This window comes from Pleurodeles waltl, chromosome 8 (genome assembly GCF_031143425.1).
Source record: "Pleurodeles waltl isolate 20211129_DDA chromosome 8, aPleWal1.hap1.20221129, whole genome shotgun sequence".
NCBI lineage: Eukaryota > Metazoa > Chordata > Amphibia > Caudata > Salamandridae > Pleurodeles > Pleurodeles waltl.
Genome location: NC_090447.1, coordinates 1,083,215,322 through 1,083,287,410, shown reverse-complemented (window position 1 = coordinate 1,083,287,410; position 72,089 = coordinate 1,083,215,322).

The following is a 72,089-nucleotide window of genomic DNA, read 5'->3' as shown; positions in this document are numbered from 1 at the left end:
AATAGCCGATTATATGTTTGATTTCTTTCGAATTACAATTGTGAAAAATAACCTGAAACCTTTTCACAGTTACACAGAGCAATCAATATTTGTCTCAGCATCTTAAATAAAAGGTGTTAATGGACATTGATAGACGGTGGGCATATACCCTAGCGTCTGTTTTTGAAAATATGAGCTGGATCATCTCCTCAGCCCAATAAACATTCTTTTGACTTTGACCTATGTTGTTGGTGTATTCGGAGCGTCCAGCTTCAGGGTGCCCACTGCCTCCTGGCAATGAATATGCTTGAAATCTGTGCTGAAGGGTTTCTGGGCCCTGATGATCAGCCTCCTCAGACCTCCTACCAGAGATGAGGGGGCTGCCTGACAGACCCACTGGTACTTGTGCAGGTGAAGCGGGCGATGACTCTTCCTGGTGAATGCATTCCTGACTGCATTATGTTGGTTATTTTCGTCTTTTTTGTGTAACGTTCTAGCACCCTTGAGCTCTATATGCTCCTGAACTGGTATCTCCTGCATACATCACAGCACCCTAAGGTCAGTGTACCTCCCTGGTGTCCATAAGAGGTAAACATGCACCGGGACTTGTGCTCTTTCTTTGCAGAACCTTCATCATTCGCAACCTTAATCAATATCCAAGAGATTAAAGACATCTATTTTAGCTGGCAAATTTTAATGATCAGTTTTGGTAAAGTGTTCATTTCCAACAAGGCAAAAATGATCTGTGGCAGACCTTGAGTTTTTATATATACACTACACTCTATTGGTTCTGTGCCTGTTCGGGGGATTCTAATCAGTAGTGCTTCATGGATTGTAAACATTAGTGCTTCATGAATATGAGCCAGAGCCCTCATTTGATCGTTTGCTAATATGCGTATCCTCCACTTTATTTAGTCACCTATTTCCTCACGAAATTCTTGTTTCCCGCATTGTGTTAAATGTGTGTATTGTATCTTGTGTAGTTTCATTTTTGTTAATATTTAGAACGTAAAGTTATTAACTATGTATATGATATTATTTAAAGTTTTGGGCCACAGACAACTCTAGCTCGAAATTCATATTTTATTGCAACTGTAATAAAAGGGTTGTGCTCTGCCGACGGACGTGCCACACAACTTCTTTACGATTTGTCTGCACATTTCCATCTATTCATTGAGGCAATGGGCGTAAGTGAGGGCCACTTTCTGGTGTGGACAAAGTCTCTTGAACCCTCGTTACCAGAAGCAATGCACTTTAGTTTTGAGAAAGCCAGTAGTCTTCAGAATGGGTACTCAGTGAATGCAGCCTGACAGTCTATATTATCTATTTCAACATGTTTCCCTCAGATAGAAGAGCATTTTACTCAAAATACTGACTGGTCATACAGCAGTAAAATGTGTTTCTGTTGTTTCAGGTGCATTGTTTAAAAGAGCCACCTTAAAGGACTCCGACAAAACTTTGTAGTTTCAGACAAGTCAAAAGATGAAATCATATTAATGTCTTTTTTTTTTACAAATTGCAAATGTTTTAAATTTACTTGTATTGTATGAGGGTAAATGTTGCCTACTTGTGTTGCATTTCCAGTGAATTTCCTTAATTTTCTTTAGAAACTTTTAAGAAATTGTATGCTAAGATTTAGATGTAGATTTCTGCAAGTAAATATTTTCTTGCCCATTTATTTGTTTTCCTTTAATTTGAGATCCCTACCCTAACTGTGGTGGATCTCCCCAGATGGTGTACAATGAGGTCTCTCTGAAGGTACTAACGCATCCCAAACTAGATAATTTATTCACTCTGGACTCGTTTTAGGCCGATGAATCTTTTGACCCTGATTGAAGACACCTTAAGACGAGATAACTAATCACCATGTCAATCAATAAGTCAATAAAGTCATCAATATTCACCAGAACAAATCAATTAGATTAATCAACAACATTAATAAGACTTGGAAACCACCATGACCTTTCAGTCATGAATAACCACACCAATTTAGTAAGATTTTATGATGTTTATTTCCTATTGATTACAATTCTACTAGTAAGTTTATTAGTCTCAAAACCATGAAACACATCAGCATTGTCATAATATGGCAACTCGAATAAGATTTCATCAAAGCAAAGATCACGAACATTAGAAAATAACACAATGTCAACATAGGTAAACCTTAGCACAGCATCATTAGCGCATTATTCAACAAAGCATTGATTCAGTCATTTGTCTATTTGCATCCGTTTAGTGAACCCCTTAACTAAACTCGAATTAGCATTGGCATTTTGGGCTTCATGCAAAACAATTTAGCAACACAAATTTAGAAAACATCTAACTATGGTCTCTGTCAAAAGAAGCAGTTGGTACCTAGAAAGGAAAGGCAAACAGACCATTACAATTTCATCATCATATAGTTACCCTCCGTAATGGGTCAGCATACAGAGTCAGTCTTCGTCCTCAGGACATCAGTTGATTCACCATCAGCCTGGAAACACAGCAAAGTTCAGCAAGACTGGGTAAGTAGGGACACTTCCCTCATAAGGAGGAGAAGTATATAACGGGCACGGTAATGGTGAGGATGGTTTGAAGAGTCAAACAGCAAAGTCTTTAGGCAGAGTGACAAAGTGTCTGGGTAATAGCAAGAATAGTTCGCAATGGCATCTCCTAATGGCTCCTCGTGTCAAAGGTTTTTATCCCTTTTCTGTTGTACAGTCCCCTAATTTCTAATTGGGCAGGTTTGGCACCCCACTATCTCCATCCAATGGTTTTCCAGTCATACTCTCAAAATTGTTATCTCATAACAGTTTGCACGTAGTTTATTGGTTCTTGTGATTGACATCTTCAACGGGTAGAATGTCCAGTATGATTTCATATTCTCGTGGTCCTCTCTCATCCCTAGTCAGTAGTTCCATTGTCTATACTGGTTTAGGCGATCTTGTACCTTTTGCGAGTCTACACTGTTGCATTCAGCAAGAATGTTTCCTTGCGCAAGTCGAATTTCATGAGAACGGATCTACTACAGTTACACTCATCTTCTAGCTTCTGGAAAAATACGATTACATGTCCTTCAGCAAGTCAGCACACTGCACATTAGAATAACACTTTTAATATGAATTCAGGCAGCTATGCCCAACTCATGCTAACTAAGGCCTAGTGAATTAATTAGCAAAACCTTAATGTATAGCTCTTTAATACTAATACAAAATCATACATTAGTGCATTAATAACTCATTATTAGTCAATTTTATTAGTCCCAGTATATATTGGTGGCCACTCCCCGTGGGCACATTTCGGACTCACGTTAATAAGACACATTAATACATTTTCTATGCGCCATTATTATGCATTAGTTCATAAACATTTTCATATTAATTTTGGTTATAAGAGCTACGCTCCAACAGAGGTCTCCAGGATAGCCTCGAGGAAAAGCTGTACAATCAGGAAGTGTGTCAAATGGGATGCAGACTGTAAAAAAGGTGTTTGCAGGTCTGTTGGAGAACCCTATTCTAATATTTAATGCAATCTCAAACTATTTTATCAGTTTCAGTGAAACTGTGTGCTCTCATTTATCTAACACACCAAATGTAACTAGGAGAAGACACTGGGGGATATTTAAGAGCCCCTAGTTCCATTCTAATGCCACATTGCATCATTTTTTAATGCTAATGGGGCGTTAGAAGGCCAAAAACGCCACGCCATGTTTACTAAGGGGCGCAATGCATGCACTGCGCCACTTTGTAACCCTTTCCACTACATTATGTTTGCACCAGGCATAATGTATGCAAAGGAGGCATACCCCCATTATGGGGGTCCAAAATAATGGTACAAAAAAATGCTATTAAATGCAATGGGCCCCTACGTACTCTGCAGGAGTAGCACCAAAAGTTTGGTGCTACTCCTGCAGAGTACATCAATAGCATAAAAAAGAGATTCTATTGCCCCTAACCTGTGCTGTGGTGCACTGCATTTTAAATATGGTGCACACATGGTGGTGGTAGGGGTGCGCTATAGGGCGCAAGAAAAGTGGCGCTGCACTGTTTTCAGCACCACTTTTCTTAAATATGCCCCACTATAATTAAAGACGGTGTAATTATGCCTCATACTCTCATATCATAACATATTTGCATGTTTGATGAAATACACTAGTGTCCGTAAGCAAACTTAGAAACGTGCAACATATATTTTGAGACAGATTCATGGAAAAAGTTGTTCATTTCATTGTTCTATTAACCAAAAACACGTGTATATTCACTTGTGAAAAAAATCTGTGAAAATTGTGAAATGTAATTGCCAACTTGTATTTCTTTGTTCTGCTTATGGAAAGGATTCTAAGGTTAACCATCGAGAAGCCTCACAATTTACACTCCTACCACACTTCATCACTGGAGTAGATGTACTCACTCAAAAAAAATTGGCAAGCAAATCGTTTATAAAGTCAGTACCACATTTTGAGAATTCCAGAAGTGTCTGTGCACTTGTTAAAAAAAGCCTATTTTATTTGTAAACTGAGGGCCTCATTTACAAGGTTTTGGCACGGGGCATGATTCTTACTGTTCCACCTTGCATCAAAGTAAAAGGGCAGGAATGCGCTTTATCTATGAGATGCAATGCATTTCTGTTCTTTCCCCTTACGCTGGCGCACAATGGGCTGTCATGTGATAATGCAGGCACCCTTGCACCATGGTGCAAGGGTTTCTGCTTTGTAGTAATTATTGCTTTTGTGCAGGAAGAGACATCTTCCAACACAAATACAATCATTGGAAGCGATGTGCTTCAGAATGGTGCACACATCGAAAGAGGAAAAAAATGAGAAGAAATAATATTTCTTATCATTGCATCTCCATGGCATAGACTTTTGACACATTACCAGGTGTATAAAATATTGTAAAACTGGTAATGGGTCAAACTCCATGGGTGTTGTATGGGAACACCCACAACTACACCCATGGAACACCTATGTGATTCAAAGTAAGGCAACACAATGGCATGTGCTGCATTGGCTTACTTCATATCTACAAGGCCATGAAAAGTCATGCAAAAGTAGCTTTGCTTGGCCTTGTAGATGCAGGCCTGCAGACTGTGCCACTGGTGTGTCATGAAAAGTGACGTACCGGCCGCACAAGCCATGTGTTAATAGGCACCTATGTGTACACTTACAAGTCTCTTCAGGAATCAGGCTCACGTGGGAACAATAGAGGGCAAGACTTCTCATACGAAGAGATAGCAAATGACTGCATCACTACAGCTCCATATTAACATGGCACACTCCAAAGCTTCTTCTAGGTAACCCATTACAGAAACTCTTGCCTGTATAGACAAAGTTAGCATAAGATATTAATGAACTCTTCTAACAGAGAGCATTGCCGTCAAAACTAATCTTAATGTGAATTATCAACGAAGTTTAAAATCTAGAGTCATAGAGTTATCATAAATATACATTTGCAGATGTAGTTTTTCTCTTTTTAATTTGCATGAAAACATGTTCTACACATTTACAAATACTTGTACTAGGTTTAAGTTTTGAAGTGCAATGTCTGCAGTAAAAGGTGTTGCAAATGTTTATAATTACCAACAATGTCACAACCTGTTGAGTGTTCACCACATTTTCATTGCTAACTCTTATGTCACTCCCTTACAAACACCTACTTCCCTACCCACATCTTACACCTGGCACTACCAAAAACCAAGCTACTCAGGTATTTTTCTGGAGGGGGATATCAAGCAACCAGAAAATCATGCACCAGCAAGTTCCTGTCCTAGAGCCCACAGTTTCCACATTTAAGTGAGACGTATATGCACAATCACTGCAGTGAATCAGCATCTATGCAGTTCAGACATTTAATGGTTGATTATGAGGAATATGATCATGTAAATGTACTACTGTATGGAGTCTTCAACAAACTCTTTTTGAGTAAGTAGACTCTTTCTAGCATGGTTACCTCATTTTTGGCCTGTTTGTCAGTGATTGTCAGTGTGTTTTTAATGGGTCACTGGGATCCTGCTAGCCAGGACCCCAGCGGTCATAGTTTGTGGCCTACATTTCAGTATGTTTCACTGTTTTGTCAGTATACTTGACTGTGTCACTGGAGTCCTGCTAATCAGAACTCCAGTGCTTACGCTCACTCTGGTTCCAAATTTATATATACATACTGGTAACCCAGGATTCCACTGAAAATCGGTTTACTTAACCCCCTTATAAGTCCCTAGTATATGGTACCTAGGTACCCAGGGCATTGGGGTTCTAGGAGATCCTTATGGGCTGCTGCATTTCTTTTGCCACCCATAAGGAGCTCATACAAACACTTCTTCAGGACTGCTATTGCAGCCTGAGTGAAATAGTGTAAGCACTATTTCACAGCCATTGACAACACAAGGTCACTTATAAGTCACCTATTATATGTAACCTTCAGACCCTAAAGGCTAGGTGCATAGTACCTGTGTGTGAGGGCACCCCTGCACTAGCAGAGGTGCCCCCACATCGTCCAGGCCCATTTTCTCGGACTTTGTGAGTGCTGGGACGCCATTTTAAGTGTTCACTACATATAGGTCACTACATATATGTAGCTTCACAATGGTAACCCCGACTATGGTTATGTTAGGTGTCTAACAACTGGGAATTGTACCACAATACTGATTCCAGTATTGATTGCACAATCCCATGGGGCTCCATGGCCCCCCAGTACTGCCATACCAACCTTCTGAGGTTTCCACTGCAGCCCCTGCTGCTGTCACATTACAGACAGGCTTTTGCCTCCTGGGGCTTGAGCAGCTCAATCCCAGGAAGGCCTAACCATGAATTGCCTTTAGGAGAGGTGTGTGACACCCTCTCCCTTTGGAAGTAGGTGTTACAGGCATGGGAGGGGTATCCTACCAGAGCCCCTGGAAATGCTCTGAAGGGCCAGACAGTATTCCTGTGCATCGCGTGTTTTGCAGCTCCTAGGGCTTCTGTGAAGTTCTCCAAGAAATCCTTTGTGCACAGCCTAGCCTAGGTCCCCAGCACTTTATCCTGTGACGCTCAGCTCCCTGAGTTGTTCTCCGGCAGCGTGGGATCCCTTTGTGTAGTGCTGCAATGACCGCCATTTGCAACTCCTTTGTCCCCGTGTTCTGGGACTCCTGTGGGTGCTGCCTGGTCTTCTGAGGGCTCTCGGAAGTGCTGAGAGCCCTCTCTGTCTCCTCAGTCTGAGTTGAGACCCCCAGGTCCCTCCTGAGCCCAGGCAGTGCCTTTTCCCACCAAATGCGTCTTTTGCGTGAACCAAGTTTTGTTGGCGGAATCCAACGACAAGAATAGCCTGCATTCATCTACTCGATGTGGGACATCTCCTGCACCAAGCAGGAACCTGCAGCTGTCTTCTTTGGTGCATTTCTTCCAACCGGAGGTTTCAATTTTGCACCTTCATCAGGGTTAGCAGGGGCTCCTGTTCTCCCTGGACTCTTCAGCAGTCTTGGACTTGGTCTCCCCTCTCCGCAGGTCTTCAGGTCCAAGAATCCATCGTTGGTGTCTTGCAGTCTTGCTTGGTTTTTGCGTTATTCTGTATCACAACTCCTCATGTGTTCTGGGGAAACTTCATGTACTTTACTTACCTTTGGTGTTGTCATACACTTCCAGCGCCCCTCTACACACCACTCTTGCCCAGTTGGGAAACCGACATTCTCATTCCACTATTTTAGCATATGGTTTGTGTTCCCCCAGGCCCATTGTAACCCATGGTGTTTTTCACTATTTGCACTACTTTGACTGTTTACTTACCTGATTTTGGTTACTAGTGTATATTTTGTGTATAATACTTACCTCCTAAGGGGGTATAGCCTCTAAGATATATTTGGCATGAAAAAAAAGTACCTTTATTTTTGGTAACACTGAGTATTATCTTTCATGTGTCTAAGTACTGTGTGACTACAGTGGTATTGCAAGAGCTTTGAATGTCTCCTAGTTCAGCCTTGGCTGCTCTGCCTACAGCTGCCTGTAGACAACCTGGCTTCTAGACACTGCCTACATTTCACTAATAAGGGATAACTGCATCTGGTATAAGGTGTAAGTACCTTAGGTACCCACTTCAAACCAGGCCAGCCTCCTACATTTCGTCTACTGACTAATGTTGATCTGGGACCTTCAGGCATACTCTGAATACACTGGTTATGTTTTTACAGATCTGTACCTCAAAATGAAAGTTTCTATTTTTATTCATGTGGTGTAGCCCACTACTTCATAGTTTGAAGTGTTACAAGGTTAAGTTTAAATAGGTCGAGCAGGCTTCTTTTGTATCACAAACTGAGGTGATGTGTCCTGGCACCATTATTCTCCTTTCACCATCTGTTTTCAAACCTTGAGAGCTGCAGGTCAACCCAAATGTCTAAAGAACTGGGTCAGGGAAATAAAAGGTTTTGGCTTGAAAAACCTTGAAAAATGATTTATTTGATTTGAGGTCTCCAAGTTGTCCTAGAAAAGTCAGTGATTTGATTTGTACAGGTCCGCGCGAGATAACGAAAGCTAAAATTAATTTTAAGGTTTCTTTTTTATAAGGCAAGTACTTAATGTGCTGACTAAAAATGAAAAAATCGAACCATAGTTTGTTTTTTATAACACTCAAATTCGAATTATTTACTGCTTTAAATTACTTTTCACTCACATATTTCAACATTGAGGCCTCGAGGAAAACCAGATGAAAAATTATCTGGTTTATGGACCTAAACATATTCATCTGATAACCACAAGAACTTTGTATCCTCTTATTTTCTCTTAACAGACAACCATAACAACCTGAATTTTGAACGTGCAGTATTATGAAAACAGGGCAAACACCAAAGATTTGGGGCCTTTACCTGAAAGAGAAAATCAACAAATAAATCTGAATCTACGGGATCGTGCTGACCAACGAAAACGTGAAAAACTGCAGAGCAAGGAAAACTAGCAGCTCCCACATTAAATAGCCTACTAAGGGGCATATTTATGAATGCCTAGCGCCACTTTGCGTCATATTTGCAGTATTTATTTTGACACAACTGTGGCGTTAAGGTGGCATTTCCCAAACACCATATTTGCAAAGTGGTAGAATGCTTGCATTGTGCCACTTTGTAAACCCTTGTGCCACATTATGCCTGTGCCAGGCACAATGTACGCAAGGGGGGGCGTTCCCCCGTTACGGGGGCTGAAAAAATGACGCAAGGAAATCTATGAGATTTCCTTGCGCCATTTTTTTCAACACTTTTAACGCCGGCTCAGAGCAGGCATTAAAAGTGGGTTCCATTATTTAGAATGGGCCCCTATGTACTCTGCAGGAGTAGCGCCAACATTTTGGCACTACTCCTGCAGAGTACATCAATAGCGTTACATAGAATGACTTTATTGCACCCTACCCTGTGCCATGGTGTGCCGTATTATAAATATGGCGGTAGGGGAGCACTAAGGGGTGCAGGGAAAGTGGCACTGCACTTGGTGCAGCGCCACATTCCATAAATCTGCCCCTAGTCTCTCTTAAGCTTTTGTTACTGGCATTTTTATAAAACACAATCATTCAGTATGTCATTAGCGGGTCTAGTTGTGTGTTCATGGCCAACAACTTTTAGCTGGTGGACAAAAGCTCATAGCGGTAGGTGACAAGGGGCAGTGTAAGCCAAGCTATTGGGGAAACAAACTGAATGTGAAGGAAGCCCTAAGTGGCTGCCAATGTGAACAGCTGCAAAACCTCCACCCATGGCACAGACGAGACCAGAGGAAGTCTGTTAGGTGTAGGGCGCAAACCCAGTGCAGTCAATTCCATCAGCAGTACAAACAATATTAGGTATGACCACAGGGTTTCAGCATTTGGAGCCATTTCAGTGCCAGAGACTATGATGCCAGCGTGTGCTTTTTGAGAGCAAAATATTGTTTTCGGTTAGACAATTTATTTTTGGACTTTCAGAGGCACAGCAGATGTCTCAAAAATCACGTTTTTCAAAAACCCTGACAAAACAAAACAAACATTAACAAAGGCAAAAGGCTGGCAGCCTATTCCAGACCTTTTAGTTTTGCAAATGCCTTTTCAAATTTCTTTCAATTATCCTTTGCTCCCTGGTGAGAGTGTTGGGAGGTAAATTATTTCTTTCATTTTGAAACGTGAATTAAGAATTGTTTAAAAGACATTTGAGGCAAGAAATGTGTTTCTGAAATACCTGTATGACTGCACAGGATTGCAGGATTACTTCTGAATCAACTGAAACCTGTGTCAATCTACAAATTATTGAACTGCTTCATATAATTGCATTATTCATTGATATAAAATCTGCTCAGGAGATGACAAATGAGTGTTCCACATTAAGCTAAATAACAGAGATAATTTTAAAATGAGTGTTAAGTTATGCTATATTGTGTTACATGAAGTTTGTAGAGCACACATACACCAGAGGTTTCTTGGCACAAGAAAACAAAAATAAATTAGGCAGACGTGAGTATTGAAGACAATCCTTAGTGTAAATTCTAGGCTTGCCTAAAAAGCCACATCTTTAGATCTTTCTTAAAGGTGAGAAAGTGAGAGTGCAATCGGGAAAAAATAGGTAGTAAATTCCATATTAGGGGGACCTGAAAAGAGAACCCTCTGCCCCCCCACATACATGTCTTACTGTATTTTGGAATGGTCAGAAGCTTTAATGAGGAGGAACGTAGGGCATAGGTAGGAGGGTAAGGTCTGATCCTATTTTTTATTTATTGTGGGCCATCACCATGAATAAAGCACATTTTGAACAGGGTACATTGTTCAGTTAGAAGCCAATGGAGGTCCTGTAACAAGGTAGTAACGTGACATCAGCAAGCCTGTTAAAGAATCAACGAGCTGCCTGGTTCTGAACCATCTGAAGTCTATGTCACTGGGACCTAGACAAGCCAGCAGATAATGCATTGGCATAGTTAAGTCCTAGGCCACACCACTTATACTAGCAGTCTCCCCACAGTCCATCAACAAATCATGGTCAACAGAGCCAAACCCTGCTGATAAGTCTAACAGAACCAAGGCAGAGGGGAAGTCTTTATTACCATCACTGCTCATGTCATCAAGCACTGATAGCATAACCATTTCAGTGCTGTACATTGGACGGAAACCTACCTGAAGTGGATTTAAAAATGAGAGGATTCAAGATGAGTGGACAAGCTTTAGGCTACATGTTCTTCTAATATTTTGGAGGGAAAGGGCAATAAAGAGATGGTGTGATAGTTTGTTAGACGCAAAGGGAATTCCCTTTTTTTCTTGAGTGGAATTACAACTGCTTCCTTAAAGGAATTAGGAAGAATACCTTGTGCAAGTGAACTATTCAGTAAAAGAGGTTCCATAATGTCCATGAAGAAGAATTTTTAAAAACTTGGGAGGACAGGGATAATTTGGGGGCCTGATTTCACCTTATTATTCAACAGAAGAAGCTTTTCTTTGCTAAGCTGAGGAAAGGTGTGGGGAGTCAATAAGTTTCTGTTCATTGAATCTTCAGAAGGCTTCTCACTACTAGAAGGAATATTATTTTTAATTCTTCTAATCTTTTCAATGAAATAAGTATTCATATTCCTGTGACAGTACGAATGAAGCCCCAGCCTCTCTGGGTTACATAACTCAGTAACAAATTAAAAAATGCCTTTGTGTTTATTAACAAATTGCAATATTTTGTTAGCAAAAAACGTAGTCATAGTATCATGTAATATTCCTGTGTATTCTTTCATTTCTTTTTTAAATAAGTCTCTATTTACTGGCCTAATCTCTATGCCATTTCTGTTCTGTTTGATGGAGCTTAAGTTTAGCTGCATCCAGTTTATTCGAGAACTAATGTGAAGAATTTGAGTGATTAAACAATTTTGATCTTGTCACAGGTTTATCAATGGCTGCTAATAGCCACTGTTCAAAATTCTGTAACATGAACACCTTCACTAAGAAGTGGGAAGGAATTGGATAAGGCTTTCCGAAAGACATCATAGTTGACAGTGTGCCATCTACAAGATTTTTTATACAATATAGATCTACTGTTTTGCTGCCAGTGTAGAGGGAGTGTGAGCTTGAACATATGATGGTCAGATCAGTTGCAATTTAGAATTTCAGTCTAGCCGGTTGAAGATTAATTGTCCAGATGTGATCAGGAATATGACCTTTGATATGAGTAGAAGTTGTAATATTGGGCCATATGTACTAAAGCATTTTCCCATAGACATAGAATGGGTAACCCCCTTTGATATATCTGGCCCATGGTGTGTTAAATTTAACATATTCATTAAGTTAATAAATCCATGTATTTCTGGCATGCATGTTCATTGTTAGCCCAATCGTTGAAGTCCCCAGTGACAATAGCCATTAGCTCATCATCTTTTTTATTTAAGGTTCAATTAGACTGAAATGCGTAATATTTACAAGAAAAAACAGCCAATGTATCAGGTCTAGAGTAATCCAAGGTTAGGAAAGTACCAAGATGCCTGTTTGTTTCTGAATCAGGAAGGGTGTATAGCTCTACTTTGTGTTTTAGTAAGGAGCACATGTTGAGGTAGATAACAGATAAACCATCACTGCTTCCTGTCTGATTGTTTGTTAGAATAGCTTTAACAGCCATTATCCTAGTAATATGTTTATCATAGCTACACAGCAGTAGTTCAGGTCAGTGAAAATGCCATGCTTTTTAAGTGTCCCTGATGTTGAGGGGTAATTGGATGACTTATTGAATGTAGCCTTTTAATCTTTGATGGGGTAAAAATGCCTTTTCCAGTGTAGTGGTTGGCCTCTGGTCCTAAGCAGGCACAGATGGGCGCAGACAGACTTTCCAGCAGCAAGCCAGGGTGTGTGAATGCCACACCCATGTTTAGATAGATCAGGAGCTCTGTTGGAAAGCTTAACTTTCAGCCGCAAGTCCTCAGCGATGGTGGAGGAGAGTCACCCTATTGGCTCAGAGCCAGCAACTGATAAATAAAACAATATTTTACAATTGTTTTATTTTCAGCTGCTGGCTGAGCCAGTGGAGGGAGGGGTGGGGCCGGTTCACAGAGGGGGAGTGGAGGGCATTTAACTATGCATTTCTTTTTTTTGGCCGTCTTAGGCCTGTCAAATAGACATGTGCCATTAGGTTTCTCCAACCCAACTGTGTTGGCAGCTGGGTTTGAGAAACAGCATAGACTCCCTGTGCCTGAACTAGCTGTAAACTAGCCTGCTCAGGCCAATAACCATGCTGCTCGTGTGCTTGGTAATAGCATGAGAGCAGCGCAAGGGATTGCACAGGGAGTCTGAAGCTGCTGGGACCAGGAAGAGGAGCGCAAGGTGGCCGTCAGGACCAGGTACGTTTTATTTCTTTTTTATTATTAACTCCTGTGCGCTTCTCCTGCACGTTCCCCCACCCCACTACCTTTACAATGCATTGCCTGCCGCTGTTAACTTTGACCTACAAAACATGCTCAAAAGTAAAGAAGATGGATTGTTCTACTTAGACTTTCAGAAGCTTATACCAATACATTCAACACACTTTCATCATCAACACCATTTCATCATCAATTTTAACGAATTCATTAAAGAAAAATCATATCAGTCACATAAAACAAGGCAAAAACACTAGGATCAGATGTAAGTGTACAAAAAACGCAAGAAGCGACACATGGGTTACATGCTAAAAATTACACACTCTCTGCTTTTTCTCATGACTCCACCACAGCCATGTTTAAATAGGGTGGGACGAGCATAAAAAAACAACGATGGCATCTCTGTTAATGCGAGGGGAGAAGAAAAAGAATGGCAGGCAACTCCAACAACAATAAGGAGTACATAACAGAGAGTTCTAAAATCAATGATAAACATTTTCAAATACCTTCTAAATCACAGCTAGTAGCTTGAAATTGTGCCTGCATGTAGATCAAATCCTTAAGGGAGGGAGTGTCTGAAGAAGAAACTATTAGTGACTAATACTGCTCTGTGCATCAAATACCAAGGCCTGCTGAGGTGGGTATTACCACTTTATATTGCACGTTGAACCCAAATGTAAAAGGCTTCAATGAGAGTGTTTGTTAACCTTCCTCTCATATGGCAGGTACAGTACAGTAGCGTAGCACAGAATAATGCCACCTCCACAGAATGTGATTAGTGGTCCCTGAATCTCCTCACATATATTCATTCATTCTGGACAAAATGGGGCCTCTTCAAAGGTTAGGGCCCCCTGCAGTGTTACCCCCAGTGCTGTGGAACTGCAGGGGACTACATTACACCCCTGGTGTAGTGGCACCGTTGGGACCTGTGCTAATATGTAGATGAGTAGTCACACAAGAGGTCACAGTGGAATATTCAAGAATAAAACATAACCACTGAAAAAAGAAAAAAAACTTGTTCAGGAAGGGGTACGAAGACAAATAGGGCAATTGTTGAGGAAACATTGAAGAGTGAGCCCTACACCACCTGCAGCAAAATGGCCTAATGAAAAGGAGGAAGAGCTGGTGTGCCCCAGTGAAGGCAACACCGGCTCATATGAAACAAGGGATCAACTCTACATCTTGATGCTTGTTTTTTCTGGCACCTTACACTATTTCTCATTTTATTCATATGATTTATTTATTTATTAGGCATGCCAAGCTAAAATTATTCATATGAATGATATCAAAATTCACACAGGTTTTAGGTCTGTCTAGTAAAAAAAAAGTATGCAGGAGGAAGATGTGAAGCCAAGCAGAAGTGGATTTAATGAGCTAAGGAAAGTCCATTTAAAGCCTTCAGGTATCAGTCCCTTTAAGTCTCTAGAGTGTTGTTGTACTTGCAATCTTCCTGATCACAATATTTCATAATTTATTTTAATTGATAAGTGAATGGTTTTAACTTTAAAATCAATAACTTCCTTTCATATGTTTCACAGTTTTAACTGCTTTTCATAGAAGCTCTGCATTTTAGCAGTTTCTCTGCCTTCAAACGTTCAAACAGTAAAGGTCAAACACCTTTGTTTAGATGACATGGTTCCCTTCTATATGTAGCAAACCATCAAGTCACAGCAGTCTGCAGAATTTGGAGAGGGTGTCTGTGATTAAACAAAGTAGTTGTGTAGTACTCAAGTGCAAATCCTCAGAGAGACTACAGAGTATTTTGGTACTTGCTTTTTTTTATATCACATCTATTTTAGAATTTAGGTTTTGATATCCGTTAACACTTCTCTATATATTATCTTTCTAGAGTCAGGATCACATTACATGTAAGCAATCTTCTCTGATACTCACTGTTTTAATGGTCTTCAGATTAGCTCCCTTTTCAGCTGTCGCTCTGCTTTGAATGTTTTAGCTACTAACAGCTGTGTAACATTATTTCAAAGCAAGGTTGAACTGACCCGACCTTCCAAAATAAAGATTACAGTGTGAATGAGCTCAGACATGCAACTCAAAGTTCATAACATTTACTTTTTGGTCTCCATCAAAATCCAAGCCTTGGAATTCTGGGAGCAATCATTCTGAAATAGCTCCATATGATTTCAGTGCCAGAAGACCTGTGGTGTTGTAAATAGGAAAACTGCTCCACAAATATAAAATGTTATGAGCAGTTGTGTATTCTGGTATGTTCCCATCTGAATCAGTAGAAGGGTCACAAACATATTTTAACCTTTATTCAATATGAACCCACAACTTGCTAACTATGTGCCTCAACTGTGTGACTCAAAAAGAGAGTGGATGAGTGTGAGTCCCACCATAAATCAAAAGTGTTCGTACTAAGCCAAACTCATAGTTTGCCCACCTATTCAAAAAGTAGGTCAACTGACAGGTCTCCAGTTATGATGACTTGTCTGGCTCACTACTGGAAGCCTTTGACTAAGGTACCATCCACAACATGGCTGTTTCCTGTAAGTGACTGTCAGGATAAGCATGGCTCTACAAAAAAGAAAACACATTTTAAGAATGTAAGAAAACACTCAGAACTTCAAAGCCAATTGTTTTTTTTTTGTTTTTTTTAAAAGCAATGTCCTACCTTGGCATTTATTCTTGAAAAACAAAACAGTTCAAAACTTGAGAGCAACAAACATGGCACCCGCTTAGCAGACTCTTCTGCATCCAGAGCAACTATCATATCTGCATTTGCTCTCAAGGTTTAGAGACTCACAAGGTGGTAGAAGATCTCTAAAAGTTTGGGTGTCCTACACTATGGGAGCAAAGCCCTTCGCCTTAATTCATCTGAATGCCTGGTGGGTCTAGTGCTGCACTCCAAATGAGTGGCTATATATCACCGACCGTAACTTGCAATTACATTCATAACGATACTGTGCACATAGGCTTTCCTTGTGCAAAAATACTCACAAAACAAATTAATAAAATGAATAATGCTACATGGATGAGGTAAAATCATCATATATAATATATGTATATTCATTCATTATATCATTACAATTGGAAATATAGTAGCATTAATAACCAACATGACTTATGGTTTCAGGAGAGTGCAATACATTCCTCTATTGATATTGTGTATTCACATGTAATGCATGGGGACCTAGAAGATCACGTTGATTCTTAATTCCTGCTGTTGAATTCCTCCTATTCACCACAAAATATGTCCTTGTTGCATGATAGTTTGATTTTGTTTTTTACAATAATGATTACCACTCTATTGATTCATATTGTTTAATATAAATAATTCTGTCCGACAGCAAGGAAAAAAAACAAGATCAGTGGTGATTGGCTGTGGTAAATATTTATTTGGAGGAAGTCAGTTTCAAGGACATTTATTGTTCCCAGTGGTGTAGCATATTTGAAGTGGATGTGGAAGGAGGTTTTTCTCTCCCAGCTCACCTTTCCCCTTGCGTATTAGTTTTCAGACTTACCAGTGAGCTAAGTAAAAACCTACATTTTAACAGTAGCATATCGTTGTTGTTTTAGAGTAACAATGACGTTTTGAATTGAGTTTATAGCAATAGGCTTAGATTAGAAGGTTATATAAGATTGGTGGATGAATGCTGTGTGAGGACCAATTTATAGATGACTGTAGTGCACATTGTGGTTCAGCCTATATTATTTGCAAGTCTGGGAAGTTTAAGATAGGCATGAATGGCAATTTTAGAACTATTGATTAGAAGGAGCAGTGAGGGTGGTTCCAGTGGGCTTGAATTTATATTACATTTTTCCTAAAAGGTTTGTAAAAATGTGAAATATGTTTAGTACATCTAAAACTAGAATGAAGAAATTGTAAATATTAAGTTATGTGAGTTCTAGGTGTTGCAATTTAGCTGATAAATGTCTCTGCTTCTGTCCCCAGATGCAAGAGTTCCTGAATCTATTGGCCCCAGATTGACAGAATAATGTCTTTTCCCCTCAGTTGTTAACTTCTAGCAATTCCTTTTGCTGTGTAAAACTCAGAGTGAGAGGAGGGACCATAATGAGGGAAGGCATTCCCTTCTTAGCAGAGATGGTTTTCGAGATTCCATAGGGGCTTCTGTGCTTCACACAGAGGTAGTAGATTTCTATAAATAATGCAATATGTTACAATACATAATATGAGAATTTGATATATTTTACATAATCCTTGGTGTAAATATCCAGATACACTGGTGAAAAAAATAATTGACTACGCCTCTGGGTGTAAGTCAGTCATAAGGGATGACAACTAGATTACAATATAATTCTCTCTTTGAAAGGTAGAACACACACATACTTACATTATCTTGTATAGTAAATGATGCATAAAATCTTGAGTTACTATACTTTACAATGTTTTACTTCATTCTCAATTAGAAGCAAATAAACAAGAGTAGAGAACAATAAAGATCATTGGCCTGCACAAAACTGGTAAAACTATTATGCTACACACCTCTGTATCTCAGGATACCAAGGATAGGTTAGTACCTAGATAATCAGGTGAAGTTTGAAATATTTTAATTAAATGATTTTGTAGTGGGTGCTTCTAATTTTCTTGCTAAATTGTTGACATTTACAAATGCTGGCTGTGATGGAGTCTCCTTTGCCTCAGGGATTTGAGCATGAACATTTTAGTGGCAGATTCTCCAAAATATTACACTGGAATTTTGCTCAGTTGACCTTGTTAATGGTTGACCCTGATGGCTTCTTTTTATTTCTAACTGTGATATGTGTCAATTCTAGGAAATCTTGACCTAGCACAATGATGTACTCTAGATAAATTGCCTTCTCAGTTTCAGCTACTAAAACACACAATAGTCTCTTTGAAGTATTTAAAAAAAAAGATGTTGATTTCTACTAATCTGAAAAATATAAATATTGGCTACTCATCTCCAAGTATTATGGGGACATGCTTCAGTGAAACGTGGGACCACAATAAAGATATTGTTAATTGCTACAATATATTAACTAGGCCTGAAGGAAACTGTGAAGTAAACAATGCCTCAAATGAAAATATGGGTACATTAAACAATTTTGAGCTAAAGAATAAAGACAATATTGTTTTGATTTGTGGTACCTTTAACATCACTACTTACAATAGTTTTTTCAAACTATTTGGTGAAAATGAGGAAGATAAGAGAATCACAAAGACTGGCCTTGCTAGAAATAAACCCAAAAAGAAAGGATCATCTATTTTAGCTATTCTCACAATAAATTCACTAGGTATAATTATTAAACATGAATCCTTAGTTTCCGCAGCAAACGGTAATAGAGATATGTTTGATGGAAAAATCCTATTGATTACTTCAACATAAATGCTGATTCTTGACCCTGAGTACATAACCTAAATGTCTTGCCTGTCAATGAAAACAGTCATTACCCATTGATTTTACCTGTAATCTAAGGGCAAGCAGTAGCCCATTTTGGGAGAGTACAAGCACATTATTTATATTTTGTGAGCTGGAATTCGAATGCCAGCTTGTTATCCGACATTTTTGAGGATGCCCTTACTGTACAGGAAACGTTTTTGACAATCTGTGATGACCTCAACTAAAACAGGGTTTTGTGTTCTAAGACAAAAGGTCTTTGGAACAGGAGGTGAAAATTAAATTGGCTTAAAGTATGCACTTAATTTTTCAGTCTTGTTCTAAGTTCTTTGTAGAGAATAGAAAGAGGCAAATTGGAAAAGTTCAGCTTTCAATGATTTGTAGAAGCACATGAAGACACATGAAGGCAGGTCACTGACAAGTATGAAGTGCTTTCTACAACTTGAGGACCTAGAATTCCTGTGAGTTAAAGTGTATACCTCTGTATTTAACATACTTCAATGTCTGTTGATTGCATGCTCAGCTGTGTAATATTGATTGCGGGTTCATAGACACAACTTAGTGTGATGACAGGTTCTGAAGGCACTTTGGTCTTTGTCACAGTAGTAAATGTACATAATACAAAGAACTTTGAGCTTGACATTCTCATCAAATGGAAGCCATTGTAATACTTTTGGGGTTGGCTTATGTGGTTGTGATTTCAGAGTTTAAGTTGAATTTTGTTATCTCTTTTTTTAGTTTTTGATGTATACAGATTACTTTATTTAGTACTTTCTTCATACGTCCTTGTAAATAAAGTTACAGGAAGAAAAATGGTTTTATATTAATGTCCAGTTTTTCCTGTCAATTGAAGTATAATTTTCTTATTTTAACTTTTATTTATATTGATGTAATTTTCAGGCCCCTAACATGACAAAACTGTTTTTATTTTAGTAAAGGCTAGCTTTACAGTTTTTATTTCAGTTACTGATGTTTTATCTTAGATGTTGTGACAGGATATGTAGACTTTGACTCAGCTTTTAGCCTTAAAAATATAAGTAGTTTATCTTAAAAAAAATATTGCCTCAGAATTAGTAATTGTGCATTATAAAGGTCTCCACAGTCATTAGGTCAACCACTCCTTCACAGTTCATACAGTACGTGACTGAATGTGCAGTTGATGGATTCAGATTACCAGTAATCAGTTATGTCTGATAATCATTTAAGTTATCCAGAAGACCTTTGTTGACATTGTATTAGGCTTACCCCATACCAGGGTAGTTGCATTGTTTTTTCCTTATTTATATTATAACTAACACATACAGTGTTCACCTACATTTATATGTTAACATGTCTGACATCATAAACATGGTTCCTAGTAGTTTAGAAGCACTTAAAATCTCGAATGATGATTTTAATCATGTAGCATTCTGTAATTGAACATATTGTAGCAAATGCACAAGCACATTTAAAGTTTAATTGTGTTAATTTGCATTATGTCACTACTGTTAGGTGCAAATGGTTCTGTCATGATTGTAAGTTAAACAGCATTTTATTTTGAGAAATTATGAAATGAGATGAAATATTTATTACATGAAACACAAAATGTATGATTACATTTAAAAATGCATTGCACAGCAACACTTGCTTGATGGTAGGCTTATGAATTCTTGTACATTACAGTTTAACACAATACTGCATACCAAAGTTTGTGCATGTGTTCTGGATTTTTGACTGTGTGGTACTACCACTACTATTTTGGTTTATATATTTTTAATAAAGCATTATTGATTATGACATTGACATTGAAGAATTCCTTTTTTATGTTATCAACATTCGAAAATCTAAATAGTTCCACAGTTTTAGCACCCATTGTCTTGGTTTTAATTTTATTGTCTTTTTCCTTGGTTTACTATTAAAAGAACTGAGCTAGCTTTAATATTGCATTATTTGTCTTTTGCACAAATGGATCTATTTCATTTTCTGATTTCAGTAGCAATGTGGATGAGGCACTTTGCATCTTGGTTGACATTTATTTAAATGTCAATATTGCACAGACACTTGTTTTAGTTGTTGTTAACTTCAGTTCTGGTCTTGGCTGATGTTTTCCAAGTAAAGCACATAGAAATGGCTCTTAATATTATGCTTCTGTACAACATCATTTACCTCTTGTGGCTGAATACCAAACTATGGGTAGGCACTGGAATGGTTTATCAAGTTCCTTGGTATAATTTAATTGGTAAAGTGGGTGAGGCAATTAGCATTTTTGTTGCCATATTTGGTTTCAAGAGTAATGTGGTGCAGGCATTTAGAGTTATAATTGTTACTTACCTCACTTCAATCAATCAATCAATCAATCAATCAAAGGATTTATAAAGCACACTACTCACCTGTTAGGGTCTCAAGGCGCTGGGGGGGAGCTACTGGTCGAAAAGCCATGTCTTGAGGCGTTTCCTGAATGTCAGGTGGTCCTGGGTCTGGCAAAGGTGGAGCGGTAAGGAGTTCCAGGTCTTGGCGGCTAAGTGAGAAAAGGATCTTCCTACGGTGGTGGTGCGGGGGATGCAGGGTACGGAGACGAGGGCAAGGCTGGTGGAGCGAAGATAGCGGGTGGGGGTGTGGAAGGTGCGTCTGTTGTTGAGGTAGGCTGGGCCTGTGTTGTAGAGGGCTTTGTGTGCGTGGGTGAGGAGTTTGAAGGTGATCCTCTTCGATACTGGTAGCCAGTGTAGGTCTCTGAGGTAGTGGGAGATGTGGTTGCGGCGTGGGACGTCAAGGCGGGCGGATGCGTTCTGGATTCTTTGCAGCTTCGTTTGGAGTCTGGTCGTTGTTCCTACATATAGAGCCTTTCCGAAGTCCAATCGGCTGCTGACCAGGGCGTGGCTGACAGTTTTCCTGGTTTCAACGGAAATCCACTTGAAGATCTTGCGGAGCATGCAGAGAGTGTTCTAGCAGGAAGAGGAGATGGCGTTGACCTGCTGAGTCATGCTGAGTGTGGAGTCGAGGATGAATCCCAGGTTGTGTGCGTGGGTGGTGGGTGAGGGTGAGGTTCCTAGGGAGGTGGGCCACCAGGAGTCGTTCCATGCTGAGGGGTTGGCGCCAAAGATGAGGATCTCTGTCTTTTTCTATGTATCACTTGAGGCGGCTTGATTCCATCCAGCTGGCGATGGCATGAAGTCCGTTGTGTAGGTTGTTCTTTGAAGTTGTAGGGTCATTCATGAGGGAGAGGATCAGCTGGGTGTCATCAGCGTAGGATACTATGTTGATGTGGTGGGTTCGTGCGATATTTGCGAGCGGGGCCATGTAGACGTTGAAGAGCGTAGGGTTGAGAGATGATCCCTGGGGGATGCCACCGATGATCTTGGAGGCTTCTGACAGGAACGGTGGTAGGTGAACTTTCTGGGTTCTGCCGGCGAGAAAGGACGAGATCCAGTCAAGAGCCTTTTAGCGGATTCCGGCATTGTGGAGGCGTGTGCGGAGAGTGTGATCACATACCGTGTCGAAGGCTTAGCATCCCTATAGGATTGAATGGGGTCATAATATGGTGGACAGGATGTCCATCACGTTTGTGATGAGTATTCCTCTCTGCCAAGATCTAAAACAGACCCTGGGAAGCACATATAAAAAGGACCTTTAAGATTGTGTCTATGTAAAATTGTGCCTATGTAACATGCCATTCAACACATGTGGAAAAATGCTGAATTTTCAGTAGGCTTTAAACGTGTTCCTCAAATAGGTTTTTATATTACTTTACATAATCTTAGTATGTGTTGGTGACCCTAGCTATTTAAAAATGATTAGGTTTTCAAGATAAGTTATAGAACTCAATTCTAATATGGTTTGTCCCATGATATTGTATATCTGTTGACTAACCCTGTCCATGCTATTGTTTCAATAATGATGTATGGGGCATTTGATATATATATAGAGTCCACTAGATATCACATGCAACTTGATCATGATTCAATCTTGGTGGTCTGCTTTAAATTGGTATTGTTCGGCTTTAAAGTTTTTCCCGATTTTGATTAGGTTATGAGAATACACAGATATCTAGTATTATATATTGAGTCTCAAATGCATGTGACATTATTATGATATCATACAATGCATTGTGTTAAACGTGTACTAACAAATGCAGGTAAAACAAATATATGCTGCAATGTAATGTACAGCAGTATTTTAAACAAGGCTCCAGTGGTACAACTTTATACCACGCTGCTACTCCCAGAAAAGTTCTGCCAAATAATATGTATTAGATGCATTGCCATCTATCCCCCTTTGTAAGGGAGAGTAAGTCATTTTTTTTCACGTTTTCACGGGCACGGTGAATAGTCATGTGCAGTTCCTTTGTTCAATTGAATTGGTAAAGTGGGTGAGGCAATTAGCATTTTTGGTGCTATGTTTAGTTTCAATAGTAATGTGATGCAGGCATTTAGAGTTAGAATTGTTACTTACCCCATTTCCATGGGCACAGTGAATAGTCATGTGCATCTCATAAGCTCTTTTATTGGTGAACATAAGATGCACAGAAATATTCACTGCCCCTGTGCAGTATGCCTAGGAGTTATCAAGTTAAAAAATATGTAGGCAATCATTACAACCCTGGCGGTCGGTGATAAAGCGGCGGTAAGACTGCCAACAGGCCGGTGGTAACAAAAATGCACCGCTCAGACAAACGGCCACTTTAACACACCGACCGCCACGGCGGTGGCAACAAGCACTGTGGTGGTAACTGCCAGCAGCCAGGGGAAAGACAGCGTAGCGCCCACCATATTAAGACAGGCCTATCCGCCACCTTTTCTGGGGCGGTACCAACGACATCAAAAGCATGGCAGAAACAGTACACAGAAGGCAAAAGACTCACCCCTGGAGACACACGGAAGAACCACACCGCCATGGAGCCCGAGCTGCAGGTGTTTCCCATGCTCATATATCTTCTTCTTCACCATGAACATCAACGCCGGCGAAGACAACCAAGGTGAGTACAGCCACCTAGCACACAAGGGAGGGAGGGAGGTAAAAGAGAGTGACACACACACGCAACACCCCCACCCCCAACACCATACACACAAGCAGATGCAGCAACATAACATATTTACCCCGTACCCCTCAGGAATAATGCAAGGACAAATGGAATTGATTAAAGTGAGTGAAATAAGATAAAAATCTAGAGCCATGCGCTTCAAAACCAAAGCAGTATATACATATATACAAATGGAGGGACACAGCCCAGTCCACAATGTCTGTGGGCAACAGAGCCACATCACATAGGCCAAGGCCCCTCTTGACTTTGCAACAACCAGGAGAGAACACCGTGGGGGCATCAGGTCGAAAATATGGCACCTCAGGGAGGACGGGGAACGGGTGCACCTCAGCCGGAAGATGGTACAACGCCATTGCTCCTGGAGGAGGCTACATGCCCATCACGCTGTCCTGGGGACTGCAAAGCCACAGTCTCACTAGTGGGTGAGTTGCCCACTGCCTGGTCCTGGGGAGTGCAAAGCCACAGTCTCACTAGTGCAAAGCCACAGTCTCTCAAGTGGGTGGGTTGCCCACTGCCTGGTCCTGGGGAGTACAAAGCCACAGTCCCACCAGTGGGTGGGTTGCCTACTGCCTGGTCCTGGGAGTGCAAAGCCACAGTCTCTCAAGTGTGTGGGTTGCCCACTGCCTGGTCCTGGGGAGTGCAAGGCCACAGTCTCTCAAGTGGGTGTGCTGCCCACTGCCTGGGCCTGGGGAGTGCAAAGCCACAGTCTCACTAGTGGGTTGCCCACTGCATGGTTATGGGGAGTGCAAAGCCACAGTCTCACTAGTGGGTGGGTTGCCACTACCTGGTCCTGGGGAGTGCTGGTCCACAGTATCTCAAGTGGCTGTCTTCTCTACTGGTTCTGGAGGGCGCCTTGTGCCCAGTGTGCTTCATCCTGGCAAGGATGTCATGAGTGGATGGCTTCTTCCACTGGTTCTAGAGGGGGCCTTGTGCCCAGTGTGCTTCATCCTCCCAAGGAGGGGTTGAGTGGATGGCTTCTTCCACTGGTTCTGGAGGGGGCCTTGTGCCCAGTGTACTTCATCCTGGCAAGGATGGGGTGAGTGGATGGCTTCTTCCACTAGTTCTGGAGGGGGCATTTTGCCCTGTGATGCAGCACATGGGGAGTGCATGGTCACAGTCTCTCACCTGGGTGTCACACCTTCAGGATTTGCATGGTCCAGGATGCATTACATTCCATGGAGGCAGGACGACACACTGCCCGCTGGCAGTGGTGGCTGCTCAGTGATGGCAGTAGCGGGGCTGGTGTCGGGCCTGGCAGTGGTGGGAGTAGGCTCCAGCCCTTCCCCTGCAGCCCGGATTGCTGCCTACTGGGACTGCTGGCGGTTCTGGCAGTGGTGGGGGTAGGCTCCAACCCTTCCCCTGCAGCCTCGGATGGCTGCCCACTGGGGCTGCTGCTGCCAGTGCTGGTAGCGGTGTTGGTATTGGTGATGTTGTCGGGCCTGGCAGTGGTGGGGGGAGGCTCCAGCCCTTCCCTTGCTGCCTCAGATGGCTGCCCAGTGGGGCTGCTGCTGCCGGTGGCGGTGCTGGTGGCTGTGTTGTTGTCGGGCCTGGCAGTGGTGGGGGGTGGCTCCTGCCAATCCCCTGCAGCCTCAGGCGGCTGAACCACCATGGTTGGTGGTGGGGGCTCAGAATCAGTCCCAGCACCAGGCCTCCTGTCCTTCCTCCCTGCAGGGGCAGGCCCCTTGCTCTTGGCAGCTGGTGGTGCCTCCTTGTCCTTGGCAGCTGGTGGTGCCTCCTTGCCCCTATCCTTGGCAGCTGGTTGTGCCTCCTTGACCTTGCCCTTGGCAGCTGGTGGCGCCTCCTTGCCCTTGGCAGCTGGTGCAGGCACACTGTCAGTGATGATGGCTGGTTCCCTGGAGACTCTCCCACTTGCAGTAGCTGCCGACACTACTGTGGCCGTGGACGGGGTGGCTGAGGTGTTCACCTGGATTCTGACCACCCTGGCCCGACATGAAGGACGGGGGAAGGGGTAGGGAAGAGGTCAATGGCGGAGAGGAAAAGCTTCTTAGGGACACTGGGGCAGGAAGACGGTGAAGGTCTGGGAGTGGAGGAAGAGGGAGTGGTAGTAGGAGGTGTCAGTCTGCTGTATTTGGGTGCAGGTGCATGGGCCGGATGCTGTTGTGAGGTGGATGGTTGTTGGGTGTCTGGGTGCCTGCGTTTGTGTATTTTGGGAGGGGGCCACAGACACAGTGGGAGAGGACACAGGGGACATATGCATGGATGTGGGGGTGTGTAGTGATAGGCGTGCTGGTGATGGAGGTAATGGATGAGGATGTAGTGCATGTAGGTGTGAGTGGAGAAGCTACTGGGAGGGTGGTGGATGAGGAGGAGGAAGGGGACACAACGGGGGCAGTGGATGTTGGTATGTCTGCATTTGGATGTATGTGTGAGTGCCTGTGGGATGATGTGTGGTGCTTGTGTTTGCCTGAGCCACTCTTGTGTGTTGTCCTGGGTGCCTGCTCATCTGCCTGTGTGCTTGGGAAAGGTTGGGGCTGAGGCAAATGGGACTGGGTAGAGGAAGTTGGACGGGGGAGGCTAGAAACAGGGACAATGGCTGCCATCAGTGAGGAGTCCAGAGCCTGGATTTATCTATGTTGGGCTGCCAATCCACTGTGAATGCCCTCCAGGAATGCATTTTTTTGTTGCAAATGGGCTGCCAGCCCCGGAATGACATTCACTATGGTTGACTGCCCAACAGAGATGGATCAATAGCCTCCTCACTCAGGGCAGTTATTCTAACTGGGGCAGGGCCTGAGGTGCCTAGGGCGAAGGAGATGCCCACCCTCCTGGGTGAGCAGGCACGGGAAACACGCTTAGGGGCTGCTGAGAGGGCGGTGCTGGTACGGGTGTGGCGGCTGTACCTGCCACCACCAGGGAGCTTCCATCGGAGGAGGAATCTCTCTCAGAACTGTCCCCTCCTGTCTTTGCCTTGGTGCCCCCCTCGCCCTTCGTCCCACTGTTGCCCTCATGGATTAGGCCTCCTGGCCCATGTGGGATGCAGCTCCCTCCATCGCCGATGCCTCTGTTCCTCCGCCAGATGATGCTAATGTACAGAAGGACAGGGTGACAAAACAAAAAAGGGGGGAGAAAAAGGATACACTTGGTCAATGGCTGCACCAACACCACTGTTGGCGTACACAGCACCCTCACACAGGGAACAGGCCTACGCACTATGCAATGCACTACCAGTCACAATGTTAGTCACCAGCCCAAGGACAGGAATACCTAACACCAATAGCAGCATACCTCACACCCACAGACCCCTGCCCAGTAGTGGATGCCTACTGGCTTTGTAGGAGGTGGGGTCAATCAGCCTCTGCCCAACATGGGACCTACCCTGCAATGTCCGGCCTGGCCTAGGGGCACCCACAGGCCCACATTCCCCCACCCGGAGACCACCCCACCACGCGCAAGTAGTATCATAGGAAACTGTACTTACCACCTTGTGGCTGCTGTGATGCCCTCAAGTGCCCATCCAGCTCCAGATAGGCCACCGCCAGTATGCGGAACATCAGGTGAGGTCAGGGTTCGACGGGCACCCCTTCCTCGTTGGGAGGCCATCCCCACCTGGGCCTCCGACGTCTTCCTTGCCAAGCGTCTCAGGTCCTCCCACCGTTTGCGACAATGGGTGCTACGCCTGCCGTAGACCCCCAGGGTCCGCACGTCCTTGGCAATGGCACTCCATATACCCTTTTTCTGATGGGCGCTGACCTGCAGACAAAAAATACAGAAAAAGGTATCAGCCATACCATCTGGCCTGTTACACTCATGGCCCACCATATCCCTCACAACCCCTTACACACAGACATTGGCCACCATACATGCAGAACGCTGCACAGGACCCTTCCACCCCCCCTTTACACGAGGTCCTCACACACACCACTTCATGCATTAATGCCCCTTGCATTGTGCTCACAATGTACGCACCTATTGGTCTGGGGGCCCATACAGCATTCGGTATTGGGGTAGGATTCCATCCACCAGTCTCTCCAACTCCACAGTGGTGAAGGCAGGGGTCCTTTCCCCAGTGACTCCAGCCATGGTCAATTCCAGACACAGGTCACAGCAGCACATGCAGTGTAGGTCCTCTCCTGTTGAAGGTCAGGTAGCAAGTGAGAGAACAGATAGAAAATGGCGGTCACGTCTGCGGCGGTGCGTATCGTCACCGCCGACGTAGATCGCCATTGGCCACTGTAATACATAGGGCCCAATAACAACCAATGAGGAGTCGCACGGCGGTACTCGACCACCTCCCACAACGGCGCACAACGTCAGCGGAATTACTTCATTTCCACATGTCCCTCCATTCAGGACAGGCCGATGCCATTTCAGTGGGGGCAGGCCATGGCACCTAAATGCATCAGAGTACACATAGGCACCATTTGGGCATATCCAACTACATATTGTTTCAGTCACAACATGCAATATAGTGTACAGTTTGGAAATTTTTAATACTGACCAGCGGCTCCCCATTTTGCCCCCTAGATCACAACCACTGCAGATTAATAGGAGATTGAGACATCCCACTGTCTACAGACCCTGGTGGACTTGGCAACAATGGAGGACAGGCACATTATCCTCATCTACAGACATGACAGGGCCACAATCATGTAGCTGTGTGCCCAATTGGAGCCAGAACTAATATCTGCCATCCGTCACCCCACTGGGATCCCTCTCTTGTGCAAGTCCTATCCGTGCTCCATTGCTTGGCAACTGGTTCTTTCCAAGTGACAGTGGGCTTGGCAGCAGGAATGTCACACCCAATGTTCTCAATAGTGCTCACCAGAGTGTTGTCTGCCCTGATAAAACACATGTGCAGCTAAATTGTTTTCCCCCAGGTGGAGGATTTGGCCACGGTGAAAGACTTCTATGCAATGAAACATATCCCCAACATTATTGGGGCTATTGATGGTACACATATTGCATTTGTCCCCCCGAGAAATGAACAGGTGTTCAGAAATCGAAAGAGCTTTCACTCTGTGAATGTGCAGATGGTGTGCCTGGTGGACCAGTACATCTCCCATGTCAATGCAAAGTATCCTGGGTCTGTGCATGATGCCTTTATCCTGAGGAATAGCAGCATCTCAAATGTGATGGCCTAACTACAGAGGCACAGGGTGTGGCTAAAAGGTGAGCCCATGGTTCCCACACAGTATATGTTGGTGTATGGGTATGGTGTGGGCCCTAAGGGTTAGTGTGTGGCTAATAGGTATCCCTCAATATTTGCAGGTGACTCTGGTTACCCCAACCTCTCATGGCTACTGACCCTTGTGAGGAATCCCAGGACAAGGGCAGAGGAACGTTACAATGAGGCACATGGGCGAATAAGAAGAATAATCGAGAGAACATTCGGCATCCTGAAGACCAGATTTTGGTGCCTCCATCTAGCAGGTGGCTCCCTGAGCAACTCACCCAAAAAGGTCTGCCAGATCATTGTGGCATGCTGTATGTTGCATAACCTTGACTTGAGACGTCAGGTGCCTTTTCTGCAGGAGGATGAGTCTGTAGATGGGCGTGTGGCAGCAGTTGACACTGTGGACAGTGAAGAAGAGAAGAAAGAGGATGAGGATGAGGACAACAGAACAGCAATTATTCTACAGTACTTCCAGTGACACACAGGTAGGACACTGTAACTTCACCTTCCATTGACAATTTTGTATTGGACATTGTTCATGGCAGGCAATTTTTTACACTACTATGGCCACTTACTTCACCCTTTGGCATCTCTATTTGCAGATATATGTGCCCCGCTCTGGCTCCTGGTGTGTTGACTGCAGCCAACTACAGGTCATGCCTATGTTTACATTACTGTACAGTTGAATTGCAATGTTTACAGCTTGTTACACGAATACAAACTTCAATCAATTGACAAACTCCATACTTGTAGTTTTACCAATGGTGTTTTTTTAGGTGACAATAAGTGGAGGAGGATGTGCAATGGGCTGGGTTGCTGATGGAGGAAAGTCCAGGGTAGAGTCCAGTCTATTTGTTTCACAGGTGCATTGTCCAAGGTGGCATAGGAAGTGGGGCAATGGCAGTTCAAGGTGGACAGGGTGACAAAATGGGACACAAGGGTGACAATCAGGAGAGTCTTATTTCCTGGCGGGGGTCTTGGCAATGTTCTCTGGCTCTGCCTGGATCGCAGGGACCGCTTGCGGGGTGGTTCTCCTTCTGCAAGGGGAAGGGTGCTGGTGGCCTGTTGTTCCTGTGGCAGGGCCTCCGGTCCACTAGCGGCAGCGGAGGTGGAGAGCTGTTCATCGGTGTGGCTAGTGTCAGGGGCCCGTTGGTGTGCCACTGCCTCCCTCATGGTGTTGGCCATGTCTGCCAGCACCCCTGCAATGGTGACAAGGGTGGTGTGGATGTCCCTCAGGTCCTCCCTGATCCCCAGGTACTCCCCATTGCATAGAAGTCAGCTTTCACCGTGGCCAAATCCTCCACCTGGGGGAAAACAATGTAGCTATGCACGTGTTTTATCAGGGCAGACAACACTCTGGTCAGCACTATTGAGCACATTGGCTGTGACATTCCTGCTGCCAAGGTACTGTCCCTCCTGCAGCCGCTGGGTCTCCTGCAACTTAGCCAGTATCTGGCCCATCATCTCCTGGGAATGGTGGTATGCTCCCCGGATGTTGGTGAGTGCCTCGTGGAGAGTCGGTTCCTTGGGCGTGTTCTCCCCCTGTTACACAGCAGTCCTCCCAGCTTCCCTGTTGTCCTGTGCCTCTGTCCCCTGAACCGTGTGCCCACTGCCTCTTACCCCAGGTCCCTGATCGTCCTGTGTTTGTGGTGTGCCCTGGGGTCCCTGTAGTGGTGGACACACTGCTGATTGACGTGTCCTGGGGGCAGAGGTATGGGCCCGCTGGGTGGGTGCTGTGCTGGTATTTCCTGAAGGGGGAGGATCTATGGTGGTATGGGTCTGTGCCTGGGTAACCGACTGTCCTGAGGTCCCTGATGGGCCAGGTTGGTCATCCAGATCCACGCATCCAGAGCTGCTGTCATCACTGTGGGCCTCTTCTGGGGGGGTGACTGGATGCTGCTGGCACCTCCTCTCTGGTGACGTTGGATGGGGGACCTGTGGGGATGTAATAGCAGTGTTATAGTTTCTGTGTGTGACATATTGTGCATGGGTGTGTTACCCTGTATGGTTGTTATTGCTCTGGCAGCTTTACCTTGTGTGCGTAGTGATTTGGTGGGCTAGGTGATGGTCTCTAGTGTGCATGTTTTAGTGGTAGTTGTACAGGTCTGTGAAGGGTGTTGCATGCAGGTCATGGTTTTGGGAGGGATGGGTTGTGATGGTGGGGTGTGTGGAAGGTGGTGGAGTGATGGGAGTGAGGGTGAGGGTGGGGGTATGTGATGGCATGCAGGTAGGAGGGTGATAGTAATAGAGATTTGACTTACCACAGTCCAGTCCTTCTGCTACTCCTGCCAGGCCCTCAGAATGCAGTATTTCCAAGACTTGCTCCTCCCATGTTGTTAGTTGTGGGGGAGGAGGTGGGGGTCCACCACCAGTCCTCTGTACAGTTATCTTGCAACCACGGAACGTACCTTCCCCCGTAGGTCGTTCCACCTCTTCCTGATGTCATCCCTTGTTCTGGGGTGCTGTCCCAAGGCGTTGACCCTGTCCATGATTCTCCACCATAGCTCCATCTTCCTTGCAATGGATGTCTGCTGCACCTGTGATCCAAATAGCTGTGGCTCTACCCTGATGATTTCCTCCACCATGACCCTTAGCTCCTCCTCAGAGAACCTGGTGTGTCCTTGTGGTGCCCTGGTGTACTGTGTGTGGTGTGTGTGAGGGTGTGTGAGGTGATGTGTTGGGGTGTGTGCTGTAAGGTGCGTGGATGGTGTATGGGTGATGGTGTTCTGTGGCTCTGGCTCTGTGGGAGCTCTTGGTGTCTCTCTCTCTCTCAGTTGTCAATTGTTTGTATTGGTAAAGGGTTGTGGGTGGTGTGGGGGTGTGTTTTAGAGTGGTGTGGGTGTGTGGGTGTGGTGTGTATGGGTGTCAGGTGTGTGTAGTTTGAATTGTCAAATGTGGTGTTGTTTTGTATGTGTGTGTGTATTTTGAGGGCAGTGGTGTGTACCGCCAATGGTTTACCGTTGTTGAATGTCCGCCACAGTGATTCGTGGGTCATAATGCTGTGGGCGTAGTTCTGTTAGTGTAACAGTATGGGTTTTGGAACTGCCAGTTTCTCACTGACCTTTGGTCAGGCGGACTTGTGTGTGTGTGTCTGTATAGTGACGGATTGCTATGTGTGTGTCATAATATGGGTGACGGTAATCCGCTGCGCGGCGGTATGTTGGCGGCGGTCGGCATGGTGGTAAGCGGGACTTACCGTCAATGTCATAATGAGGGCCTTATTGATGTATTAGGGTCGATATTATGGGATTGATAGTGGTACATATAAGGAACAGTGAAAAAACAAGACTTTCTCTGCCTTAGGAAGGGGGATAGATAGTAATGCATCTTATACATAATAGGTGGCAGTACTTTTCTGGGAGCAGCTGACATTGGAATTTAAGACATTTGGATAAACACAGTGTAGGAAAGTACCATCTTGCCTGGCATGTTACCCCCATTTTTACTTGTGTGTCAGTTTGTTTTTGCCTGTCTCACTGGGATCCTGCTAGCCAGGACCCCAGTGCTCATAGATTGTGGCCTGAATGTGTTCCCTGTGTGGTGCCTAGCTGTGTCACTGAGGCTCTGCTAACCAGAACCTCAGTTTCTATGCTCTCTCTGCTTTTAAAATTGTCACTGCAGGCTAGTGACCATTTTTACTAATTCTGATTTGCACACTGGAACACCCTTATAATTCCCTAGTATATGGTACCTAGGTACCCAGAGTATTAGGGTTCCAGGAGATCCCTATGGGCTGCAGCATTTCTTTTGCCACCTATAGGGAGCTCAGACCAATATTACACAGGACTGCCACTGCAGCCTGAGTGAAATAACGTCCATGTTATTTCACAGCCATTTTACACTGCACTTAAGTAACTTATAAGTCACCTATATGTCTAACCCTCACCTAGTGAAGGTTAGGTGCAAAGTTACTAAGTGTGAGGGCACCCTGGCACTAGCCAAGGTGCCCCCACAATGTTCAGGGAAATTTCCCCAGACTTTGTGAGTGCGGGGACACCCTTACACGCATACACTACATATAGGTCAATAGCTATATGTAGCTTCACAATGGTAACTCCGAATATAGCCATGTAACGTGTCTAAGATCATGGAATTGTCCCCCCATACCAAATCTGGTATTGGGGTGCCAATCCAATGCATCCCCGGGGCTCCAGCATGGACCCCGGGTACTGCCGAACTAGCTCTCTGGGGTTTTCACTGCAGCTACCACTGCTGCCAACCCACAGACAGGCTTATGCCCTCCTGGGGTCTGGGCTGCCCAGTCCGAGGAAGGCAAAACAAAGCATTTCTTGGTGGTGCATGCTCTGAGGGCTGTCTGCCTTCACCCTGCACTGGAAGCCAAGAAGAAATCTCCTGTGGATCGACGGAATTTTCCCCCTGCTAACGCAGGCATCAAACTTCTGCTTCACCAGTCCACTGGGTCCCCTCTCATCTCGACGAGCATGGTCCTTGGAACACAGGAGCTGGATCCAAGTGACCCCGACAGTACAGTGGTCCTTCTGTCCAAATTTGGTGGAGGTAAGTCCTTGCCTCCCCACGCCAGACAGTAATCCTGTGTACTGCGTGAACTGCAGCTGCTAGAGCTTCTGTGCACTTTTGCAAGGAATCCTTCATGCACAGCATAGTCCAGGTCCCCAGCACTGTGTCCTGCATTGCTCAACTCGCTGAGTTGACCACCGACTTCGTGGGACCCTCCTTTGCAGTGTTGAGATGACCACCATGTTCAGATTTCTTGAATGCCTGTTCAAGTGCTTCTGCGGGTGCTGCCTGCTTCTGTGTGGGCTCTCTGTGCTGCTGAGCGCCCCTCTGTCTCCTCCCCCAAGGAGCGACCTCCTGGTCCTTCCTTGGCCCGGACAGCACCCATTTATTTCAACCACAACCTTTGCAGCTAGCAAGACTTATTTGCGGTCTTTCTGCATGGAAACAACTCTGCATCCTCCATCACGCCGTGGGACATCTTCTGTGCAAAGGAGAAGTTCCTGGCATCTTCCTTTGTTGCAGAATCTTCAGCTTCTTCCACCCAGAGGCAGCCATTTTGCACCTTCATCCGGGGTTTAGTGGGCTCCTGCCCCCCCCGGACACTTTTGTGACTCTTGGACTTGGTCCCCTTCCTTTTCAGGTACTCAGGTCCAGGAATCCATCTTCAGTGCTTTGCAGTCAGTTGTTGTCTTTGCAGAATCTCCTATCACGACTTTAGTGTGTTTCTGGGGAATTAGGGTAACTTTACTCCTACTTTTCAGGGTCTTGGGGTGGGGTATCTTGGACACCCTTAGTGTTTTCTTACACTCCCAGTGACCCTCTACACACTACACTAGGCCTGGGGTCCCTAAGTGGTTCGCATTCCACTTTCTTAGTATATGGTTTGTGTTGCCCTTAGGCCTATTGCATCCTATTGTATTCTAAAGTGTTTTCACTACTTTTCTAACTGTTTACTTACCTGATTTTGGTTTGTGTGTATATTTGGTGTGGCTTTTACTTACCTCCTAAGGGAGTATATCCTCTGAGATATTTTTGGCACATTGTCACTAAAATAAAGTATCTTTATTTTTAGTAATTCTGAGTATTGTGATTCTTATGATATAGTGCTATGTGATATAAGTGGTATAGTAGGAGCTTTGCATGTCTCCTAGTTCAGCCTAAGCTGCTCTGCTATAGCTACCTCTATCAGCCTAAGCTGCTAGAATACTACTAATCTACCAATAAGGGATAACTGGACCTGGCACAAGGTGTACGTACCATCAGGTACCACTATAATCCAGGCCAGCCTCCTACAAACATGATCATGACTTTTTATGAATTGGTGTAGAAACATTATTTGGTTGTTTGGAAACTATACAGTTCACAACAGATTGGTTTCTCAATTAAGTTGGGCATAACGTTTAAAGTGGATATGTTTTCTTTTATTTGTTATCATATCCCTGGAATACAAAACTCCTGTATATAGTCTTGAAAAAAGTCTGAGGTTGGATGAAACCTGTGTCGGCTGAATCATCTGTGTCTTGTATGACTGAACCAACTGTATTCCATGTTTGATGGTTCTAAACCTACAGAAACAAATTACTGGACTACTACTGAATGGCTGAACCTAAACTTGTGAAAGTGCCATATTATAAGTTTGTTTATTTACATTTGTTATAAGTGTTCTAATTACAATTTATTATTTGACTTGAGCAGTGGTTACCATATTTTGGGATCACGCATAAGTACATAGTGACAACAGATGTAAAATATTGTGTGGGTGCCAATTTCTGACAGAGCAGTTCTTTAAAGGTGGGGATGTGTGACACTTACACCACAGTAGCCTTGGTTTGTCTATTAAAGTTTAGAGAGTCCCTAGCACTCTTGTAAGTTAAAAAAGAAAATAGAAAAGTACAACAAAAGCACTGTTGCCACTCCCCTCTACACTATATATTCCATGCTATTCCACTCTATGCCATTTTACTCTATGCCACTCCACTGTGCTGCACTCTACGTTATTTTACTGTGCACCTCTCCATTCTACATCATTACACTATATGCAACTTCAGTCTTTGCCCCTCTACCTCATGGCATTCCACTCCATCCTGTTCCATTGTACCCCACTTCACTGTATGCTATAACACTCTACCCCAATAATTATAAGTAGAGGACCTCAGTACACACAGCTTTTCATCTCACTAACCAGACAATATTAACTATAGCTTGCTACTCTACCATGCAAGGGTATAATCAGTGCAAGGAAAAGGCATGAGTTATAGTTAATGTAGTGTGGCAAGCGAGGTGACAAGACTGTTCGAAGGTGCGCTACTCAGTAGTTTGAAGGCAGTGCATTTTTTTCATTGTATGTTAGGGATTTTGTTTTTTAATAAAAATGTGTTTCAGAATGCAGTGCGGAGTGTTGTTAATTAGAGTGTCATAAAATGCAACATTTATATATATAGTTACTGAAGAATTTGAAAGTTACAGAGACATTTTAGTTAGGAAATAGAATTTTTTTTAAACATAGAAATTCACTTAAAAACAAAGGTTACAGGAATGGTATAGCTAGGCTCACATTTTAAGCATACAAAACCATAGAACTTCACATGGCGGCCAATCCCCAAAAACCACCCAACCTTGTGCTCTGTACAACCCTCAGCCGTGCATGGTGGGGTTGTCCGCAAGGCCTGGCCTGTGGCAAGTCGCTGTGGCCAGCTCCCTAACCACCCAACCCTACACTGCGCATGGCTTTTGTCCATTCACAGCAGGAGTTGGCTGCAGATGTGCATGGCCTCCGTCCCTGGGCCCACCTCGGGGCGGGGGACCCCTTCCCCCAGGCCTGGCCTTCAATAAATAGAGGAGGGTGGCCCTGGCCCCGGGGACCCGATCCCCCTGGGGCCTAACCTAAACATTTAATTTTTGGGGGGATAGGGGGCATGGCCCCTCCCCCATGCTGATCTCAGCCTAGAGGACTTCATCCCCGGGGCCCAGCCTTTACATATATATTTTTTGGGGAGAGGGAAGCCACAGGAGCCCCCCTCCCCAGGCTGATCTCGACCCTGGGGACACCATTATTAAGGGCCCAGCCATGTAGCCTACTGCCTGAAGCCCTCCTACAGTCCCAGCTGTCTCCTCTTCTCCTGGGGGAGCCAGAATTGCAGGCAGGGAAGCAGAGGAAACCTTCTCTTCCATCACTTGCTGGAACCTAAGTGTTTGCTTTGACTTGGTGGGAGCTGACAGCTCGCCACCAAGTCAGAGCAAACAGCAATGTCCAAGGGGTGGGCACTCCAGGACATAGCAGAGGCCAGCCCTGGGGGTTGACAGTCCCCAGGGCATTTTTAACTCCAACTTATTTAGTCCCTGGAAGGTGGTTGTCCCCGGGGGACTGTAACAGACCCCCTTCATTATTTAAATTGAGCCCCGGAGAGTTGGCGGTCCCCAGGGGTTCTGAGGGCCGGACACCCCCCATGTCATTTATAATTGTGTTCAAGGGAAGTTGCGGTCCCTACGGCTGCAGGAGGTTTAGGCCGCCCCGCGTTTAAAAAAAACATTAGCCCCGGGGAGGTGCTTATCTCCTGGGCTGTGGGGACTGGGCAGCCCTCCACATTCAAAATTGCAACGCCCCCGGGACCTGGCCCACCCAGAGGCTGCATTTAAAGAAGTGCAGGAGCCTGCATATGTTTTTTTCTGAATGTTCAGAGGATTTACCACGTCCCCCATCGAAGATGTTTAAAAAAAAAATTGGGGCGTTGGGAGGGGGTCCCTGTGGGACTCCAGCACCAAAAGGTAAAGGATTGGGGAGTCCCTACCATGGCCCCTTTTCTTTTTTGCTTATCTTTTTTTTGGAACTCGGCTGAAGCCGAGTCCAAAAATGGCTGCCAACACTTACTTGTTGAAGTGTTGGTAGCCAATCAGATCTCAGCAACAGATCAGGAGGGTTTGCAGAGCCTTTGCTCCCCTAGAAATACAAATTAGATTTTTCTTGAATGGATTTATACCAAAGAAGTAAAAGGGCACTTTATGGACCAAGAGCTACCTTTCTGACGAATTTGGTGTAATTATGTCCAGTATTTTGAGTGCTATTTTTGTTCAAAATCCCTGTGAGAATTAACATAGGAAATGCAACTCCCCCCCCCCCACTTTTTCTCAGCCCTCCCCCCCCCCCAGATGGATCACCCTGAAACTTACCAGACAGCAGCTGACATAAGTATCTAATTATTTTGGACATATTTTTGAAGTTTCATCAACCAGCTTCATTGATAGAGGCAAGTAAAAAAAAGCTTTTTCTATAGAAACTAGGACCAAACTATAACTAGCTACTGGTGACTGCCAGAAGGTAATAGCCCACTGTTTATTACCCCATAAATTACATCACTCATGACAGAGATGTTACTAGCTGTTGCCACTAGGTAGTTATAGATAGGAACTAGTTTCTGTATAAAGAGCACTTTTTTGACTTGTCTACATCTTTGGCGCCACTTGGTAAATCTTCATGAAACGTTCCAAAAACATTTACCAGGGTCATCAGCTGCTTTCTGGAAAGTTTAGGGGTGATCCATCTAGGAGGGACGCAGTCAGTGTCAAGGAACCTACGTGTGGAGCTGATGGGATCGCATTAAAAGGGAGCATAAATCGCACAGGCAAGTTCTGTTTGGCCACATATCAGCAATTAAAAATAGCTAGCTGACCTGTGTGATCTGAGCTCACGCGAACCAAATCCTGCGCTCAAACCCTAAACTCGATCTTTGTTGTGTACCAGAGGATTCTGGGAGTGAATGTGCTTAACTCCCTGTAGAAACTCACGGTGGCCATTTTGAGGAAAACAAGGCCTAATTCCTATGAAAACAGGACTGAAGGTGATAATCTGGCACCCATTTTAGCTGTTTGGGATGGTTTTCATTGATGTGTATTGTGGCAATGATGTTCCAGTGAGACACTTGTGAAGGAAACAGGAAACAGGAAAATAGAACGACAAATTATTATTAAATATAATGTTATTAAATTAATTATATTCACATCGGATACTTATTATTAAGACCAAAAAAGAAAAGAGACAATTTTGCACTGTGGAAAAGACTAGAAGGAAGGGTGTAAGTACTGTTTTGAAATACTGATATTAGGAAGAGAAGAGTGTGTTTGGAAGCAATATTACAAATTGATTGGAGTAAATATGGAAGGGATTGTCAGTCTCCCCCCTGTGTTCTTAGCACAACCAGGAGATTTTTAAAAATTATATTGAAGCTCTGGATGGAAGAGAGCTTCGTCCGGCGAGGAAGACAGCGTTACTATTGAGTACGTTAGGCAAGGAATGTCAACACATATTCAAGTACCTACCTACATCGTTGGGCGAGGATGGTCAGCCACTGACTGATGTACATGTGAAGGCTAAAGCATGATAGGAGAAGCATTTAGTGAAGGACAAGAATGTAGTGAGGTATCAGTATACATTTTATATCCAGCCGCAGAGAAGTGAAGAAACTATTGACCAATTTGTAACAAGTCTATGAGAGTTGTCATTAAAATGTAAGTTTGGGAATATGAGGGATGAAATGATCTGTGACCATCTGATAGTTAAAGGCAAAAACAAGAGGATACAAGAGAGACTGTAGGCAGCTAAAAGTCCTTTGCTACAATAGAGATTGCAAAGGTAGTTGAACAGTCAGAGCAATGTATGAAGGAAATGGAATGAAAAACAACTGATGATAATGTGTCATATGTGGATAAGGACAAGAAAGAAAGTTCAGGCACCAATAAAGGATATCCTGTAAGCCAAAAAAAGAAATGGTGCTTATAGGAAAGGAAACAATGTTAATTTGAAAATGGAAAAAATGTGCATGAGGTGTGGCAGTAGCTGTCATACTTCAGATACGAAGAGTTGTTTTGCTGTGGGAAAAGATTGTAGAAAGTGTGGATGAATAGGACACTTTGCATGCATGTGAAAGTCAAATAATAGATCTAAAGTTGCAACAATTGAGGATGATGGAGAGGAGGAGGCAGTGAATGAGGACAAAATGTATGTGTGTTGGATGGTCTGGCGGAAGAAGGGAGGCATAACAGACCAAAAGCTATGTTTACTGTGAGGAACAAAATAATTCAATTGATGGTAGATTCGGGATCTCTATATACCCTTGTACCCAAAGACTTGGTTAGGCTGCATTGGCCCGAAGTACGCTTACTTCCAAAGGATATTAATCCGGGAGGTTATCAAGGGGAGAAAATAGAATTAATAGGCTAGATGTTAGCAAAGATCGAGTTTCAAGACCGATATGTAAAAGGAAAGGTATATGTAGCTGAAAATGGACTGCCGATACTGGGTTGGGAACATCAATATGATCTGCACTTGATAATCAATCCCAGGTCACCTAATCAAGTTATGATAGTGGATGAGATTACGGATATGCAAGTACTGGAAGGGGCAAGTGCAGCGTTTTCAAAGGATATTAGAGAACTCGAGGGCTATGTGCACAGAATAAGACTTAAACTCTCTACAATTCCAGTTCAACATAAAGTGAGGAGTGCTCCAATAGCAGCCAGGCTGGAAGTTAAAAGGATGCTTCAGGAGATGGAGGACCAAGGTATTATTGAAACAGTAGAGAGGTCAAGTTGGATTTCTCCAATTATCATCACAAAAAAAACGGATGGTACCTTCAGATTTTGTCTGGACCTGCGCACTTTGAACCAGAATATAATAACGGATAATTTTCTGCTCCCCAATATCAGTGAGCTAATTTTGATGCTTGGGGGGAAGTATTTCTCCAAGTTAGTCTTGAAGAGTTCATATCACCAGATAAGGCTCCATGATGATTCTAAACAACTTACATCAGTTATAACAACTGAAGGGGTGTTCCAGTTTACTAGAATGCCTTTTGGATTAGCCTCTGCTGCAGGAGTATTTCAAAGGATGATTGGCCAAACTTTGAAAGGAGTTGAGGGTGTTGTTTATGTTCAAGATGACATTTTGATCTTTTCGGATACTATTGAAAGCCATAATATACTGCTCAACAGGGTGTTGGATAGGATAATTGAAGCTGCTCAAACGCTTAAGAAAGAGAAATGGACATTTTGTGTTGAAGAAGTGGAGTATTTGGGGCACACCATGTCTTTGTATGGAGTGAGGCCGAAACAAGACTTATTAGAGGTGATAAGGAAGGCACCACGTCCTTCGGATAAAGATCAGTTGAGATCTTTTCTAGGTCTTATTGAATTCTATTCAAAATTTGTGAGAAATTTTGCGGAGAAAACTGAGAGTATGAAGAAATTGTTAAGGAATGGATGGAAGTTTGAGTGGATGGATGACCAACAAAAGGCTTTTGAAGACGTAAAGAATGATATATGTTCCGCTGGAATTTTGGCTCCATTTGATACTAAATGCACACCCATAATAATTGTGGATGCTAGTGCAGTGGGGCTAGGAGCTATACTAATGCAGAAGCATGGGGATGGTGAGAAAACAGTAGCGTTTGCTTCACGTTTATTGACATATACTGAACACAACTGTGCTGTTATGGAAGGGGGAGCATTGGCGGCGGTATGGGCTGTGGAATATTTCATGATGTATGTATGGGGTTCACCAATAATAATTTGCACAGATCACAAGCCACTAGTAAGGTTTTTGGTATGGGGTGCAACTGAGAAGGTGTCGGCAAGATTAGCTAGGTTAGCAACGCGCTTGCAGGTATTCCAGTATACAGTGGAGTATATCCTGAGGTGGAGGAATATCCAAGCGGATGGGTTGTCAAGGTCACCCTTACCATGGCGTGAAGCAGACAAGGATATGGTTGAAGCAAGTGAAGGTGAGGATGCGGTCGCCAGTATGGAAGATGTAATGGTATGGGCTCAGGGGGCAATGAAGGAAAAAATGTGGTGGGACTGTATGGACAGAGATGCAGTGTTACAACAGGTCATGGAGTTAATGATGAAGGGCGTTAGGCGAGAGAGTACGGTGCCAACTCCAGCTAAGCCGTATTTGAAGGTAATAGATGAGTTGGTGGTGTGTGACAATAAGGTCATGGTAAGAGGTGATCGGATAGTGCCACCTGAAGATTTGAGGTACGTATTATTTAAAATCATTCATGAGGGACATTTGGGTCAGCCTTTAACAAAAAAATGGCTGAGACAACATGTTTGGTGGCCGGGTATGGATCAGAATGTGAATGAGTGGGTGGTACGATGTGATGACTGCAAGGAAGGGAAAAAAAGATTGAGAGTAGGAGAGCAAGCTGTAATGGGTGCTATAGTGATCCAGGTAGTCCATGACACACAGTTTGCTTAGATTTTATAGGACCTATGGGGAAAGTGAGTTGTGATTTGAGATATGCCTTGGTGATGATGGATGTCCAAAGCAGATGGTTAGTAGTGAAGTTCATGCATAATATTACTACTCAGAGTACGCTCAGGACACTAGAGGAAGTTTTCAAAGAGAAGGGATACCCATATAAATTGATGACTGACAATGGTACTCAGTTGGTGTCTGAGGAAATGACTAGATATCTGGAATATAGTGGGATTTATCATACGCGCACCTCACTTTATAATCCCCAGGTCAATGGTATGGTGGAAAGGGCTAACCGCATGGTTAAGGGGGTGGTTCAAATGGCCATAGCAAAAAAAGGTAATGTAAGGAAAATGGTGTCTGACGGCAAAGGAGATTTATCTAAGAAACAAAGAGAGAAGGGGAGCATTGGGAGTGGGAGACAGAGAGAGAATGGGAGTAGGGTTCAAATTGGAGATGGGGTGAAAGTGAAATCTGGTCGGATTGGTGGTGGGCTAACAAAATTTCGAGACCCATATAAGGTGAAAGAGGTACATGAGTCATTCTTGTTTTGGAGAGTGGAGAAAAGTTAAATATGCGTAGGGTAGCGTTGTATGGAAGAGTGAAGGATGGATGTAGGGTAAGAGGTGAGGATGCAGGCAGGTCAAAGTGCAGTGGGTTTATGTTGATGGATGATAGAGAGTTGTTAGCTAGTGGGGAGAAAGAACGAGGTACATTATCTAGCACTGAAAAACAATCGAATAGAATAAGGAGTGTTAGACTGAGAGTACCAACCAAATATTTGGCGGACTATGTGTGTTGATACAACAAGTGTTCATTGTTGTTATTCATATTCAGTAAAAAGAAACTAATTTATTGATTGTAAAGGGAAAGGATATGTTGTTATGTGGAACTGGAATGCCGAGCCGTCCTCTGCATTCCAAGATGCTGCAAGTGTTCTCCCTCTGGTCAGTTGGCCGTTGGCTGGTAGCCGGAGAGGAAGCACTGACAGCGTCGGCTAATGTCTGGAATAAACTGATCAACTTCACACGACCAGCGGGAAGTGTCTTTTATTTTAACAGCTGTGCACCCCCCCTGCCGCCCCGGGGACCAATACCTTCCTAGAGCCATCACTATATCTTATGTGGGGGGCCATGCACCCCCCTCACTGCCCCAGGGATGACCACCTCCCTAGGGCCTTCACTAAATATTAGTGGGGGTGCACACCCCCCTCTTGCCCCAAGATCACCACCCTCCGGGGACTATAATTGTAGGAGGGGGCTGCATGGCCGACCTCATGGAGCCACTGATAGCCCTGGGGACTGCCATCCCCCAGGGCTGGGTCCTGCTATGTCCTGGTGTGCCCACTCCCGAGACATAGCAGGACCTGTGGCTTGGCTAAAGCTTTGCAGCCAAGCCACAGCAAACACTTCGGTTTTTTACAACAGGACCTGTAGAGCAGGTCCCCGTGTCAAAAACCAAAGCTTTAATCTTTGTCTCCTGCACGTGTGATGAGACCCTTCAGCTAGCACAGAGCTGATGTTAAAGGAGCTCCGTGCTTGCTGAAGCAATGACACTGCGAGGGAAGCCTTAAGGCTTCCCTGTGGCACTGGATAGCCCGTAAAGGACATTTGGAAAAGTAACATTTTTATTAAATAAATAAATAAGAGGGACAGTGGGGGAGCCCTTGAGGGCTCCTGTGCAGTCCGAGATAGCCCATAAAGGGCTGGAAAAAAAATATTGTTCAGTGTGAAGCTCGCAGACTTCACACTAAGCACTCAGGGTATGAGTCCAACCAGACTCGCTTTCCTCTTTTTTTTGTTAAGTACAAATTCATTTAATTTTTGAAAAGGACAGATACATCTTTTTTTTAAATTGTAAAGAAATATCTTGTTCTAAGTATACCATACATCAAAGCCTAAAAAACTCTCTATCTCTCTCTCACTTTCTTTCTTTCTCTCTTTCTGTCTATCTTGCAGTCAATTTCTCCCACTCACACATGCACTCAGACCTTATGCACTTACTCACAGACCCACTCAGACAGTCATGCACCCACTCACAAACCCACTCAGAGCCTTGTGCACACACACACAGCTCCAGTCAGAACCTCACACACCCACTCGCAGACCCACTCATACAGTTATGCACCCACTGAAAGGCCCATTCAGACTCTCACATCTGTCACATACCCACTCACAGACTTGCGCAGACACTGACGCACCCGCTAATACACTGTTGTATGCACTCTCACACCCAGACACTCCCACAGCCACTTTCACCCCCAGATACATCATCTCACACCTATTCTAAAACCCAGAGAGGCTGAGGCCAGCTCCTGCCAGGAATGGCCAAAGGGCCCCGCACAGCATGAGGTTGGGGATTTGGGGGGTTTGGCCACTGCAGGTTCTGGCTGCAAGCCAGGTCTTGTGGACAACCTCTGCTGCGCACAGGTGAAGGCCATGCACAGTGTAAGGTTGGGTGCTTGTAAGGATTTTGTCTTCTGGACGTTGCCGTGGCTGTGGTTTAAATAACTTATAGTAATATAAATTATTGTACGTTAAAAAAAAAGAAATTGGTTGATAACAACTAAGGTTACATGGACTTTTTAGTTAGTAAATAGAATTTAAAAAACATAGAAATTCACCTAAAAAACCAAAGGCTACAGTAACGTTATAGTTAGGCTCACATTTTGAACGTACCAAACCTTAGAAATTCGCCAGTTATAGTTAGAGTTATTTCAAGTAACTATAACTTGCACCCTAAGACAACTATAACTTGCACCCTCACCATGCACTGTTAATTACCCCTCAAAATACGGCACAGATGACATCCTTGATAACATCCTTGATAATATTAATGTACTATTTGCAGTAAAAATGTTTAGGAAAAAACTGTGCATGGCGGGGGAGATAACTCTAACTATAACTGGTGAATTTATATGGTTTGGCACATTTAAAATGTGAGCCTAACAATAACGTCACTGTAACCTTTGGCTTTTTAAGTGAATATATATATATATATATATATATATATATATATATATATATATATATATATATGTAGAGATATATATATATATATATATAAAACTATATATATATATATATAAATATATATATACATGTAAATATATATATATATATATGTATATATATATATATATATATATAAATATATATACGCCACCAGTTGTCTTGCGGTTGCACCTTGCGTCTTCAAAGCAATGCACATACTTCAACTGGCGTATATATATATATATATATATATATATATATATATATATATATATATATATGTATATATAGATATAATCAATCAGTAGTTCTTCCACAACTTCCTGCCAGTCATTTACCGGGGAGGGAGGTTACAAAAAGAGCAGGCAGCACCACCAAGTCTGCGTTTCTTATAATTTTATTTTGAATTATAGCCATAAAGTGTGAGAAAAAATGGTGACGCTTTTAGGTAGGAGCCTTCAACTGGCCATCTGGTGATGTGTTTCCGCCTGAGCTTTCAACTGGCCAACATATTTATAACAATATTATATTACTGAATAAAAATAAAGGATAAAGATACGTTTTAGTTAGAAAAACGTTATTTATTCTTTCTATGCAATCACAACTTGACCTACACAAACACTGGAAATCGTAAATCTAGAGTTATACTTTATAATTATCATTTACTGTTTCTACACAAACCCAACTTAAACTACAAAAACATTAGAAGTTCTAAAGTTAGTTATAATTCAAATTGATCATTTAAGCACACTTTTAAATTACTATGTTGCGCACCTTCATACACAGTGTTGTCAGCTCCTTCACAACATACATTACCTATAACACGAGTTGTTTCTATGCAGTGCTTATACCTTTGAATATTAAATCACTTACGGCTAATCTCATTAAGATTCCTACAGTCAGACTCAAAACTAAAGGAGATAAATCATTCGCAGTCCGAGAAGCTAAGGCATGGAATTGCATGCCACCACATCTTCGTATGACTGAATCTGAGGAAAGCTTTAGAAAACAGCCGAAAAACTGGATTTTTTGTCTGCTCAATGGACGTTGTTGCACGGTCATGATCTGACTCAGAGTTTTTCTTCCTTATTTTGAAAGACGCCAATTTCCTCCTCAGTGCCTGGATGCTACACCATACAAAACCTGTTCATTTGTTCATTCATTTACTTATAGCAAAATAAATGTCAGCTTTCCTAACAAGTGTTATCACATGTCTAATTAAGTTATTTATGAGAAGACTGTGCATGGTAAAATGGCAAGTTATAGCTAATAAAGTGTGGTGAGTAAATTGACAAGGCTGTGTATGGAGATGTGTGATTTATTGTCATCATCATTTTAAGTTTATTTCGGATTAAAACAGATCCATAAAACCACATACAGTACAATTTCATACTTCAACCAAACACAATAAAAATTGTTTAAAAGAAGCGCTGTGATAAAAACAGAGAGGGACACAACTGCAATAACTTCGCAAGTGAGACAAAAGAGTAAGTCGATAAAGAATTCTATTTTTACAAATATCTGTACCAATTTCATAGCACAGAAAGGATAAGCACCCTAGCAGCTATCAATAGTATGAGCAAATGCCAGTCTGTCGGTGAATTTGCCTCAGGGTGCATCAGCTGCGCTTAAAAATTATAAAGTTCTCAGGGCCTTATTTATACTTTTTGGTGCAAAACTGCAATAAGGCAGTTTTGCCTCAAAATGTTTTGCACCGGCTTGCACCATTTTTTAGCACCAGCTGGGAACCATATTTATGGAATGGTGCAAGCCGGTGCAAAGGGTAGGCTAGCTTAAAAAAAAAATGACGTTAGGCAGTTTTGAGTCAAAATACATGATTCTGACCAGATTAGCATCATTTTTTGACGCTAAGGGGCATATTTATACTCTGTTTGCACTGAATTAGCGTATTTTTTTTTTACTTTAATTCAGTGCAAAACTACCTCCATATTTATACTTTGGTGCTAGACCCGTCTAGCACCAAATTTATGGAGTTAAAGTCATTTTTTGGAAGTGGAAACCTACCTTGCCTTAATGAGATGCAAGGTAGGCGTTCCTGTGCATAAAAATAACTCTATGGCCCTAACACCATATTTATACTCCCATGTAAAAATGGTGCAAGGGAGGGAGGAGGGGTCAAAAAATGGGGCAAAGCCTGCTTTGCCCCATTTTTTAAGACCAGGGTCAGGGCAGGCGTTAGGGGACCTATGGCCCTATTTCCATGGTGGAACACCATGGAATAAGCCCAGAGGTGCCCTCCCTAGGCCCTAGGGGCACCCCCACCCACACTAGAGGGACTGCGAGGATGGGGGACCCCATCCCAGGTAAGTACAGGTAAGTGCATTTTATTTTTGAAAGTGCCATAGGGGGCCCTGAAATGGGCCCCCATACATGGCACAGGGTGCAATGGCCATGCCCAGGGGACCCCTGTCCTCTGTGCTGGCCACTGGGGTGGTGGGCATGACTCCTGCCTTTTCTAAGGCAGGAGTCATGTGGCATGGTAGGTTTAGTACCATAAAATGACGCTAATCTGGTTAGAGTCATTTTTTTTTACTCTAACCTGCCTAAAGCCAAATCTAGCCTACCCTTTGCACCGGCTTGCACCATTCCATAAATATGGTGCCCGGCTGGTGCACAGAAATGGTGCAAGCCGGTGCTAAACTTTTTGGTGCAAAACTGAGTTAGTGCAGTTTTGCAGCAAAAAGTATAAATAAGGGCCAATATTTTGTAAGTTTGCACCACTTTTGCGTCATAAAATGACGTCAATGCGGTGCAAAAAAAGTTGAAATCAGGGCCTTGGTGCTAGATGGGTCTACCACCAAAGTATAAATATGGAGTTAGTTTTGCACCAAATTAGAGTAAATAAAAATGACACTAATTCGGTGCAATCAGAGTATAAATATGCTGCAGAGTATAAATATGCCCCTAAATATGGCGTTAAGGCCATAGAGTCATTTTTTGCCCTTGAACGCCTACCTTGCATCTCATTAAGGCAAAGTAGGTCTCCACTTTCAAAAAATGACTTTAACTCCATAAATTTGGTGCTAGAGGGGTCTAGCACCAAAGTATAAATTTGGAGTTAGTTTTGCACCGAATTAAAGTAAAAAAAAATTACACTTGGTGCAAACAGAGTATAAATATGCTCCTCAGAGTGGAAATAATGGGGGTCATTCTGACCCTGGCGGCCGGTGACCGCCAGGGTCACCGACCACGGGAGCACCGCCAACAGGCTGGCGGTGCTCCCTCGAGCATTCTGACCGTGGCGGTTCAGCCGCGGTCAGAAACGGAAAGTCGGCGGTCTCCCGCCGACTTTCCGCTGCTCGGGTGAATCCTCCATGGCTGCGGAGCGCGCTCCGCAGCCATGGGGATTCTGACACCCCCTACCGCCATCCTGTTCCTGGCGGGTCTCCCGCCAGAAACAGGATGGCGGTAGGGGGTGCCGCAGGGCCCCTGGGGGCCCCTGCAGTGCCCATGCCAATGGCATGGGCACTGCAGGGGCCCCCATAAGAGGGCCCCACAAAGTATTTCAGTGTCTGCAAAGCAGACACTGAAATACGCGACGGGTGCAACAGCACCCGTCGCACCTTCCCACTACGCCGGCTCCATTCGGAGCCGGCGTCCTCGTGGGAAGGTAGATTTGCCCTGGGCTGGCGGGCGGCCTTTTGGCGGCCGCCCGCCAGCCCAGGGCAAATCTCAAAATACCCTCCGCGGTCTTGCGACCGCGGAGCGGTATTTTGTCGGGGGTAGACTGGCGGGCGGCCTCCGCCGCCCGCCGGTCTCGGAATCACCCCCAATGTGTCCATAGTTGAAATAATGAAGTTTACACAAGTCATAAAACAGCATTTTATATTCAAGTGCAACAAGCTAACTAAAGCAAGAAACCCTTATAGTGCACTTATAATAGAGTTCAATGAGAAGAAGCCTATCCCTGGGACTCCACACCTGAGGAGCTCTGCGAAGACTGACCCTCCATAGCCTTTTTGCAGATTAGCCAAGTGGAGGCCAGAAATTAAGAGACACTGATGGAGATCTTCTCATCAGTATCTGACCTCATTATCCTTAAGGCTTGCTCAATTTTCTAAATACCGAACAGAAGGCACGTTGCTCTTATCCATTTTTTGCGGGCCAGGAATAAGACTTTACAACAGAAGAAGAAACGTTGTAGAGATTCTTTGAATTATGAAGGGCATAAAGTGCTAGTGCAATACCTAGCTCCCTATCTGATACAAAAACTATTGATGAGTAATCCACCATTTCTAAAATTAAGAAATAACTGATTGGCTAACGTAGAAGAGTTAAAAGAGGGGTACATTCTTAAAGTCCAAAACCCATCATTACTGCTTCACGACTTTATTCCCTTAATCTGCTCATCTCAAAGCAGAGATTTAAGTCTATCTTTTAACACTGACCTTAAAAAGTAGACATAAACTCTGGGGTGTCACAAAGAGAGAGCAACATAGAACAAGAGATTTGCTATTTTAATTTTAACAATTTAAGTGAAAGTAGTGGCTAGAAGCACAACGTGCCAACTGTGGTTATCTGGCCTTGCAGAACCAGGACAAGGTCAAAAGTTCAGGCCGACCGCAATGGAGTGCGGGTCAGATAAAGGGACCAAGGTAGTCCTTTCAAACAAAGTACCTTAAATCCTGGTTGCTGAGCACTGCAAGATCCTTTGTCACGAATGCATTGCGCAGAGGAGAATAGGAGAAGATGTGGACTGCGATGCAAGGTCTTGTGATGGAGCTGCGTCATTCAGTGGTGGTTCCATTAAAGACATCGACAGGGCTTGCAATGTGACCTCCAGCCTTCATCGAGGATGTCATTGATGAAGGCTTGCAATGTATAGTCTGGCATTAGGGATGTGTCATGTGGTGGCAGTTCCAAGGAGCTGTGAGTTGACATGCAAAGTCCTGCATCAGGGATGCATCACACAGCAGTGGTTCTGATGCAGTGCTGCAAGGATGTGTATGGTGCTGCAGCAGTTCTGCCCAAGAGACCACAGCTGTACTGGCAGAGCACCTGCAGGTCCACTTCCAAGTGTCCAAGATGGGGATGGGACACTTGTGGGAAAGACTCACAGCAGACAGAGTCCAGGTGTAGTGTTCAAGGTGGTTGGAACCTTTCCTGTCCCTGAGTCACAGATCAGGAGGCCAGCCAACTAGCCCTTGGAGTCACTCTGGTGGCCTGGGTTCAAGATGAGGGTCCAGTCCTTTTGACTTAGCAGGGAAGCAGGCAGCAGAGGAGCTGGGCAGTAGTGTTTCTCTAAGCAGGGCTGCCAAGCAGTCCTTCAGAGTCTTAGGCACATCTAGAGGTGTACTAAAGAGTTGGTTCTGAGGGTACTATATTTATGCCTAGTGCTAGTTTTGAAGTAGGAGAATGTTCTGGAGGTTTCCACCCTCTGCCTCCCTGCCCTGACCCCAGCTTGTTCAGGGACACAAAGACTAGGGCCAAGCCCTGCCTGAGTATGCTCAGGCAGATTCTTTGTGATGTACAAGTGTCGTAGGAGACAGCTCCTCCCATCTTTAAATTCAGAGCTGTCCCATCCTACCAACACCTGTCCCCATTGTCTCACTGGCTGGGAGCAATACACAAAGGCCAACTGCCAGCTACACCTGGTTTTGTCACCCAAGATGCAGGTTATAGGCACCAAATGGTTGGAACAAGAAAAATGGCCACTTTTTAAAGTGACATTTTCAAAATTGTGACTTAAATCTAAATTTAAGACTCTAGCCATCATTACAACATCAGCAGTCTTCATAGAGGACCGCCGAGACTGCGGGCGCCAGAATACCACCAGTGCTGCTGGTATTTCTGGCTCCCTATTTCAACTTTTCCGCTGGGCCAGCGGATGGTAACATTGTTACTTTCCGCTGGCCCAGCAAAAAAGTCACATCAACATTGCTGCCGACTCGTAATAGAGCCAGCAGCAATGCTGATGTGCAGCGGGTGTATTAACACCCGTCGCGCATTTCACTTCCCGAAATTCAGAGAGTGAAATGCCGGTCCTGGGCGATGGGGTCCCTAGGGCCATTAATGCCTCTGGGATGGGGGCCATGTATCCCCCTCTCATTTATTTTCATGGCCAAGATCCAGGGATTGGCGTCCCTGGGGCAAAAATGGCCCAGGGAGCAGGGCTATGTGACTCCCTCTCCTTGTTTTTACAGCCGGACCCTGGAGGGTGGAAGTCTCTAGGGCCAAAATCGGCCTGGTATGGGGCTGCATGCTTCCCTCCCCTTAATTCCTTCAGCCATGCCCTTGAGGAGTGGTAGCCCCAGGGCTGAAAGCTGTCCAGAGAAGGGAGCCGTATGCACCCCCTCCCTAATAAAAATAATTTCTCGACAAGACCTTGCCCACCCGGGGGGTAATAAAAACAAGTGCAGGAAAACGCTGAAGGCAGTAATCAACAAATCGAATGAGGAGATGTAGAAAAAGGAAGACAAGAAAATGGACAAATTCAAAAGGAAGAACACAATACAGGAGAATAAGACAAGAGAAATGATTGAAATTAAAAGCCAGAAAAGTAGGCAGAAGGACAGTTGCCAAAGAAAGGAAAGTGTTGAAGGCACAAAGAAATGGCAAATCAAACTCATGACAGAACTGGTTGCAAACCCCTTTTTGAGAGAAAGGGTAGCATGCAATACATTTTACAGCAAGTGATGAAATTTGAAATGCATTCAGTTGGACACTACTGTTTGCTTCTCTGGATAGAAGAGGTATAGATTTAACATTCTACTAGCGGCAGTGCTTTAAATGGGCCGGTGCTCACAGATACTGAGTACCGGCACTTCTTATTTTTTCCACTCTGAGTACCGGCACTTCTCTGCTGCCAAGGAGAGTACTGGTACTCATGAACGGTAGGCTCATTAGCTGCTAGTGCTGGTGAGCACTAGGCTGTCATAGTTGAACCTACCTCTGACAGCTAAAGTGCTTCTGTAGCCCTAAACTGACCCCGCTGAGCTATTCAGCAGGCATTAAGTGCCTAATGTCCGGGTATTCACCATCACGCTGAGTTTGACAGAACAGGGTCCATTCAGGCCCTGTGCTGTCAATCACATTTACACTATCGTATGCATTTGTGCAAACACAGGAATAGAGGCAGTCCAGCTGAAAGTGACAACTAAGAAAGCCATGGGAGGAAAGAAGTTTACAATGGCATTTAATCCCACCTGAGTCTTTTGAACGAGGGTCTGCTTATGTATGTGTGTTTGCCTGCTTGTATGTGCGTGTTTTTGTGTGAGAGAAAAGCGAATGAAAGAGGGAGAGAATCAGAAGACTTTAAGGAGGACTGTGTGGAATTCTTTGTGTGTGCGTGTCTGCTTGTTTCTTTCCTTGTGTGCACGTTCAAGAATATATAGTATTTTGAAAAACAACAGCAAATAACAGCATGGTATTAAGAAGCTGCAAATATTACAAAACAAAAGAAATGTTAAAATATCATTGTGTTTAGCTTTCGTTTTGTGTAACAAGTTAACTTGTTTTGTTTATTTAAATACATTTCTCATGGGCCTTTGGGATGTGCTGCAACTGGTATATAAGTCATAAAGTACCCTCATGTCTTGCTCTAAGCCCCGCCCCTAGCCCCACCCACCACACTACTAGTTCATGCTAATGAGTACCGGCACTTATTTTTTCCCATTTAAAGCACTGACTAGCAGCATCCAATTATATATAAAGTGGTGGTAAAAAACAGACAAGCAGGTCTATTGTGCCACCTGGATACCATACATTAATCGTCATGTACGGTAACACAATGACCACATTAATTTAACAAATTAGCTTACCTTTTAAAAAATTGCAATTATACTCAATATTTGCTGTGTAGTAATCCCCGCTGAGAAGTTATTGCATGAGTAGAGTACCGCGGTAAAAAATGTTGCTTGCATCTTGTTTAAAACCGCATCCACTGAGAGAACACATTGCAAAACATAAAAAATAACATTAACCAAAATTAAGTGCTAACCTCATTTTAAAGGCACAATATGACACAAGAAAGCTCTCTGATCATCCTTATCCAGATGCTGGATTCAGCATCTATTATCACCGTCAAATGCATTCGTAAATAATTTTACACAACCGAAATATATATACTTTTGCGTAGTGACGTTCCCATATTTGGAAATATTTCATGTGCTTTTGCTTTGCAGTAAATCTTGCTCTAATTGTGCTCCCTACTCCCACGACAAAACTAATTTTAATATTCACCTAATCAACATTCGATTCTCCTGCTATTCTTAATGAGTTTTTAATTCTCTAATTCACCTTCGCCTTTTACCCTGCACTTTATTCATAAATGGGATTTTCACTCTGCTTCTTTGCTTCCTCATAGTTGAGAGACGTTGTTATTTAATTGAAAATTGTCATCATAGGCCCAGAAGTTGATATCCATTGGAAGGGACCCGTGATTCAATTTTCATTGGCACTTTGGGATTGGTGAGAAGAACTGTGGGGCAAGAGAGCAGAACTATGGCAAAACGGAGTAAAAAAAATCAGAGTGGACAAGCGCTGCCTTAAAAAATAAAAAATAACTGTCATGTAGAGCCTCGTTGCCTTTGTGAGGCTTTGCACACCTTATCTGCGCCATAGTGTCATTTTTTTTATGCTAAGGCAGCCCTAAGGTTGCCTTTCTCCCATGCCAGAATTGCAAAGTGACGCAATGCATGCATTGCGCCATTTTCCCACCCATAGTGCCATATTTTGCCTGTGCCAGGCATAATGTATGCAAGGGGGGAGTTCCAATGCAGGGAGGCCTGAAAAAATGGTGCAGTGAAATATACTAGATTAAACTGCATCTTTTTTCTGTCATTTTTAACACCTGCTCAAGGCAGGCATTAAAATAATGCACCCATTTAAAGCAATGGGCCTCCCTGTGCTTTGCTGCACTGTCGTTAACATTTTTGACACCAGTGCAGCAAAGCGCCACAACAGCTTAAAAAATTCTGACGCTGTCGTGGTAATGAATGCCATGGTGCGCCGCATTGTAAATACGGTGCACACATGGTGTCGTTAGGTGGTGCAGGGGCAACGCAACAAAATTGGCGCATCAAGACCGATGCACAACTTTCTCATAAATATGCCCCTTAGTTAAAATTTTTGTATTTTTCTAATATCTCTTCTCAGAAACAAACCAAACTTTTAAAACCAAGAGCTTACCATTTTACTGAATATTAACTAACTTCTGACATCTGTTTTTGTACTCGTATGAATAAAACTCCACTCTTTTTACGCACAAAGGCATCCTTATTGTAGGTTGAATGCTCGTTGTATTACCTGTCTGGATGGGGACCTATTGAGCGTGACAATTCTTATGCCAGAGACTGGGTAAAGTTAACGCGACACAGAAAAAGCAAATTATTGATACAGCATAAGTAGAAAAACTAACAACCACGTCTGCTTTACAACAGAATGCAGAATAAAGGGAAACATAAACAAAGCAGCAGTCTAAGAGCAAATTATACGAACAAAGGAGTCTTTACCTTGCAGGACACTTTATATTTGAGCGCTCATTAAGGAATGTTTGTTATTGCAGCAGCTAATAGTATTTTCAAAAACATGTATGTGCACTACTAAAAACGATTTAAACAGTTCTTAGTGTTGCGATATTTTGCTGATTGACTCAGGGATGTTGCATTTCATTGGTTATATTCCTCTGTCTTTGATATCAACAGCAGCAGGGTCATTGGCTTTCGATAGAATTATTTTGCAGTTGCTATAGTAATCATCTGCCGTGAATACATTCAAAGATCTTCATCTTGATTACATGTGCATTTACAGTGGAAAAAAGGAGGTTCAGCATTAGAGTGCGCCTTACAATCACTAAATGTATCTGTTGCCAGGGGCGGCTCCTACATGAGGGCAGAGTAGTGTCACCCCCCCCCCCCCCCCCACACCAGCAGCAACAGCTGCAAAACCTTTACAAGGAAACAATAACAAACAGTGTTTGTTATCCTTTCCCTGTAAAGGGGCGGGGCCAGGGGGTGAGCAGAGTCAGGATTGGCCTCAGGGCAGGCTGGGAGCCTGTGCCTGCTTCCAGCCAGCAGAGGAGCAGCACACGGCGCGGGATCCAAAGTAAGTTTATATTTTAAATTATTTTAAATATTATTACTATACCCTACCGCCGCCCCCTTACCCCCACCCGCGTGTGCCACCCTGTCCCTTCAACACCCGCTATCCGCGTCTACCTATTGCACATTGGTATTTAGCACCTTGAGCACACAACTTAAGAGGAGGTCTTCAGGAAGCATGTGCTTCAGCATCCTAATGATACTAAGAATAATATGAAATTTACAGACTGCATTACAGAAATTGCCTTGTCTTTAGAATCAAACATTGATATATGAGGTCTTTTTGCTGCAGTGGTGGCTGGTTAATCTGTCCCTATTAACCATCAAGGGCAGAGAGGCGTTCATGTTATTTTGTGACTGTCTTGTTAATGTGAATCTAGTGGCTTCTGTCACACACACATATGGTATCATGTGCTTGTGTAAATGTGTGCAGTAGTGATCTCTGAGTGTCTTTGTCGGTAACACATGACAGACCCACAGGCACAATGATAAGGAATCAAAAAACCCCAAATAATTATGACTTAATTCCAGATAGGAGAAACTCCTGATGTGTATCGGAACTCAGAATGTTGAGACTATAGATAATTCCAAGATGCAAAATCACACTTTATAACAAGTGTGTGCCAATTCATTGAGGGATAACAGGGAAATAACAATTTCACAAAATTTAGCATTTCAAATTGTGTCCTCGGAATACACAGGCGTCTTAATACTGCATATGCTTCTTCTGCACAGTACTCGCACGTATGCAATGGCGTCATATGGTTATTGCAACAAATAGGTGCCAGAGACAAATTTGATGCATACCAAATAGAACTTAGCTTGATTTTACTTAATAAATCATCATGCAAGGCATTTTTCAACATGTTCAGTGTACAGAGTAAGAGTAAAATATATAATTACACAGAGTATTGCATTAAGAAGTCACACATGTTCCGATTTACATCCCCTATCAAAGGAGCAGGAACTGAAAGCCATCAAACATATGTATAGCAAATAGTCATATAGCATTGAATATGACATTATGATAAAGATGTATGACATATTTTCTAGGCCTGGAGGATTTTTTTAATTCCGAATGAGTGAACCGAATCATGTCAGCAATTTTGTGTTACTCTGTATCAAAAATTGTGCGATTATGCCCCTCACACAATTGAGAGTAATTTGGGGTAAAGATGTCTACTGCAAAAGCACAGGAACAGAGGACCCTTTTAACTTACAGTCCCTCATCAGGGCATACGTGACCAAACTGGTCACCCAAATGAAAAGGTGAAACCATGGGCAATCTGAGGAATGGCTAGAAGGCCTGAACCACCAACAGGGTGCCCCTCCTTCTAACCAGCCATGTATCCACCTGAAACTTTCATGAAGAATAATTAGGGGGTCAGGGTGGGAAGGTTTTCGTCTGCCATCCATGTAGGATTGTGAGAAACAGAGGACGACCCAGGGGTCAAATCTAGATACCACTGCCTGTACCTTTACTGATATACACATCTGGGTCATGTGGTGCTTGCTGTGTGAGGCAGGAAAAGGGCTATAAGGAAAACCAGAGGGCAGAGAGGATGCAGAGATAGTAACTGTTCCAACTCCCTTCATGTTGGAGTGAGTAGTATTGCATTTCTGCTACTTTTGGGAAGCTTTTTTCATTACTTGGAATGTCGAGTCATGCAGAATCTCCATATCCTCACTGCAAGAAACTAGGGGCCACATGTAGGAAAGTCAGAGATTGCGACTCGGAAATTGCGAGTCTGTCTGACTCGCAATTTCCGAGTCGCAATCTCGGATGCAGAACGGTGTCTCAGACACCGTCTGCGACTCGCTATGGGGTCGCAAAGACCCACCTCATCAATATTCATGAGGTGGGTCGCATTTTGCGACCCCATAGCGAGTCCCTGCACTCACAGGGATGGTGGCCTGCTGAAGTCAGCAGACCTCCATGTCTGTGACTGCTTTTTAAATAAAGCAGGTTTTTTTTTTCATTTTGCAGCCCGTTTTCCTTAAAGGAAAACGAGTTGCAAAATGAAAAACATACCGAAAAACATTTGGTTTCGTTTTTTTCAGAGTAGGCAGTGGTCCATAGGATCACTGCCTGCTCTGAAAAAATATGTTTGTCGACATTCACAAAGGGGAAGGGGTCCCATGGGGACCCCTTCCCTTTTGCGAATGAGTCACCACCAGTGACCATTCGCGGTCACAAAGCAATTCTGAATTGCGATGCGAGTCGCAAATAGGAAGGGAACACCCCTTCCTATTTGCGAGTCGCATTCACAAATTGCGAGTCGGTACCAACTCGCAATTCGTGAATGTGCATCGTGTGAGGCCGTTTGCATGGTGCAAACTGCGATTTTTGCAGTTTGCGACATGCAAACAGCTTGCTACATCTGGCCCTAGGTTATTTGTTGAAAGAGGTGAGAGCCCACTTTAAACAATAGTCACAATCCTTGTCAGTGTGAACCACAAAAGTCAATAAATTAACCCTCTGGTAGCTTGGCACTAAAGCAGCCAGGCTTAACTGAGAGGCAATGTGTAAAGTATTTATGCAGCACTCAAAAATAAGGAAGTTAACCCTCAACACAAGAAAAATCTCAAACATATTTAGCAAAATAGAGCAACTGTTACTAAATAAAATGACACTAAAATAACAAAAATCTGATCAGGACAATGGGATTAGCAGTTTTTAAAGACAGGTAAAAAAAAGCTTCAAAGGTGGGAAGTGCCAACTGCAGGCATTTGACCGAGCCAGACCCAGACAAATTGACCACTTCAGGTCCTCATGATGAACCAGGTTCATCTTGCTGGAAGTTTTACCTTCGGATTTTGATGAGAGACTTTTTCGGTGCAATTCTACTGAGCTCTGCATTACCCTGCATTGCTCTGCACTAACTCCAATGAGCATTTCAGTCAGAAGCTGTGAGGCACTGCAGGGCTCTGCCTCGGATCCGGTGAAATGTTTGGTGAGAACATACGCAACTCTGTGGGTCTCGCCGTCGCTCTTTTTCAAATCCAGTGAAAACATAACTTAGGGAGAAGTGCATTCTGAATCAAGCCAAGCATCCAGGACCTTGGAGATGATAGTTGGATATCAGAACTCACTCCACCGAGGTCATGAGAGGGACCAGGCCAGGACCAGTTTGATCTGTGGTCAGCTGGAAAGCAGGAAAGGCCTCTGGAAGCATTCGTGTCCCTGCAGCTCAAATAGGTCAGCCAACTGACTTGTGGACTTGCAAACACAGGTGTTTTAATAAAAAATTATTAATGAGTGTTTATGTATTTTGAATAATAAGTTTAGGTAGCAAATGTAAAAACGTAGTAAAAAAAGACACATTTGAAAATGTGATCACGAAGAATGGCCACCAATGTTAACGAAGTGTACTAATCAATGATTAAATAATATGAAATGTTCACCATATATCAGACTAATCCAGTAATATGTCATATTAAGAGTTATGCAGTAAGCATTAGCTTTATTAATTGCAGGCATATATAATTAGCGAGTGTCTTGGCCTAGTTGCCAGGCCTCATGTAGAAGCTGTATTCCTTAGCGTTTAATAAAAAAATGCTGACCAAGTGAGTTAAACTGTGAAATGTCTATTGTATTGTTTAAATGTGCTCATAACGGAAGCTTTTCATGTGAACTGACTGCTAGGAGATGATGTTCTTGCTAATGCAACATTTTATGTGTAATGTGTGTGAGACTTTCCCAGGACAAGAACAATGAAGATACTGACTAGAGTAGAAGCTGCAAAAAGAACAGATGATGGACGGAATGCTGAACAATGCAAACATTCACCCCCAGTCACAAAGATCTGGATTAAATGCATTGTTTTTTTGCTTACCACGCCACCCCAGTTTGGACCCAGCCTTTTACAAATCAGTCTTGACCCTGTTCCCCATGGGAACAGTCCAATCCGAACTGTCAAGCCAGGTCCTCTCTGGACCAGAAAAAGCATCCTAGGACCGGTTTCAGGGTATCACCCTTCCTCAGCTAGGCTAGCTTGAATCTAGTGGCGCAGTGAGTATGGGACCCACGCCTGGGCATACCCTTCCCACTTGGGGTGACAAATTCATAAAGAAAAGATGATGGACAGAATGCTTAACAATGCAAACATTCACCCCCAGTCACAAAGATCTGGGGTTAATCCATCGTTTTTTTGCTCACCACACCACCCCAGTTTGGACCCAGCCATATACAAATCAGTCTTGACCCTGTTCCCCATGGGAACAGTCCAGCCCGAACTGCCAAGCCAGGTCCTCCCTGGTCCGGAAACAAGCATCCTAGGACCGGTTTCAAGGTATCACCCTTCATCAGCTAGGCTAGCTTGAATCCAGTGGCACAGTGAGTATGGGACCCAAGTCTGGGCATACCCTTCCCACTTGGGGTGACAAATGCAAAATAACAGATGATGGATGGAATGCTGAACAATGCAAACATTCACCCTGAGTCACAAAGATCTGGTATTAACATTTAATCTACAGTGCCATATATTAGGGAACTATAAGTAAAATGTGCTAATTAGGTGTATGCCAATTTTCCCATGTTTAAAATGGGGAGCATAAGCACTTTACCATTGATTAGCAGGAGTAAAGTGCACAGGATCATATGGCCAACAAAAACAGGTTCAGCAAAAATAGGATAGTGAAGGCTAAAAATCTGAGGGAATACCATGCAATAGATGGTTATTTCCAACACTTCTAGACCATTCTTTTTATTTTTTAGGATGAAGGCTTTACTGTATTTGTGTGTGTTTTAGTGTATCTCCGTTGTGTAGCTAAATGATATTTGCCTCTCACACATGCACGCAAACAGTTTTCCCAATAAGAGCAACACTTTCATATACTATGAAAATGGTAAAATACATATAAGTATGCATACTAAGGAACTGCATGTGTGCTCTATCTAAAGGTATCTGTCTGTTTCAGAAACACACTCAAGAGCATACGCCGCACAAATGAACATGCATACACACAGGTGCCCTTCTGTTATAAACATATAGATGCAAAGAAACACTCTTTCATGGGATTTCTGTGTTTTAGTATCAGGGAATTCGATAGACGTATGTCCAATTCGCACACAGACTTACCAATCACTTCAATGATAAGCAAAAACAAACATTTAACCTTTCAAAGGAATACTTAGGAACACCACAGACTCATACAGCGAACATCCATACTTATATCTTTGTGTTGTGAGTAACAATAACATATCCTCCCGATAAACATCAGTTAGGTCATGAAAGGCAGATGGAGAATGCTTATGGATTGACCGAACTGTCAATTTTGAGATACAGTCACAGATTATGCTCAATGAATCCTCCAAACACGCACACAAAATTGATCTACCCATCACATAAACACACACGTTGTTCCCAACCTATGTCTTGAAAATATAAAACCCGCACAAGCAAATACCCAGCCAGGATGTTTCTGTGTATGTCATTGGGGGTGCTGATATTTTTTACGTGTGTGTGTGTGTATGTTTATGTGCACCTGTCAAAAACACAGAAAACCCATACCATTTCCCACATGTGCACTGATAGAAACCACACACACCTACCTCTAACCACATCAACCTCCAGAAAATCTCATATACTAAACAGAAATGTTCAGTGTGCATGGGTGATCAGTACATTTGTTAGGAATCAATCCCAAACAAACCCCATAAGAAACAGTAAGTACAATAAAACAAGAGCATAAACAAACACACCAGTTGCCTCATCCACAACTTTCCCACACCACTAATACATATCCTTGCATGTGGGAGATTTAACAAACATACATGCAAAACAATGATTGTAGGCACTAGATCCACTCAGTGACCCCACAAACAAAAGCAATATCTACAAATACATATGCAGAGACCCTGTCGGTAGACATATTTTCACTGCAAGAAATTGGGTTATTTGTTGAAAGAGGTGAGAGCCCTCTTTAAACAATAATCACAGTTCTTGTTAGTGTGAACCACAAAAGTAATTAAATCAACCGTCTGGTAGCTTGGCACCAAAGCAGCCAGCCTTAACTGAGAGGAAATTTGTAAAGTATTTGTGCAGCACTCAAAAATAATGAAGTTAACCCTCAACACAAGAAAAATCTCAAACATATTTAGCAAAATAGAACAACTGTTACTAAATAAAATGACACTAAAATAACAAAAATCTGATCAGGACAATGGGATTAGCAGTTTTTAAAGACAGGTTAAAAAAAAAGCTTCAAAGGTGAGAAGTGCCAACTGCAGGCATTTGACCGAGCCAGACCCAGACAAATTGACCACTTCAGCATTCAAAAATTAATGAAGTTAATACTCAACAAAAGAAACATCCCAAACATATTTAGCAAAATAGAGCTACTGTTAATAAATATAATGACACCAAATTGGCAAAAATCCAATAAGGATAAAAGGAATATGAGTTTATGAAGATAGTTAAAAATAGCACCAAAAGGTGGGAAGCACCAACTGCGGGCATCTGGCTGAGCCAGACAGGGACAAAGTCACCAGTTCAGGTCCACTTGAGGGAGCCCAGGCCAGAAACAGAACCAGGTTCATCCTGCTGGATGTTTTACCCAGGAGCAGCTCCTCCGCAGTGGCTGAGCCAGCAGATGAAAAATAAAATTGTAGATTGCTATTGTTGACTTTTTTTGGCATTTTTTATCTTCTGTGTCAGCCAGCAGGGAGGAGTGGGGCTAGGCCATTGGGAGGTGGTGGGGGGAGGAGGGGAGAGTGCACTACGGCCCATATTTGAGGAAAGTTACTGTTGCCTTAGCGTCATTTATTTTGATGCTAAAGTGGCGCTAACGTAACTCCATATTTATATTTTGATGCTAGACCCGTCTAGCATCAAAATGTTAGAGTTAGCAACATTTCTAGGGACTGCCAGCCCACCTTGCCTCAATGAGATGAAAGGTAGGCGTTCCCTTCCCAAAAATGAAGCTAGGCCCCCAGCGCCATATTTAACGCTAAAACGACACGCAACTAGGAGGTCAACCTAAATAATCGTGCTAAGCCCAATTAGCGTCATTATTTAACGTCTGGTCAGACCAGGTGTTAAAGTGCAGGGAGGCCCATTTCCTTGGGGAAACACGATGGAATGGGCACACAGATGCCTACCTCAACCACCAGCATCACCACCACCCACACCACAGGGACACTACTGGAGAGGAGAGCCCATCACAGGTAAGTGTATGTGTGTGGTGTCCCAATGGGGGCACCTTACATGGGGGCACCTGCCTGGCACTGGGTATGTTGGGCTTGCCCTGGAGACACTTGTCCCCTATGGTGGGCACTGCGGTAGTGGTAATGACTCCTGTCTGTACTTAGACAGGAGTCATATTTTGGCTGCTTGTGCCCCAAAAAATGACGCTGGGCTGACTAGCAGCAGATATTTTGCCGCTAATCAGCCTTCTGTCATTTTTGACCCACTAGCGCCATTTCCCCTAATGCCATCTCTAACTGGCCAGTGTCTTTTTTTTAGATGCTAGCCATTCTTTAGAGCCATCGTGCATCATTGTTTAAATATGGTGCACGGATGCTATTAGGGAATGGCGTTAACTCGTGTTAAGAAAAATGACGCACAACTGCGTTAGCACAGTTGTGCACCATTTTTCTTAAATATAGGCCTAAGTGCGCATGTGTTTTTGGCCGGCCATCTGAGGCCGGCCAAACACACATGCACACTTAGGTTTCTCCAGCCAAATTATATACAAAGCCGGGCTGGAGGAACAGCATAGACCCTAGGCTTGGTCTGAGCAGCAGTGACTGTCGCTCAGACCAATCCTGACGCTGCTTACATTCTATGTTTAGCATGTAAGCAGCGTCAAGATTGCTGGGAAGCCTGTGCTGGTGTCCCAGCAAAAGAGAAGTGAGGAGGCAGAAGACGGCAGCAGGAGACGGTTGGCGGAGGTAAGTGTTTTCTTTTTTTCTTTTTTAAACATTTTGCCCATCGTCTCCCACCCCTATTCCCCCCCCACCTTGACATATGTGGTGGCTGCTGCTGGTTTTACCTTTGGATTTTGAGGAAAGCCCATTTTGGTGCAATTCAACGAGGCTCTGGATTGCTCTGCACTGGATCTGATGAGGCTTTCATTTGGAAGCTATGCGTAATTACCGGGCTCTGCCTCAGATCCAGTAAAATCTTTGGTGAGAACATGAGCAACTCTGCGGGTCTTGTCATCGCTCATCTTCAAATCCAGTGAAAACATCACTTAGTCAGGGTGAAGTGCATTCTGACTCAAGCCAAGTGTCCAAGAGGTTGGGGATGACAGTTGGTGTACAGAGCACACTCCACTGAGGCCACAAGAGGGACTAGGCTAAATCCAGTTGGGTCTGGTCAGCTGGAAAGCAGGAAAGGCCTCTGGAAGCATCTGTGTCCCTGCAGATCAAAAAAGAGGTCATCCACCTGTTAACGTGTCCCTTTATGACTAATTTACTCACTTTGGGACTCGTTTTAGGCCAATGAATCTTTTGACCCTGATTGAAGACACCTTAGGACGAGATAACTAATCAGCATGTCAATCAATATTTCAATGACGTTGTGAGAAAACAGGGCTGATTGCAGAGGCCCCCTAACTTTTTGCCCCCATTTTCCACTTTATGCTGGTGTTTTCCTGACTCTGATGGTGCCCTGGGTACTGCTAACCAGTCCCAGGGCCTGTGCTCTGTGTCAAATGGATATGCAAATTAGGCTAATTATAATTGGCTAAGTTAACCTACCTATATGTCCCTAGTATATGGTAGGGCATGTAGGTTTAGGGACCACAGCATAGGTGGTGCACCCATAGGTGCACTGCTGAGGTGCCCAGTGTCATTTTAAAGGCAGGCCTGCCTTGCTGGCTGCTTTTAAATTAAAGTTATATGCAAATTCGACTTTGGAATTAAAAGTAGTTCCAACGTCTTAAACTACCTTATTGTTACATATAAGTCACCCCTAAGGTGTGCCCTATGTGCCCCTAGGGCTGGGTGCCATGTAACTATAAGCAGGGACTTTATAAACATAGTTTTATAAGCCCTGGTGAGGTAAAAACAGCCAAATTCGTTTTTCCCTCATTGTAGTAAATGGCCTTCATAGGCTAGAATGGGGAGACCTTGTTTTACATTTTAAAGTCTCCTTAAATGATGCATACCAATAATTTGGTATCAAATTAATTGTTGTAATAAATCCCACAACTTCCAGTTGTGGGATTTAATATAACTTGTTCAGGTAAAAAGTTTTAGACTTTACCTAAAAAGTTGCCAATTTCAGCCCTGCATTGTTTTTGCTGCTGTGCTCTGATTGGCCAGCCTGCAGCAGCTTAGCCAAGCTGCCTTGATGAGGTGTGAAGTGGCCTGGCTTCACACAAAGGAATGTGCCTGTGGGAGAGAATCTCCCCTCAGCAGATGGTGAGGCAGGAAGGGGGAGGGCTGCCAAACTGGTCTTCAAAGGCAGAGAAGGACATTTGGAGCAACCAGCAACACCCCCACATCCTGCAACCCCAGACAACTAGGTGCCCCCTTGATTAGATTAGGAGAGGGCAGGAGAGGGGTGTGTTTATGATTTTTAGCCACACCAGTGGGTGGGCTCAGCCAGATGTAACCTCCAAAAATCAGATTCAGCCATGTTGGATTTTTAGAGAATGTTGCCTTCTGGGATGGATTTTTGCCACACTTCCCAGGAAGTGGTCATCACAGGGGGACGACCCTATACCTGATTGGAGAACCAGGACCCCCCTGCTTTTCACACAGGAGCAAGGATAAAACTGGCAGACCTGCACCCACACCTCAGATCCCCACCAGATTTCAACAAGAAAAGAACTAAAGGAGAAGAAGGACTGCCCTGCTTGACCCCTGGCCTGCACCTGGAACCTGCACTCAGAAGGACTGCACCAGCTGCACACTTGGGCTTCACCACAAGAAGGACTTTGCCTGGCTTCAACTGGTTCAAGGAGGGACTCCCTGTTTGCTACAGGTGAAAAATTTCTAACCAGAGTCCCCAGCACCAACTCCTGAAGAAAGCGACCAGCTGACCACTGCCCAGTGGCCAAAAAGGAGTTTGCGCCAGGTGCATTCTGGGAGTTGAAGTCCGCACCCCCCAAGAACCATCTCAGAACTTCTGGACCCTTGGGGTGAGCTGTGGACCCCAAAAGAACCTTAAAAGAACATCTGGGTGAAGCCCCAGAAGTTTGGAGAAGATTTGAGAATTTTTGTAAAAAAGCTCCATAGAAGGACCGACCCGCCGCGGAAATTCTAGCCGGCTTGCCTCAACCGCGACCCGGCCTGATTTGGTGGTTCGTCCCGGTAAAGAAAAATCTCAGAAAAAGAGACTAAGTCCGAAGGTAAAAAGTTGACCGGGACCTCCCAGCCATCGTATCCAAGAAGGGCTCCATGGACGTCGGATCAAGATCCAGGTTTACCCCGGTCGAAGGATTTTCACCTCGAAAAAACGACTAAGTCCGAAGGTAAAAATCTCCACCGAGGATTCCAGCATTGTGTATCCGGAGAAGGGCTCCAGGAGGTCGGATAGGACTGGCAGGTTCGTCCCGCTGAAGAAAATCTTCAAAATAAAGACTAAGTGTGAAGGTAAACTTTTAACCGAGGCCTCCCGCGACCTGTAGCCGAGCAGGGCTCCCTCGCGGTCGGCCTGAAACTTTGACTTTGCCCCGGTCGAGGTGCAACCAGATGACCCGATTGGCGCTTTTTGTTTCTAAGCGCTAGAAAAATAATAATTCTTTAAAAATTCATATCTCCGGTTCCCTTTATCCGATTTTATTAGTTTTTGTTTCATTTTAAAGATAAAAATATAAACTATTTTTATAAATTGGTTTTGGATTTTTAAACTGTTTCCTGTGTTTTATTTAATTACTGTTTTGTGATATTTGAATGCTTTACACACTGTCTCCTAAGTTAAGCCTTGACGCTCGTTGCCAAGCTACCAAGGGTTGAGCTGGGGTTAATTTACTGAGACCTAACTGGACCTAAGTGGAGGTTAGTAGCTTGTTGCTAGGTGTAGGTACCTACCTGCCCTTACCAGCAACCCATTTTCCAACAGACGTCATCAAGGTTCACAGTAATACAGCAATTCAAATTAGTCAAAGACATTTGATAATACTCAGAAACCACCATGACCTTGTAGTCATGAATAACCACACCAGTTTAGTACTATTATATGAAGTTTATTCCCTATTGATTACAATTCTACTAGCAAGTTTATTAATCTCAAAACCAAGAAACACATTAGCATAGTCACAATATGACAACTCTGATGAGATTTCATCAAAGCAAGAATCACGAACATTAGAATATAACACGGCGTCAGCATAGGTTATCCTAAGCAGAGTATCATCACTACGTTATTCAACAAAGCATAGATTTGGTCATTTGTCTATTTGCGTCAGTTTAGTGAACCCCTCATCTAACCTCGAATAAGCATTGGCATGTTGGGCTTCATCCAAAACAATTTAGTAACACCAATTTGGAAAACATCTAACTAAGGTCTCTGTCAAAAGAAGCAGTTGGTACCTAGAAAGGAAAAGAAAACAGACAATTACAATTTCATTGTCATATAGTTACCCTACGTATTGGGTCAGCACTCAGGTTCGGTCTTCGTCCTCAGGACATCAGTTGATTCGCCATCTGGAATTCAGCAATCGGGTAAAAGGGGGAACTTCCCTCATAAGGAGGTCAAGTGTGAACGGGCAATATAAGGCAAGGATGGTTTTAAGAACCAAACAGCAAAGTCTCTATGCAGAGTGACAAAGTGTCTGGGTCATAGCAAATCGCATCAGCATCTCCCTAATTCTCTCTCCTATTCTCTCCTGTTCTCATTTACTTCCTTGTGACAAGGGTTTTTATCCCTTTTTCTGTTGTACAATCCCCTAAAAGCTAATTGGCTGGGGTCAGTACCCCACTATTTCTATCCAATAGTTTTTCAATTACTTCATTGAATTTGTCACCCCATAACTGTTCTCACGTAGTTTATTGGTCCTTATGATTGACGTCTTCAGTGGGTAGAATGTCCGGTATGATTTCATACTCTTGTGGTCTTCTTTGCATCTTTAGTCAGTGGCTCCATTGTCTGTACCGGTTCAGGCGACCTTGTACCTGCAAACAGTCTACACTGTTGCGTTCAGCAAAAATGTTTCACTAAGCAAGTCAAATTTCATGGGAACGGATCTACTACAGTTACATTCATCTTCTAGTTTGGAGAAAAACAAGAGTTTATGTCCTTCAGCAAGTCAGCACACTGCACGTTAGAAAAACACATTTAATATGAAAGCCAGGCAGCTAGGCCTCAACTCATGCTAACTAAGACCTAATGATTTATTAGCAGAACTTTTAAATATAACCTTTTATTATTAGTGCAAAATCGTATTCTAAAATAACATTTTATCATTATTAGTCAGTTTCATTAGTCATTGTATATATTGACGGCCACTCCCCGTGGGCACATTTCAAGCGAAATACATTAATAAATTTTCTATGCAGCATTATTACACGTTAGTTCATATACATTTTGTATTAATATAAGCTATGCTCTCCCAGTCCCTCCTCTGATGACACTTGTCATCGAACATAACCTTTCCCTTCACAACCTCTCATTTTCTTTAACTTTCGCATCTCAACTTCTTCCTTCCTATGGGATCTTTCCCAAATTTCTTTGAACATTTCTTCTTTTTCTTTTTCTTCTTTTCTTTTATTAGGTTTTGCCAAATCTCTTTTAATTCTTTTATTAATTTTGCATGACAACCGTAGTCCTAAGAGACAAATCAGAACAATCAATAGAATCCCTAATATTTTTGCATGAACCCCGTTCCAAATACTACTAAACCAGTTCCCTACCTTGGTAATTCCTTTCCCAACCTTTTCCCAAACTCCAGGTTCCTTCAACTCTTTCAAATCTGCACTATCTCTTGTTAGTTAGTAAGCATACCTCTAATCTTTTTACTATTATTAGGAATGAACGCACAACAATGCCGCTCATTAAGCATTTTACAGACTCCGCCACTTTTTGCTAAAAGAATGTCTAAAGCAAGCTGGTTTTGAAGAGTCATAGCTCTTTCTGCAGCAAGTTCAGTATCCATCAGGAGTATAGCCCCTGTGAAATTTGTCAGCATGTTATCCACAATAGTAGACAACTTTCGAATCTTTATGGAGTTTAAGATAACCCCTACGGAAGGAATTATGGCTCCAAATATGTCACCAACGACAGCAGCCGCTGTCTCTCGCTTTTGTCTAGTATGTTGTAATTCAGACATTTTAGGAATTTGCTTTAAGTCATCAATCTGGTAGATCTTTGGGAAAACTATTGCCAAATAACTTGTCCCATACCATCCCTTTGGAAGACGGTAATAAGCATTAAGTCCACATATATAATAGATCCCAGGGATCGCTGGATCCTGCCCATTTAACATGAATGTCCATTTACTCCGAAACAAAAACACATGCCTGCACTCACTCGTTCCCACAGATAAAGTGTCATGTTCAGATTTCGGCCTGTATATACAAAGCCTTCCTACATGTAATGCTTCTATAGCTAACTTGCCCTGTGTCTTTATAGCAGTGTAAGCATAATCATTTGCAAGCGTGCGTTTTTCTGATCCCTTTTCTAGCTTTTCTTTGAATGCTTTGAGTCTATGATCAGTGTGATCTAAAAAGCTCTTTTCTACAGGTGTTAGTAAGCACGTTAGATTATTGCCGTGTGCATAAACTGTCCCAAATGTCAGTGTCGGCTAAAAGAAACCCCTAACTAATTTTATGCTGTGCTCTTTAGCTAGTTTATTTAGAAACTCAATCACGGGCACAAAGGAAAACACTACATCTAAGTTAGAATAGAAGTATTGAACATGTTCTTGATCATAGAATCTTGTTAACAGCAAACTACAGCTTATCCCGTTGGTTAATGGCAGACTATGATAAGTAACCCCTTCTTGTACTGATGAAGGAATCTTCGTGCACACATAGCAATTCTTCCCATCCATTGTGTCAACATACTCATTCAGCAAGCGATAGAAAACATTAGTGGATAGTTCCCCTTTTGGATTAGTTCCCTCATGCAAGTATTTTGCATCCTGCTCAAACTTCTCCCATGGTGTTAGTGTAGCAGTCTCAGGATTTGAAGCATTGTTAGTCACTTTCTTATCCACCAATGGCATTCCCTCAATCACACCTATAATTATTATTGCACAGACAATACCCAGAATAGCACTCAACCAACCACATATCCTACCCTTATTACTATTATCTCTATTATAATTCATGATCTGTAAAGAATCAGGTAGCATAACACAAAAAAAACAATCAATTTGAGGACGATATAAAGCTCTCTTGTTTTTTTTTTTCTCTCATGCAAAGTCTCTCTCTCTCTCTGTGAGTATTTACAGCGTTTCACTCACTCCAGGACCCCTTTGTCAAATCAGGTTAGCAGCTTGTCATAATCGGTTTTTCAGAGTCAATTCAGGTTAACAGTGTCACATCCGATAATTTATCAGTCTCTTTTCTCAACTTTTCAGCTTTCAATTTCAATTTCAATTTAACACAGTCTCTTTCTAAGGTTTAATTCAGGTGCCGTAGTATTGACCTGGAACCTCTCGATCAAAACAGAACACCAAGAATTCTTGTTGCCATTCAGCTGATGTTGCATATGCCCATTCCGGACCTGCGTACCTTCTGTTTGCAATTCTTTTTCTTTTCAGTTAGCGTTCACCCTGCAACTCTCCTTCACTGAGATCTTCTATCCTGGTTGCATCAACTTCTTCCTCAATTGTTTCATTAGGGATTACTTTCTCTCTTGCAGCTTGTGGCTCCTGCCAATTATTTCCTTTAAGTGTTTTCTTTTTGTCTGGCCTTTAAGGGCATTGAACAGTGCCCTCCTCTTGTTCTATGGTGTTTTCTCTTGATGGACCTGCAAGTGGCTCAGGAGGAGTCAGAACACCTTGACTTCCTTCCGCCTCACTCCCTTCGCATTCAGAGTCTGTTATGGGCTCAACTTCAAACCCGTATCCATCTGCTTCTGGGAGAACCTCTCTTTGTGTCGGTTCCCCTGATGCCCCAACTGAGATAGGCTCACTATCACCCCTCTGGATCTCGTTTTGTATGATTAAGCCGTCCTCAGCGGCCTCTCCTTCAGTCTCAGTTCCCCTTTGAATACTCTCTGGCCCTGAGACTTCCTTCTCTGCAGGTGTTGTTTTGGACACTTCAAGTACCTCATCAGTTGGACATCTCACCTTTTTTGTGTGACTGGCATGTATCCAATTCGGAACACCTGCACTTTTCACAGAAGTAGTGGTCGTCAGTATCACTTGATACGGCCCATTCCAACGTGGCTCCAGACACGATTTCCTCACGTGTTTCTTGACAACCACCCAGTCACCGGCTTTCAGGGTGTGACCTGGATCACCTATCAGTGGCAATGTGGTAGCCTCCACCTGGTGAGAAAAAGAGCAGACCACGTCAGCCAGACCCTTGCAGTAGTCCAACACCATATCATCCGTGATATTCACAAGAGCATTCACAGGTACTGCGGGCAATCGCATAGCTCGGCCCATTAGAATTTCGTGGGGAGACAGTCCTGTTTTCTTGTCAGGTGTATTTCTCATTGACATCAGTACTAAGAGTAATGCATCTGGCCACTTCAGATTGGTAGCTGCGCACATTTTTGCCATTCTCGACTTCAAGGTACCATTCATCTGCTCCACTAGTCCTGATGCTTCAGGGCGATAGCTACAGCGCAGCTTCTGCTCAATGTTCAATGCGGCACACAAGAGCTTAATCACCTCATTGTCGAAGTGTCTGCCCCGGTCTGATTCTAAAGAGATCGGGAATCTGAAACGTGGTATTAACTCCCTAAGCATCAGCTTTGCTACTGTGAGACTGTCATTCCTACGTGTAGGGTAAGCTTCAATCCAGTGGCTGAAAATGCACACAATCACCAACACGTACCTCAATCCTCCACACACAGGCATTTCAATGAAGTCCATCTGCATCCTGCTAAATGGTCCACCAGCTCTCCCAACGTGGCTCATATTTACCACCGTCCCTTTTCCTGCGTTCATCTGCTGACAGATGATGCACCTGTGACAGATAACCTCTGCAGCTTGTCTGAATTTTGGATTGAACCAATCGGTTTTGAACAACCTGATCATTGCGTCCACCTGAGTATGCATTCCCGATTCTGGAGATGTGGCAGGGATGAAGGGGAAGTTGTGCATCTCTTATGGGAATGTATTTTGGTGCCAGACTACTGGAAACAGGTTTCAAACATGTTAGAGGATGAATAGACACATCACTGAAGTATAAAACATTGATTGCGATCTCACATGATTTCCCTGTACTTTCCAAACTGACATTTCATGTGAAGAGCAGGTTGTTAACCTCATTGGCAACCGGAAAGGTGGGATTATTGAGATTCTGGAAGTCCACAAAAGTCCAGACGCATAGACAATGGTTTAAAGATATGCATCATTCTGCATGCACACTTTGAAAGGTTGGTATGTAAACTCAGTGATAATCCACCAAATTTTAAAGAACCTTGGGGACGTTTTTTGAAACAATGAGACGATTGGTGCAAAGGGGATGTTGTAGTCTTGATGATGGTGGCTCTGTTGAGCATGCATGCTTTCTCTGTGTGGAGGGGGTTCTATTGTTCTGTTTTATACCTGCTGCAACCTACCGGAACTGTAAGAGATGGTCAATTGTTTTGTTTGATGTCTATCTTCATGGCTGTAATCTATAATAACTTACTGGACAATCAATAAACATTGATAGCAAAAAAACCTACATAGATGTTTAGGCCTGACTTGTCCAATATTGTTCTACAGTACTCTGCTTCCACACAAATATATATCCATTTCCATGCAATTTACTTGAAATGTTTCACTCACATTACCATGCAACATTCCTTTAAAACCAGACCTATTAGCATTGCCAATGCTTGTTGTCTTAATTCAACACTAAAATATAAGTTCACTTTACCTGTTTTTTTAGAGTAGATTGTAGAGGGTTTTTTAAACTTATGGTAAGAGCTTATTACCTTACCCAGCTGTAATATCACTTTAAGCTTTCTTTTTCAGTGACTTTCTAGAGCTGCCCAGAGATGGAAATATTTAGTGTTCAGTCTATACAGAAATTAGTAAGATTTGCGCGCTAGATATAACATAGGGCTTCCTATTTCTTTGTAGGTTGCTGCTGTAATTAGTCTACATGCTTGTGCAACTGATATTTCAATTTTCTTCAGGTCATTGATCGCATTTCCACAAAAGCTGTATTTTGTAGAGGTTCCCTCTGACCTAGGTGGCTAATTGATTTCTGTTAAGGCTTGTGAAAGATTCTGCTATAACTGATGAGATTAGACCAAGAAATTCAAAGCAACATGGTTGTTTGTAATAGACGGCACCTAGATTCAAGTTTATTAATTAAGGTATTGTGAGTGTTAGTCACTAAATTGTTGGGTATTTACCATTAATCACTTTTTCTACTTATGGGATGAGAGCTTTGAAGTGCACAGTCCTCGTGTGCACCGGTAAGTAATCCAGTTCACCTAGGGTTGTCAAAATGTGGGTGCATTTCCCAATGACCTGCTAGTAACCTTGCTGAATCATT